General features: G+C 45.6%; 2 protein-coding genes across 3 annotated transcripts; one reads left to right on the top strand and one right to left on the bottom strand.

Moving 5' to 3' along the window:
- The first annotated feature begins 11,071 nt into the window (after window positions 1-11,071).
- ASB2 (ankyrin repeat and SOCS box containing 2) lies at window positions 11,072-44,684 on the top strand. 2 transcript variants are annotated; one of them, XM_072865676.1, is made up of 10 exons: window positions 11,072-11,377; window positions 17,501-17,767; window positions 19,337-19,441; window positions 24,393-24,559; window positions 25,343-25,498; window positions 27,489-27,734; window positions 30,799-30,970; window positions 35,820-36,381; window positions 39,930-40,083; window positions 40,841-44,684. In XM_072865676.1, the coding sequence occupies exons 2-10, from the start codon at window positions 17,523-17,525 to the stop codon at window positions 40,975-40,977; spliced, it is 1,944 nt and encodes a 647-aa protein (XP_072721777.1). In that variant the 5' UTR covers window positions 11,072-11,377; window positions 17,501-17,522; the 3' UTR covers window positions 40,978-44,684. The 2 variants fall into 2 exon arrangements, with proteins under 2 accessions (XP_072721777.1, XP_072721778.1); XM_072865677.1 differs by lacking the exon at window positions 19,337-19,441.
- Window positions 44,685-47,354: 2,670 nt separating this feature from the next.
- FAM181A (family with sequence similarity 181 member A) lies at window positions 47,355-48,224 on the bottom strand. Its single transcript, XM_072865845.1, has one exon. It carries the CDS (start codon window positions 48,222-48,224, stop codon window positions 47,355-47,357), a length of 870 nt encoding a protein of 289 aa, XP_072721946.1.
- Window positions 48,225-71,419: the final 23,195 nt, after the last annotated feature.

Raw genomic sequence — 71,419 nt, 5'->3', positions numbered from 1 at the left:
CGTGGGAAGGACTGTGCCCCTCGGATCTTTTGCACCATCTTGAGAAGGCTGATGGGCAAGTCAGCTAGATGTAGGCAGCTAGGCAAGTAGGTTTGGGCAGCAATTTAGATAAAGCAGGTCGATGCATGTATGTGTCAGAGCTCTGCAGTATGTAAATAGATACCACAGTGGTGGGCACATGACAGTTGAGGGATGGATTAGATGGGCTCACGCGTGAGCAGCAGCTGCATACTCAGTTTCCCAGATCCATCCTAGGCTTTTCTGGGGCTGAGTCAACCAGTTGTGCACATATGTGTCATATTATGCATGGTGTTGTTCTGTCTTTTTATTTTTATTGACTCCATATTATCTGCTATAAATTCTGATTTTGCAATGATGAATCATCTGACTGCCTTCTACAATCTCCCTTCCCTAGACTGCAAGACAGATTTAAATTCAGTGCCTCCTGACATCACCAGTGCCTAAATGTCAGTGCCTACTGACATCATCCCAGTTTGTTCTTATTTTCTGGGATGCCACCCTTAAATGTACAGCACTAAATTTACAGATAGAGCTGTTTTACATGTACAGGAAAGTTACTACTCAGTCCTTCTTCCTTTTTGTCCTAAATTCTTGAGAAACACTGCTGTTTCTGAAAATCTCCAACCAGCATGGTCTCCATAAAGGTATCTTCTTTTAAATTCAAGAGTATGGTGGGGTTTGAAATTAAGTCACCTTCCTGTATTCACCCAACTGGGTCAGCAAAACATTTCTTTTGCTGTTCTGCAGCTGCAGCAAATACCTCATGCGAGACTGCGGGAGACCCCCAGTCACTCATGATGCGTTGGGAGTGCAGCAGGCGTCTTTCCCGACATGCAGTGCTCTATGCACTAAGCCACATGTATTTTGATGACTTCTCCTGCAAAGGGAGGGAGTGGAGTTGGGGGAGAAGAGTTCTTAACAGCCTCTGCCTGCATCAACACAATCCAACCTCCTTTGTTTTAATTATACCAAACTATGATTTGGAGCAATATAAATTTCAAGATGGATGCAAATCTCCTGCCAATCTCCACTGAGCGAGCGGGGAGCTGTGGGGAGCTGCGTTCCCAGCCTCTGTTCCCCTAGCAGCCTTGCCGTGTCCAGGCAGAGATGGTGGGGCAGGCGATCACAGGCCTCGAGGCTTGCCCTGGCAAATATTTCTTCTGCATGCCACTATGCAGAGATCTGCCAAGTGATGTTTACACCCTTATCTGGGCAAATGTCCCTTCCTTGCTACACTTAATACCTTGGGGAAAATTTCAGCCTGAAAGCTTCAAAATCAACTGCAAAAAATTCAATGATGTAATCCGTTCCCAGGATACCTCCAAAATACAAATGCTGCAAACAGAATTGGAGGGTTAGGGTTAAATTTCTTTGATTTTTCAGGAGCTGCTCGACTTGCTTGGTGCTGTCCTTTTTTACACACAGTTGCCAGTCCTCTCTTTGCATCTGTGTGTGCATGTGTGTATATCCACTGCAGAATATACAGAGATACACAAAGCTTATCTTTTTTTAATCTTCCTCCAAACTGCAGTTCTCTCAGCAGTATTTTGTTTGATTTGCACAGCAAAGTGTGTTTTTCCTCTACGAAATAAGCAAAAGAGGTGCAGAATCCCATGCTTATATCTGGGTCATGCCACTTTATTTATATGTACTTTGTTATATGTAGCTTTATTGTTATGTAATTTCTTTTGGTTCTCTGCTAATATACATACTGTGCTGCAAATCTTTATGCTGATCTTTTCCTGAGGATGCTTAGCCAGTACAGAAATCTGACCTGTCCACCCACAACAGTAAAGACCTATACTTCCTAAGACAAACTCTTTTCTCTGATTGCTCCAATTCAGGCTAACCATCTGCATAATGCACACCTATATTTTACATTTCATTGATGCTGTGCTCAGACAGAGTGGTGGACTCTGTGCACAAGTACATCATCAGGTCCTTTCCAGGTCTATTTGCAATTGTGGTTGTCAGCAAATTAGCCTGAACAATATGGGACCAGCAGAGAGCTTTTAACTCATCTCCAAAGAGCCTGAAGTCGTTTTGTTTGTTTCTTACAAGTTTGTTTCTCACAAAAGTGTTAATGTGTCATGAGAAGTTCATATGGCAAGTCAGTGCACGCCATTTGCATGTCACATTATTTCACAGATCTGAGACACGATTTAAAAAATCTCTTGATGAAATGTACATGCCTCTCCCTGAAGTGCTTCTTGTGCTCCTCAGCCTGAGCTACACCTTCTTTGGAAACAAGTAAGTACAGTTCCACTAAAATAAACAGGGATATACTGATTTCTAGTAGCTAAAGATTTGCTCATTCTTTACATAAATAAATGCAAAAGACTGCATTCCCTGACCTTGTCTGTCAATTTTGCAGCATACAGTGAAGAACTTAAGGACAGATGGAAAGCATCTGGAAGTAGAGTTTTAGCTATATGAAAGAATTCTTTATTGGAAGAAAGCTGGAGAAAGCCTGCACCTTCTGCAATATTTTCCCCAGCTACTCTTTTGCCACACTAATTTGTACCTGTAATGGATATCTCAGGTAAAGGACTTCACCCTCTTCACCCAAGTACAGCAGATTTCCAATAAGATATCTGTACATGTGCACATATCATACAAAGAGAGAGAGTGAGTGCTTATTCATGTGTGTGTTTTGCATGACAGGAGGGTCAGAAGACACGATAACAGTCTGTCATAAATAAGAAAGTATAATTACACTAAGGAAAGAAAAGGTTGGTATATTTATGTGTGTTATTTCCAGTGTGTTATGAGACCTTAGTGGGTTTTGGCTGATTGCTTTGTCCTCACTTACTCCAATGTGACTCCATCAGCTTCTCTGGTACTGAACCAATATACCTGAGCATACCACTAAACAAATATTGGTTCCCATGCTTTGTTATACAGATGTGATGCAGAGCAGAAACAAACTGATCCTGAGGCCAAACATGTGGTATGGATTGTGATTACAAAGACCAGTGATGAGGACAGCACCCTCCAATTACTCCAGTGGTGTCTGGTAAATCTTCCCTTTTTTTTCCCCTTTGAAAAAAAAAATTATTTATTAATAAAATGATTATGAAACACTCCATTCCTATTCACATCCTGAGCAGTGAACAAATAGCCAGAGACATTTCATAACACTGGTGAAAATTTACACTATCAATTACTTTTTTGATAGGAGTGTTCTGGGTCTTGCCAGACACAAATGTGTCTAAAGCTCTGCCATGTGCTGCACAGGCTGCCCCGCTGAGTGTGCTGGCAAGTTCATCAGGAGCTGCTGCCTGCAAAAGTGAAGTCTTCATGCGTGTATGGGGTGTGGGATTTTTTTTTTTTTTGACTATGTTTTAAAGCTAGCCACAGTTTCCTCTGCAACTTGAACTCAGTGTTCACAGCATGCCCCCATGTCATTTCCGTGTGACTCAACGTGTCAAAAGCTAGGTTGGTGCATGCAGCCTTGCTTTCCCCTAGTGCCTGGCTCACAGTGCCAGCATCCATCGGTGATGGAGATCCCTGCTCCTGGTGTTCAAAGCCACGTGTGGGTCTCTGCTGATACACAGCAAGAGGTTGTCAGAAGTTTGACAACAATAGCACAGAACTGTGCTATTTGCAGCTCTGGGACTCATTGCTTCAAAATGTCACGGAGATAAATAGTTTAGCAAGATTCAAATTTGGGTTCAGCATTACATGAAAATGGGACTGTTGAGAAGAAAATAATCAGAAAAATATTTGGAAAAGTTGCAACGTGCCAAGTTTTGAAGATTTAAACCAGTCTTTACGAGCTGGCAGGACGTCTCTGAGGGGAACAATTTATCCTGCCAGAAGTTTCTTGCAAATGCTCCTAAACCACCATTGTCAGAGTCAGCCTATGGGGTCTACTTAAGATGACCACTGGCCTGATTGATTTTTAGGTACTAAACAACAGAAAATAAGATTATATCAGAGATTAATCCATGGTACATAACTGTGACCACAACTAATGTGACAGACATGATGTACAATCGCAGCAGAGAAAGCAAAACCATTTTCATGAAAAATAGAACATGCCGACCAAGAAATGACTCAGTCTTTGCAGCATTTCAATAAAAATATCTTTGACACTCTGCATGCACCCAACTACGCTCATATATAGTGTGAGCAGCTTAAGATGTCTGAACTTGTCTCACAATCTCAGGTCAAAAGGAAATCACTCATTAAAGGAAAAAATGGTAAACATGATCTAAGCACTTTTGAAAGGCATTGTGCTGGCATGCCCTCATAGCAAAATGCTTTGGTATCTGGAGAGCAAGCACAAAGTGGATGGAAAGATTTCCCTGCACTGACATGGTAATGTGCCTCGCTCTGGTCCCAAAAGACTGTCCCACGTGCAGGAGAGGGTTTTTTGGCTGAGGAGACCAGGCAGTACCTGCTGTAGCCCGTGATGTGATCGATCATCCTGCCCCCACACCCAGACCGAGCCTGCACGTGCTCCCGTCAGCTACTGGGCAACTGTCAGGCATCAGCACCCTCCATTTAGGCTGGACCAGCTTTAGCCTAGTGACCCAGGGAGCTGTTTCTAATGCCTAGAAACAAAACCCTCTCCTTGCTCAGCTGCCACGGGAGCGTCGGTTCCTCTTACTCCCCCAGTGCTTGCTCAGCAGCACTGCATACTGCCTTGGCGCTCTCAGTGCACCCCGATACGAGTTGATTTGCACATTACAGCTGTTGGCCCCCCTGTCTGATGGCCAGCAGCACTCTGCATTTTCTGTCTCATCCCAGTGACCATCCCTCTGCCAGGCTGTAGCTCCAGGGACACGGGTGGATGGGGACACTGTGCACCAGCTGGGGACCTACAAGGGTGTTTCCACAGCAAGGAGCCACGGAGGCTGCCAGCTCCTTGCACCAGAGGAGAGCTTGGCATTGATGGCCATCACCCGCACGTGGCCAGAGCACCTACAGCCCCACCATCCAAGGCCCCACCATCCAAGGCCCACCTTTCCTTATCAGCAAGGTGGGCCTAGATAAATGCGAAAGGACAGAAGCACGGCAGCAGCTCAAATGGAGAAAATACATCCTGCTTATCGTTACAGCTCTCAGTAACATCAAGGCAGCTTGGCTGAAGTTCAGCTCTTTACTCCAGCCTTCATCTGTGCTGTCGTGCTTGTTCTCATCTTATCTGTAAAGGTGTTAAACAGATTTTCCATTTCACTTCGAGGTTTTGACACTCGTATTACAGTTTTTTTTTCCTGTGCTCAGGTTTTCCCTGGAGCTATGATCTCCAAACACAGCTCGGGAAGCTAATGATGCTGAGTTTGGAGATCTGGGTCTCCCTGCCTCAGCCACGCTGACTGGTGTCATCTAGCCCTGTTGTAGCTGAGGAAAGCATGCATGTAGCAAGCTACTTCTCAACTGTGAAAGAACCTGTCCTCTTCTAGGCTTAGGGTGGGAGTTTTAACAGCCATTTAACTCTGTTCTTGAGGAATCAGAGATCTCTCACTTTGGTGGGAAAAAACTCTACAGTTCTTTTCACAATTCCACTCTAATTTACCTATTCATGTCCTTTTTTAAGATAATCTAGACTGTCATACATACATCACTGTGGGACAGTAATTACTACTCGATACAAAAAAAAGAGAGAACAAATACAGAAAAAGATTTTTTTTTCTGTCTTCTTGCTTTTAGTGATGTCTCTTCCCTCAGTATTCTTGGGACTCTTATTATTGCACTGTCTGCTTACCAGCTCAGTAGATAGAGTCCAGAAGCCTGCTGAATTAGGTAAGTGTACGGTTATTTTTAACTGAGTTGAACGTTAAATGTTCGTATGGCATGTTGTGCAACAGATATACGCTGGTGTCATATGACATTCTGTCCAGACACTTGTCCTAAATTTAGCTCTAAATTTAACCTGAGAGATGTAGGGCAAATAATTAAATGTCAGCCCTGCAAAACAAACCTGTTACATTGTGATTTGAACTTAAAGGAGGCATAAACCTCTGGTCCTCTCTCATGCGTACTCAAAGCAGTCAGTGCAGGACCACAAAGCTTTCTCGGTGGTAGTCTAAAGGACAGTTCATTTGATCAGGGCTTCAGATATTGTATTTATTACATACGAATTTGACTGCACAGCAAAACCAGCACTAGGTAAATAGAGATGATGGTGCAGTGTCCTTTAGCACAGTCTATTCTGGTTCTTTCTCTGCTCTTGTCTGCACAGCAACCGATGATGTCCCAGGCCTGGCCATCTCATCATGGGAGCAGGCCAGTGTAGCATGGCAGGAGCCAATATGGATTGACAGCTTGTCCCCCTGCTTTGAGTTTCTGAGCCCCATGGCAGCAAACCCACTTCCAGTTGGGGTGGCCAGAAGCCACCTTCAGCATTCATCCCAAGACAGGTTGGAGCCCATCTATCAGGAACCAAAACCACCCTCTTCTCCCTGGGGCTGTGCACAGGAGGGTCCTACTCTGCCTTGCCGCTTTGGTAGCACCTGCTAGCCTTAGTTTAACTCCAAGCATATAGAAAGACGTAATTCCTTGAACTTTGTTGTGCTCAAAGTTACAGACATTTCTGCAAGCTGCTGAATTTAGGTAGGGGCATCTTTTGCTTTTTGAGGGCTGTATATCTGTGGCAATAGTAAAGCAAAGACAGATCTGTATCTAGAAAGCCTGTTGTTCTCATGTCATTGAGGGAAGGGAAGGAGAGCAATGCAACAGGTCTTATTGCATACAGCAGGCACAACAGCTAGAAACAAATCAGTCTTAAAGGAATTAGAGGGTACCAGAGAAATGCCTCAAAAGAGATTTAGTTCATAAACTAGCCTAAGGGATCAAATGGAGGGGTAAACACCCATTGTATATTTCCACAGACTGCTTTAAAAAAAACTGTGGAAAGGTTGTTTCCCACCAAAATTGATTTCACTTTTCCATCATTGCTGTTTTGGAGTTGCTGTTTTTCCCAGGACCTTTGCTATGCACAGAAGCTTGTGTCTCTTGTTGCCATTCTCATCCTCCTGCTCCCCTGCAAGAGCCTCAGAGCAATGGGGTTGCCGCAACATCTCTGAATTTTGTGGATTTTGTAAAGGTCAAGAAAAAGACAAGTCTTTCATTAGAATTCTTACTAACATACATTATAACATAAGATAAATGATATTTGCACAGCAAAGAGTAACTAAAAGATAATGTTTATGCTTTCCCTCTTCCTCCAAGGAACATGTATTTGTTTATATAGTCTTTGCGTTGTGTTCACTTCGTATTAGCATTTCATGTTCCCTCTGACTGATTCCTCTTTCAGTCTGAGTCCGTGGATGTGACCTTATGATGACATTTGCAGAGAGGCAGTGACTGCAGTAGCTGCACGCTCTTCCAAAGCTCACTGGCAGGGCAGGTCTGGGCTGAGTCACCAGGTACCTGAAATGGGGCTTAGGACCCTGGATACTGTGTGTTCCCCTTTGTGTTCATCACGTATTTCCAGAGGAGTGAGGACTCTGTTTTGTTCATATCTGAAAGGTAAAAATTTTCTGTGAGGAGCCACTGTGCAGAGGTGGAAGTTGTACACTGAGCCAAAGTCCACCCTGACTCAGGGGTGTGAGTTAGGAGCCGTTAGCGTGGGATAAACTCCTCCAGAAAGGGGAATTATGTTCTGAGTAGAGTGATCTCAAAACTCCTACTTCTTTGCAGCACTGGAGTATTTAGGCAGCAGAGTCAGCAAGAAGTAGTGTATGTTGTATTCCCTGCCCCTGGGCATGTGTGACATCCTGCACCTTTTCCCATACAAGTGCCTCTGGCTCCTTGCCTCTCTCAGGGTACAGGGGCCAAAGCAATCATTAGTTCTTGCAATGGAAATTGAAACCATCTTCCCCTGTGGGATTTTCTGTCTTCTTGTTATTTGAACATGCGTTGTATAGCAGGAGGCACAGGAGGGTTGCTTTTGGTTCTGGTGTTTGCATTTAATCTTTGGGAAGGTCTGATGGAAGCACAGCATGGCAGCAGTGAATGCAAAGCTCTGCTCACTGAAATACGATTGCAAAAGGTGCAGAGATGTGTGCCCTAGGTCTGTGCTCTCAGTGAAATGTGCCACCCAAAACGTCTTGCTGTCTTTCTGCAATAAAAAAGTTCAGACAAGATATAAGTAACAAGGGAATAGTTCCAGGTAATTGGTGCACAAAGCGGTATGCTGTTCTTTGGCAAAGCATTATGAGGATTTTCTGTCCAGGGATGGTTACTGTTACAACTCATCAGCATTTTCCTTCTTTCAGAACAGCCACCCATGAGTCAGGTGTTTAGGTGCAGCGGAGTTACTAATCGTTGGTAGTTATAGGCTATGGACAAGAATACAGTTTGTGCTAATGTCCATTCTCACCTGCATTTCATCATGTGATGGCATGTCTATGGCAGTTCTGCACACAGAATGAGTCTGTAACAAGCTCATCGATCTCCTGGGAGGCACAAAGGAACTTTGTTTTTTCATCAACCTCAGCTGCCTGATTCAGTTTTGTCTTAAAACCAAACAGCACTTAGTAGAGCTGAAGGGCAACTTAATTCAACTAATGGAAGTAGAGACTCTGAACAAACCCCCAAATTAAGGAAATGTTAAATGTGCTTTCCTAACCTGACTTCTGCTCGCTATTTTGAGGAAACATGAAGGATAAAGCAAATCTTGCTATTTATTTTGCCATTTGTTATTTTCATGTGGTCATCCTTCTTTGTCTTCTCTCAGATCCAAATCTCTTTTATTGCGCCCTGTTTGTGAGACCCTAGCTGACTCCCCCATCAGCATGAGTTGGCTATTTCTATCATTTTCTATTTAAAGAGAAAGCAAACAGATCTAATATGCAGTGTCTGAGTTTGAAATCTGTCCCAGAAAATGGCGTAAATTTATGTATTTATTTTTGCAGGTGACATTTTGTAATCTCTTGGAATGTCTTGGGGTTAAGCTGAAAATCCAGATGCATAACTGTGCATGCCCCAGGGGAAATATTAACAAATCTGATGCAATGCTAATAAATCATAGTGATTGTTATTATGATGCTTTGGATGTGTTGTAATAAAGCCACAACATTGTTTTATTGGAAAAAAAATCAACCCCCAAATGTATGATTTCATTCCTGTATAGTAATATTTCTGTAATTAATATTTCAAACTTCTATGAGGTCTTCCTCTGAGGATACCAAAGTATTTCACAGATGCTAAATAAATGAGGTCTTATTCGGCAATCTCTAGCCATATAAGTAAAGTTGTTGGCTTCCCATCTGCAAGGAATTTTGGACTCTTCTCTAAAGTTAATGCGTTTGATTACTTCCACTTCACTAATGTAGAAAATGAGACACAGAGGAGTTAAATGATTTACTCACGACAAAAGAGAGAGGTAGTGGTATCTGAAAAAAGATCTTCTGAAGCAGAGTCCTGTGCTTTTATCGGAAAATGGTGCAGCAGCGTTCATAGGAACTCCAAATACATCGAAGGGGTGCTCGGGGCTTTGCAAGGAAACCCAGGAACATGGGAGGGAAGGGAATTGCAGTGTGCTTGGTGTGAATGGCATGGGGAACCACCTGCAACGTTCATAGCTGATGGGACCTTGAGCCCCAGTATCTTTTTTATAATTAAACAGTCCACCTTGGAAGATGTAGGCACCCTTGCCTCTGCCAAAAGTGAATCTGCATCACAATGTCGGCATTTTTTCTTGAGTTCAGTGGGACATCAAGCCAGCCATAAGAGTGCCAAGGGTGTGGATCCGATGAGAGACTGCCAAAAGGCAAGCAGAAGTGTTAAATGTGGGAGATATTCACTCTTGGTTTTAAGCCAAGGCTGGTTACAATCTTAAAGTAATATCAGGGAAAAAAGTGCTGGATGTTGTTTAAAAGTCATGGAGGGTTGGCTGACATGTTTTCAAGGGCGTAAGAGTTTCACACCCTCTTGGTGACGACATCCAGGGCTCCTTTGCCTGCCACAGTAACTGCTGAATGTCCTTAACTTTGGACAAAACAACAGCCCTAGCACTAGTTATGAGGGACAGATGGTTTTGCAGGCAGCAGAGAAGGTGAATGTGTCAGCTACTCGCCGTCCTGTCATGCTGGAGCAAGTCGGATCAAGGAGCAAGGATGGAGAGGGAATGATGTTAGTCCTGAAAGACCTTAAAAGCAAAGGAGGTGAGTTGGAAGGAATCACCTATTAGTGGATGATATTGACTTGCTAAATTGGTTCCCTTCAAGATTGCTCTTGTTAAGCCTTAGACAGGGGGTGTTTATGCACTGGCAGGGTGAGTACAGCTAGCCTGAGGCTCGACAAGGTACTCGGAAAGGAAACCAGACCCATTGCAATCTAGGCTTTATTCTCTTTATATGCAATGTTTTGCCACAGGAATCAGTGCAGCAGGAGCTGAAGGAAAAAGCATAGGCATCATTTTTATACTGTATTATACTGTTTCCCTTCATTCATTGTATTAGCTGGACAAATACATAGAAACCTTCCCAAACTGTGTATTATCCCCACGTTCCAGCTAATCCAACAGTGACAATTCTCCTGTATGTGCCTGACTGTTTTCTTCTAGCTCATCCCTGGATCAGTGCTATCTCTCCCTTGGCCAGCTTGCCCTCCGCCAGATGTGGGGAAGATGGCTACCATTTCACATCTATGGCCTCGAGGAGCCTGAGAGAGGGTCTGTCGTTCACATTTACATGGGACGAGAGCAGTTCTTTTCCAGTAGTAATCTCTTACAAATACTACTTGGAACAGTTTCACAGCTGCTTTTGTCATCTTTTGGAATCCTGAAGTCTCAAACTTGCAGCCTTAAAAATATACGAACCACTCTAAAACATCAATAAATACCCACGTAATGTTTGCCTGTTTTGTTTAACAAGCAGCAGCTAAAAGTAAAGTCAATTGAACTCTCTTCTCCCCAAGTAAATAAAACTCTCCAGGACGACATATTTTACTTCAAATTTATAAGGCAATTCTTTTTTTTTCCCTTTAGGTTCCAGAAACATGTCCATATATGGTCTACTTGTCAGGGACAATAAATAATGATGTAATAGAAAGGTCAGCTTTGTGTCATTTAGCTACAGGATGTTTGATGAAGTGAAGTTCTTCAGATAATGCAACAAAGAAGAACTTTAGGATGGGTAAAAGTTTCTGCCGCGTGTCTTCAAACAGGAAATCTGAGATTCAGAACAACTTATATTTTGGCTTGTATTCGCTGATCATGGGGTGATCCAGAAATAAACTCCAGGCTTCAAAGCAAGAGCGTTTCAAAGCTGTCCTGCAGTTGATCGAAACATCCAGGCAAAGCAGGGAGATGAATACCAGTGAGGATTTTCTGAATTAAGACTTAATCAAGGAGATAACCTATTTCAACAGTATTATTACCCTTTTATTTCAGAACAAAAAGGTAATGCAAATATGCATGTTTTGAACTTATTTATCATTTTCAATCTGTCAGTTTGCTATGTCTATGCAAATACTTATTCCTATAGCAGTTTGTAACCTAACACAGTCTTGGGATTTTTTGTGGTTTGCTTTTGGTTTTGTTTTTGTTTTTTTCAAATAAGCCATAAAACACTCACTGGTGTTAAGCAGAACTGTAGCTCTGCCATTTCCTTATTTTTCTTTTATTTGCAGGTGATGTTTATATCTTTGTCCCTAGAATAGCTTGCTCAGAAATAATTGTTGTGACAACATGCTAAGGTACAACGTAGCGTGCAAGGCACACTGTGAAGGAAAAAAAATTACATCAGCAAATGATTTCTTTCATCTATAAATTTCCAGCTGGTATGACACAAAGCTAACATTGCACTGATTGCTGTGTGAATTAATGCTTTCTGAGAAGAAATAAAAGCTTGCAGGTGTATGCATTTCCAGCAAAGAATTTGCACAGAGTCACAATGTGATGGCATCGTAACATATGCCAGACTGATAGGTGACCTGTTTTGACAGCTGGGGCTGGACAAGGGGATTTGTTTGCTTGGAGGATTCTTTTGGGAAGCCTGGCTTTGCTCCTTCAGCACTGGGCTAGAACTTGAGCGGTTTGCATAAGCTGTCATTACAGAATATATTTGCCTGTTGCCACAGCTGGACAGCATGAGGTGTCATTCTGCTAACATCCCAGCGCTGGCAGATCTGATGAGCACTGAAATCTTTCTGTTTTTAAAAAATCATTTGCTTCCCAGCAATAGTTATCCAATATAATATCCTTTAAGAACTGCAAAGATTTATCTGGAAACTGACCTAAAATACAGCAACAATGTGAGTACTTTAAGTGCTGCAAATTGTTCTAGTTTCCATTGCCAGGAGAGGATCTGGCCTGAAAGGTGCCGCAGAAGAGCTAACGTGGAGGCTTGCTTTACTGTGAAGACTTCCAGCCATGTTTACCTTCCCCCTGCGTGTGCTCCTGCTGCTCTCAGAAGTAAAAAGGCAAACACATGAAAAAGCAAACACGTATCTGCAGAAGCTGGGGCTCAATAATTCCTTGCAAAAAGCAAAACAAGCAGCCGCTCCTCTTCTCTCTCTTTTGCAGCCTCCAAAGACTTGTTTTTGTTTTTAGAAATGTGGTGTATCACACCCTGAGCCATAAATACTGAGGTCCTGTATTGAGTTACAAGCTGACTGGGGTAAACTCAGTGCAAAGGCAGGCAAAGTCCCTGGCTCTGCTCCCTTAATGACCTTGTCACTCACCTGCCACCCTCCTCTGACAGCAATAAGTAATTCTGCTAATTCTGCTGCCTGGGATCTATTGAAGGAGGACAGGCAGCCTTGCTAAGCTTTTCTTTAAGGAAGTGCTATCAATGGGGACCACTTGTTTCAGATGCTAATGGTATTGAATAGCACGGTTCTGCATGTTCAAAGCCAGCTGTAATCCTTGTTGTTTATTTATGTTGCATCAGGGATCAGAGGCCCATTCTCCCAAACGCTGTGTGTTGACAGAGCTTGTAGTCCAAATATAATAGCAATGTAATTGTGTTTGTCCATGGCTTTTGCCATAATGTGAGTGGTTACTAATGGTCACCCTGGTGAGCAGTACCTTTGGTTTCGAAGATCTGCCAGGTATAGCTGCTCATTAATGCAGGACAGAGCGTCACAGCCTGGCCCTGGCACAAGCATTTCGTTTCTAACCTTACCTTCCGGGCACTGGATGCAGCTAAGTTACCTCTACATGGCACAAGACTGATTTCTACATCTCAATAAACAAACTGTCACTGAAATAGGGATGGCAAAATTAAGAATCAGGATCAGGCCCTATGTGGAAATGATGGTAAATTTAGATCCAGAAGATCTTGTCAGACTGAGCTATTAAATGGCAGCACAAGCAGCAGTATCCATGTCTCTGCCAAGAGAGATCACTAATGAAGCCATTCAGACCTGAATGTAAAGCGATCTCTAAGGAATAATAAGGGCACTATACCCACAGCTTTAAAAATCAGGTTCTGCTCTTAGAGCACATGCAATGCTGTGTGCTACCTGCATGTGAGGACGGGCTCTTGGGCTGCCAGAGAAATGCAGGGGACAGCCAAACGTTAAAACCTCCCCTAAAAACCTGAAGTTAGGGTGAACAGTAAACCCAGCATTTAACTTATAAGTCTGATTCCAATAGTTTAAACCTACAGTAAGCAGGCTTAGAACAAGCAAATAGATTCAAGCTGCATTTAGAAAGATCAGTTTGCCCAGATCTTACCTATCCAAACCGGTTCAACCATTCCTAGCAACAAAGATTGATTTTTTTTTCACACCTTCGTTATAGAAGCTTATAGCTTATAGCGCATTAGTCTAGTGGGCTTTCATAAGGTTGTGGTAGTTCACCACTGGCCACAGACGGGGTTACCTTAGCCCTGCTGTGTTGGCTGAGCCAGGGTAGGTCCGGGCGGGTGCAGCAGCGCCAGGCGATGCCACCGAGCTCAGCTGCAGCGAAAGAAGGTTAAACTGAATCAGGCTGCGTTGCGTTAGCCTCCAGCTGAAGGCACGTGCTTGGCCTGCCACCGCAGCTCAGCTCACTCTGGCTTGTTGCAGAAATAACCTGAACCAGTGCTTGAGCCTCGTGGCTCTGCAACCTGAAACAAAAGCATCTCCAGGTGGAAAGGGAGGGTGGTGGCTCTGCTCTGCTCCGCTCCAGGCTGTCTCACAGGGAGCTGTACGGAGGAGGCATGTGTCGTTCCTCCTGCCAAACTCAGACACACCACGCAGGTCAATCTGAGGTAGGGGAGACAGGCGGAGGGAAGCAAAAACGGCTTGAAGCCTAACTGGAACCATCTCTGCTAGGGGTAAGAACAGCCAAAGCTGTCCTTGGCTATCAGGACCAACCCAAAAGCTCCTGCAGCCCCAGGATGTGACCCTCCTACCTTTGTTGGGGTTGTGCCAGTTAGATAAGCAGAACTGAAAGCTTTTTCTATTTTGGGCCCCACGATGTTTCTTCCTGCAGGATGAGTCAGTGGCAGGAGCTGCAGCCAGCACTGTTGTTTCTGCACTCCGTGGGACTCTTGTCAAAATATTTAGATTAGTGAGGATCACCAACATGCAGGGGAGGTTCTCCCTTTTCTCTGAGAGTGGGTGGACCCAGTTAACCCGTACAAAGAATAAGAGGGTGAAATAGGAGTGATCCCCAAACTCAAAATCTTCCTTTTCCCTCCCTGTGCCTCAACAAGGTGTGAAACAAAAGAATAAGGGAGAGGAAGATGTTCAGAAATGGCCTTTATACCTAGATCCATCGGGGATTTAGTGAGGCACCTAAATCAGTTAGCTCCTCTGTGCCAGAGTGCAGAGTCGCATTGGCAGTGGTCTCCTGTACACCCCTCAAAGCCCTGACTTCCCACGGAAGGACTCCAACACGCAGCTCAGAAGCACGGTGAGGTTGGACCCACTGCCTGCTCTGCCTCCCGTGCTTTCAGGATGCCAGGGGTGGGGCGGGAGAGGATAAAGAGGAGGGATCCGTGCCCCATGCTCCACTGGCGCAGGTTGCCCTTGGAGAGGAGGACTTTCATCTCCATTCTTGCCTCCTCCAAAGAGTCATTGTGCATCACCTCCATTAGGAGCTTACGATCAGATCCTGCCCTCTCCATTAACTGCTTAGTTTAGGTCTCTGAGTCACCATCAGGGCCACGTCCCTACATTTAGGCATTGCAGTGCTGGATGCTGCAGACAAGCCCTCTGACTCCAGTCCGTGGCTTTCACACATCTGCAGCGCACCAGTTACTGAGTGAGTACATAGGCTGACAGACTATGAAAGTGCTGCCCAGCATGCCAGGAGTTGAGCAAGCCAAGCAGCAGCAGAAGCTGCTAGGAAAACAAAGCAGGCTGGAGCACAGCCAAGGACAGGTACTGGAGCGGCTGGGGCATGGGGCAGGCAGCAGCTCCATATGGGAGCTATCAGCAGTTTGATGCCTGGGCTTGGTTCCTTGGGACAGCGAGGGTCATAGCAGAACTGAGGCACACCAGGTCTCACTGGAGAAGGTAACCAACAGCAGCCATGAGAGATCTGGCTGAAAAAAAAAAAAGAAAACTCAACAAAATTGGGTTGCATTATTTACAGCAACAGAAGGTTTTATTTTGGCAGTTTTCATGGCTGTAAAGTACATCCTTCATTGTTAAAAGTCATAATGTCAATCTGAAATCTGCTGGGCTTCCCTTTACCCTGAACTCTTCCCACTTCTTCTGGGGTGTGCTTTGAGCCTGAGGTGGCTGTTGATGTGGGAGATATCACCATTTCTGAAGTGAAAAGCTTAAATCCAAGATTTTATGTTACTTATGGCTTGATTCAAGCTCTTGCAATTTCTTCAAACTGTATTAGTTTCTTTTTCTTTTTTTTTAATTATGGTTAAAGAAACAAACATGAGTGTCTTGACAAGCATAGGTACGGCTCTGTCACCATTTGGGGAGCTCCCATTTCCTCCAGGTCAGGGCCATCTCTTGGCCATGCACACAGCAGCGAGGACTGCTAGAGCCGGGCAATCTTGGGGCACAAGGCTCGCGGCGTGCTGGACCCCACTGCCATCGATGTGGGTGCGAGTCCCCAGGAAGCCAGGCTGCCTTGGGCACTTGGTGAGCCGGGGGCAGAGCCCCAGCCTGCTGGAGAGGGCAGCCGTGCGGGAAAGGGAGCTGAAGGCTTTGCTGCCGGTGGTGCCCGGTGGGGTGGGAGGCAGGTCCTGAGCAGCAGGAGGCTGCGTGGCTCTGCCAGCCTCATGCGTGTGACTCTGCCAGGGGGCTCAGCTCGGCAAGGCCCATGGCCGGGTAGGGCAGGGCTGTGGGGAGCTGGAGACCAGCCCTGGTGCGGCATTGCTGGGGCAGGGACTGGCAGCCCCAGTCTGGGGGACAGGCAGCTTTGTCAGCAACCACACTGGTGCACTCAGCCAGCCTCTCGCCTCTCTGTGCCTGGGGGACATGCCTCCACAGTACCTTTCTGCTGGCTCTCTGTACCTCCCTTGCCCTGTCCACAGGCAGCTTGCACCCGTTGCTCCTCATCCCAGTGTTCTCCATTATTTTACAGTTCTCGCTCACAGGTGTGCTTATAAAAAGCAAACCTCTTACCCCTCGGCTGTCATCTGCTTAAAAGAGGCAAGCTTTTCCATCTCCTCCCATGAAATAAGCCCTTGGCTCTTGAACACTGGTAGCCAGAGCGCTCTCTAGCATCCGGATGAGATCTTGCTAGAGCATTGAACCATTCATGGCATTAGTATTTCCCTATTACTGCTGGAAATACCGCAGTATTTTGGATTGTCTTTGCCTTTTTTTGAGTCCACGCTGCGGTGATGGTTCACAGTCATTCTGTGATTGATGAGTGTTTTCCCCTTCTCTCATTTCCAGCTCTCAACCACCAGTTTTTAGAAGAGACTCTGACCATAAGTCTTAAAGCTCATGACCTTGAACTTTGTTCGTGAAAGGCAAAAAATCAGAAGTGAAACCGAGCAGTGTTGTGTTGCTCTCCTAGCTGAGTGAAACAAAGAAAGTCACTTCAAAGAACAGCTTTGCATGTTGCTTGAGAGATCTCCAGATAAGGTGGAAAAAATTACTCCACAAGTCTCTTTACACTTCGTGGTGGAGAATCTGCCCTTGCAGAAAACAGGCAGACAGACAGACAAACCTTTTCTCTTAATTTCCTGCAATTAGAGCAAGAAATAAAACAAACAAACAAAACCAACAAAAAGAGATGTCCATTGATGTTCTCCTAAATACATTCATTTAAAAGCTGTATCTCTTTAATCTTACGGGGATTTCCTTTACCTATTTTTCTCTTGAGCTGTGGTAACCAGAATAAGTAGATAAAAACCTGCCTTGCTTGCAGCAGGCAATCTGCCTTCCCTTTTTTAAACACCAGCTAAATCAGTTACTTCTATGTGATAGAAAGGAGTTAGTTCATTAAGTTTACATGCAGATTTTAGCTGAGAATGTTATCTATCTCCCTGGTGAGGGATTTCTGAAGGGTTTTCTGGTCAGCTTAATCAAGAGGCAGAGCTGAACAAAAGCAGAAGATAGTTGAGTTTCTTTCTTTCATTTTCCAGATTTTGATGATCACAATTTACTTTTACAGGAAAGTAAAAAAAAAAAAAAAAATGGCGACAACGGCAGCAAATACTCAAAGACAAACGATAGGCTGCGAGGAATACAGTCTGTACAGTAGCTTGAGTGAAGACGAGCTTATAAAGATGGCCATCCAGCAGAGCTTGGAGGAGGACCCGGCAGGTCAGCCAGCTGCCCAGAGCCACCAGAAGTCGATGGTGGCGGGTCCCAGCGAGGCGGCCGCCCCCAGCCGCGCCAGCAGCCACAACCCACCCTACCAGATCTACCCGTGGCAAAGGTGAGTGAGCGCTGCCTGAGCTGCGCCGTCCCGACAAACACCCTGCCCGGGAAGAGCAAAAACAGCTTCCCCTGTCCAAACACGTGCTTTCTAATTAGCTTTACCAAGCGGCTGCTCTGCGAGTGTGTCATTAGTTTGAAAGCCGGAGTCTGCTATAAATCCAATGAGGTCAACAATTTACGCCCTCACAGTGAAATGAGAATTTGGTTGATGTTCTCTGGTTCAAGCAACAAATAAAATAAGAAAAGGGGCACTGCTACCAGCAGACTGAGTGACAGAAGCCCTGCCAAAGCCAGTGGCTCCTTCCCCCCACGGGGCCACACCGTACACCAAGCTCAGGTTTCGCCAGAGAGGGAGCACAGCGTTTGTTATTGGAAAACATAGGAGAGAGGCCAAAAACAGGCATATAAAAGTGTGAGCTGGCTACCTTCTCGATACTGCAGTCTTTACAGGATGTACTTATTTCAGATCAGAGTCTGCCCTCAAGCACACCGCGCTCAGCCAAGAGCAGCTCCAGACACCAAAGTGTGGCCGCATCCCCCTCCCCTGCGATGCTGGGCTGTGGGTTACAGGGACCTGCTGGCAGCTTCAAACCCAGACATTGTTCTCCTTTCATTTTTTAAAAGGCAGATTTCTCACGGGGGGGAGGGAAGAGGCTACAAAGTCACCCCAAAACCAAGGAAAAATATACTTTTAAAGTAATTTTTTTTAAATAAGCTGGGAGTAACTGAAGTTTTGGTCCTCCTTCTTTTCCTACTCGTAACTCCACTGTCCTCCGACGCCTCACTCATTTCTACCCGTGATTCTTTGGTTTCCAAGGCTGGGAAACTGGGGACAGTTTGATTAGCAGTAAGCGTATTTCATAGCTGTGGAATCAGGACGCTGTACAGCAGGCAGTCGTGGCTTCTCGGTGTGGTTACTGTGCACTGTCAGCTCTGCCGCAGGAACCTGATGCAGGGGAGAATAAGGGCTTCCGTGGCCATTTGGTCCTGTCCTCCTCGGGGGTCCTTTGACACCTGCTATTTTGGCAAAAGGCAGGATCTGCAGTTCTGTGCATTAACCTGTCCTGCCTTTGCCTCAGCCAAGCAGCTTTTGACCTCCCACTGGAGGGAAAAACTTTGCAGCTTGTGGCCCCAGATCTGTAGCATTGGTGAACTCTTCTGCCACCTGGGAGAGCCGAGCTGGAAATGGAGCCAGCACCCGGGGGCCCTGGGTCCTCCTCTGCCCCCACCTCCGACCTGCTTGCGTGGCACTTTGGAGGTGATGAATGTCACCTCGCCTCATGCCTGCTTCCTGTGCGGTGGTGGTAGGGTTAACCACACTGTTGTCTTATATGGTCATTTGAATCCCCTGACGCTTCCTCAGAGGGCCAAAAATAATCTCGAGCCGAGCGAGCAGCTGAATCCAGCGCAGAGCAAGCCGTGGCCATCTGCTTTTATTCAAAGCCCTGACCGGCAGGCTTTCTCGCTCCGTCTCTGTGGATGTGTGTATCTGTTTCTGCCTCAACATGACCTGTTTCTCCTATTCGGAGTATTTCTCTTTATTTCATTCATGTCATCGCCACTCCAGACTGGCGGCCCAGCCGAGAGGCCGTGCTCAGCCATCCAGCTCGGGGGCAGCCTGGGGGGCCAGGCGAAGGTACGATGGCAGCTTGTTCAGCACATCCCAGCCCGTGTAAGTGCCTCCCTCTCCCTCTCCTGCTTTCCCCCGCGGTCGAAACAAGCCTTGCTACCCACTCTCCCTTCTAGCCAGCTCTTCTGGGCGGTGATGGTGTCTAGTGGGGGGAAATGGTGGTGTTCATCTGGAGAAGTTCGTGAACTGCTTAGAGGGGTCTTGCTGATACCTGCACCGCACCCTCGCTGCCTTCCCACTCTTCCTTCTGACCTTCCAGCTGCCCCGGACAATGCCCAGGCTCTTGCGGGTGACCCACCTCAAACCTCCCTTGTTCTCTTCTCCCCCGTCATCCCTCTCCATCCCTCCAGTGCACGTGTCCTGGGGACTCTGGGTCATTCAGTAGCTCTGAGGTGACAAGGACAGCAGGGAAGGGATGCCTGCGCTGTGGTTTATTTATATAGGCTGGCTCCCGCATCAACACAGTAGATGAGGCAGGCAGGTGCTGATAGTAACTGCATTGGTATTAAGTTCACGGTTCAACAGTGGGGAAGAGTGGGGAAAACAAACATTTTATCGCAGTATATAAAAAGGGTGAGAAAGTCCAGTCCTTTAAAGTAAGTATTTTATAAATGCTCCCAAGATGCCACACCTGTTCCCAGCAATACCTGCACTGTCCTGCCACACTGAGGAGGGCTGCTGGGGAGCTGTACCACATCTTACCTGCCCAAGGAGGAAACCAGCCTGACTGACTTTGATCCTCCTGGCCACGTCTTGCTGTTGGCAGAGACCATAAATAAGCTTAGGTGAACACAGTCGTGGATGAGGAAAGCCGACAGGCAAGGGGGTGGCCCAAACTCTGCCCCAGTGCCTGTGTGTAGTGGAAGTGTCTGCACCATGATGCATTTATTACAGCTCTCTGAGGGGCAGAGTATCTCCTCCACCTCGCCCTGCACCCTGGCTGATCCGGGCTCTATCCCAGGCTCCCCACTGACATTGCCCTCCTTGCTGTATGTGAAAACCTCTTTCTGCTGACACATGAAGCTTCCCTCATCCCTGTCACCTGCCAGCTCCCCTTGGCCACACTGAAATCGCATCCTCTCATTAAGTGCTCTCCACACCTTGCATGCCTCTCTCCTGGGTGTGACGATGAAGCTCAATAGAGGTCAGTCCACAAGGTGGCTGGGATAAGGCTGAATAAGCTAGCCCTCCTCTGTTGTCAGGTGACAACAGAAATGTGGCTGGGAAGCCACAGGAAAGCATGTTGGCATGACTGTTTTATAGCCCTGGTCTCAGAGCCAGGCAGGGATGATAGTTGGCTTCACCTGGGGAGATGTTGTTCCTTCATGCTGGCTGCATCTCACCAGGCTGCCAGGAAAAGAAGGAGCTTCCTGAACACTTCTGTGCTCCACTGAACCTCTTCTGCAGCACTCAGAATTGACCCCACCGTACATCTCTTCTGCAATGAGTATTTATTATCTTGGCTACTGGCCTTTGAAATGCAGTAATTCTTTTGATTCAACTATAAGGTTAAGATTTCATCAGATCTTCAGGCTTCCTCCATAGTTCTAATACTCATTTTTTCTATATCTGATGAAATCCAAGCAGCAGAATGTGTTAGGTTTTTTATAACAGCCAACTATGAGCCAGACAGAAAACAACGATTTCACATGGAGATTCATTAAACGTTCTATCTGATCTCGAATTTGCTTGGCTAAAGCATCTACAGCCTGGTCCAGCAAACCCCCTCGTCTTACTTACAAATCATTTAAGGTCAAGGAGCCCAACAGAAGTTTACTTCATTCAACATCTGAGGGATTAAGCAGAATAGTAACTGATTCTTCACACATTTTTAACCCTACCACAGACCCAAGGTACCCTCTGCTTTCACTGCGGTCTCAGCTAACGTGATTCACCTTGCATTTGCTGTGTGCCAGCCCCATGCCGCAGACTCCTGCCGTGGCCCACCTGGCATGCAGTAACTCATTAAGTGCTGGTAACTCTATCGTGTGCCCAAATCCCGAGGTTGCAGTGAGCAGCCCTGCATGTGTAACACGAACCTTTGCACAGAACAACAGATGGCTTCAGCAGCCTTGTGCCACAGGCTTTTAAAGAAGAAGATCCCCCACCTCCTCCTCTCCCAGCCAAACATGCCAATTCTTGCTGTTAACTGACTTCAACAAAATGCTCAATTTCAAACGCCTATATAAAAATCTATTATCTATACAAAACTAGCAATTTTAGGTTTAGTCCCCCGGGAACTCTAAATAGTATGGAGATACAGCAGTGTCCCTGGGACCTCAGCCTGGCAGTTATCAGAAGGTCAGTCGATTCCTCATGGGTGGGCTATGGCCAGGAAGGCAGCTGCCTGCTTTAGCTGTTATCTCCTCAGGCAAAATGACTGGCTTTGTGTCCCGTATCTCCCCCCATTCCAGTGCTATTTTTGTGACTCTGCTGTCTTGAGATCACTGCTTCCAGCTATAGAGAAGGAGCAAGTGGCACTAAGTACTTATTCACCTGAGAAATGGCATCTTTTCCCATTCCTTGGCACATGTGTTGTGTTCACCTGCTTCCACCCCAGGCCCTGAGTTTATCCTCAGAGAAGCAGCTTGGTGACTTTTCTTTCAGTGCGAATATCAGTGCTTATGGCACAGATTGGGTACCTCTGGGCAAGCTGAATTTAATGACGCCTGTGTGAGTTTCAGGCTGTGGGTCTGTCCAGCCCCTGCAAGGCAATGAAATCCAGTGCTGCTCCTGTAACCTGCACTAAATGCGGAGGTTGTACCAATGATCTGCTTTTGAGGACTCCTGTGCTGAACTGCCCATATTTTTCTGTCTCTGATCTCACTCTGCTGTGGCATTTTAGACCTTCTGTCATAACCAGAGTTTCTGGTTGTTCCTGTCGTCACTGCCCCGCATGACCTTCATCACATGCTGTATTCCTACCCTGGCGATGCTAATAGTCTCTCTGAGACACGCACCTCCCTCCCCAGTCTCTCAGCCTTCAAGGCTGCAAGATTTTCTCTTTAGAGTTAGTTGAAACCACAAACTCCCCTGTTTTCAACATCCTCTTGTTCTCTGTCTCAGAAAATAGAGCCCACATTCATTTTTGCAAGTCCCCATTAAAACTGGAAAAATGCTTCTTCCTTTGCGGTGTTTGCTGTCCTGGAGCTTAGCCATTTGGTGCCTCAGAATAAGGAAGCAGTGGCTGCCTTCTCCCAGCACAGCTCAGCAGGAGCAGGACCAGGTGCTAGCGCCGGAAGGCACAGCACACCACTATGCACAGAGCTGCTGCCCGCCACGGGCAAGGATCCTGCCCGCGTCGGCTGCAGGGTACCAGCTCCCTGCCTCTGCTGCGCTGTCGGCAGTCTTGGCCAGGGTGGAAGGAGGGAGGCAGGCCCTGCTGCAGGCACTGCTCATCAGTGGTACGGTGACTGTCAGGCAGCCTTGTGACTCCAGCAGAGCGGAGAGTCCCGCAGCGGCTCTCGCTGTTGCTCTGCAGAAGGATGGGGCTGCCCAGGTCAGCCCTGCTCTGCAATGGCTCTTACAGAGCTTGGAGAAATGGGTTGCTGCCCAGACTGTGCAGAATGCATGCCTGGCAAAGGGAAGGCTTGTCAGAGCAAAGCTCGCTTGTGGGCTGCTCGATGTGTCTCACTTCTGGGTGGCATGGAGCACACTTCATGCTTTTTGTAGATTTTTCGCAGTGAGCCTCTTCTTGAAAGCTTCAGAATTAGGTAGCACCAAAAAAAGATGACTTTCATCTTGTTTTTGTTTTCTCTGGTAAACACCGAAATACTACTTTAACACTTTTCAGTGATTCTACACATTTCAATGACTTTCTACTCCAAAGTGGCTTTAAAATATTCCTTTCCTCCCTAATATTTTTTCATTCCTTTTACTCCTTGCGCCTAGAAGTTCCTTGGCCCTATGGAGCCTGGCAGTGGTTTGCTGGGTTCAAATGGACCGGAACATGAACCACTTCACAGCTTGCCACCAGGTCCCAGTTGTGGTTCCAGAGGTCCCTGACTGTTGCAGTTACTTGGGGAACTGCTAACTTGGCTAAGAGGTTTGCAAGAGTGGACTTGTCAACAGAGCTAATGGGTCTGCTCCCAAGCAGGCTTCTAAAGACCAGATTTTCAGAAGTGTCCAGCACCTAATATGTCTTACTGGGACACTGAAGATGCCTTTTTGAAGGTCTATAATGTATGAAGTGGTTCTCATTTCTGAAAATTTGAGTACTCAATGCTGAAATAACAGCTGGGGATCTCTGGGGGCATGGCCATGAAAGGCAGCTCAGAATTTCATTTGGGTGGGTGGATTTTTTTTTAATCCTCCCTGGCTGAAGGAAGGAGAGCCCAGACCAACAGCCTAATGTTCACACGGTCTAAGCAGAGCTCTCTCTTCTTCATAGCTGGACTGGCTAACTTCTGAAAACAGGCTTGCGTAAGAGAAATAGGAAGTATGTTTAAAATACAAGATCAAGATGTATTGAGAATTTCTGCTTTAGGGCTAAGCCACCTGCAAATCAAATTTAAAATTTATTTCAGGGATGAACAGGGGCAGTTCTCTTCAAAGCTGATCTTATTTAAGAGATCTCATATAGAAACACCTTGCCGCATGGGACAGCAAATGGCAGGGTGGTGTAATTATCACAACGATGGACACTCATGGCAATGTACAGAGCAAGGGTAGAGCTAGTCTCTCCCAACTCCAGATTATCTAAAATATATGTGTTTGTGTCAGAGATTAGTCATACTTACCCTTCCCTTACACTCCGAGGAAAGAGAGATCAGCACCTTCAGACAGGGATTCTTCTGATCTGTTGTGAATGGCCAAATTAGAGAATACAAATTTTACCTCTACAGGTCCTGTAGCAAGACACCTTAGGGCCACAAATACTTATTAAATAGCCTGTAGGGGTTCACTGTTTTGGCCAGATGATACAGTGATGTTGCTGCAAAAAGCTGCTCAGTAATGAAGGAAGCAGTAATCAAGTTTTAATCTTGTTTTAAAGAGAACTTGATCCTGTAGTGGCAGCAATCAAGAATGGAGATGAAAAAGCAGTATGCAACATGATGAAATCAGGAAAAGACCTTTCTGAACCTAATAAGGACGGCTGGATACCCCTCCACGAAGCTGCGTACTATGGCCAAGTGGGTTGCCTGAGCCTGTTGCAAAAAGGTCAGTGAAGTTAAAACTAATGAATTACAAAAGGGAGAAGAAGAATATGTATAAACTAAAAGGCAGAATTAGCAGCAGCCCAATCCTGGTCTGGGACTGTATGTGAAGATTTCGGTGAAGTTAAAACTAATGGATTACAAAAGGGAGAAGAAGAATACGTACAAACTGAAAAGCAGAACTAGCAGCAGCCCAACCCTGGTCTGGGACTGTGTGTGAAGCTTTTTGCCAATCTCTCTGAATGTATATTAATTTCACCTTCTCTTTGAGAATAGGTTTCCAGACTGAAGCCTCTAAAAGTTAGCATCTTCAGGAGAAAGTGATATCTGGATAGATCTTGCCAAGGCCTGGATTTCTCCCAGTAAAGCCTTGTAGCTGAGCTCTCAGCTGTTGTGAGCTGCTGGGCTGCCACAGCTGACAGCAATTACCCCACTTCCCACTAGCTGGAGATCCTGCCCAGCACCTCTTTGCTCGTGCGTGAAGGTGGTTAACTACTGCAGTTTGTTTTCAAACTGCTAGTGAAGAGCAGTTACTCAACAACTTTCTGCATCACTAGTAGCTATAGCTGAACATTTTAATCTAAACCGATGACTGATTTAGATAATTAGATTAATCTGAGTTATAGTAACTTTATAGCATATTCTTAACTTACTTTGCTCATGGAAAAGGAAAAGAAATAAACAACAAAAACCCGCTTAAAACTCCAAGGATTTAGAGAGGTGATGATGCTGCAGATTCTTGTGCACTACATGCCATAATGACTTTGAGCTTGCCGTTTCTTCACAGCGTACCCCGGCACAATCGACCAGCGCACCCTCAATGAGGAGACAGCTCTGTACCTGGCCACCAGCCGGGGCAACCTGGACTGCCTGCTCACCCTGCTGCAGGCTGGGGCCGAGCCCGACATCTCCAACAAGGCCAGAGAAACGCCGCTTTACAAAGGTGAGTGGCTGCTTTTCCAGGGATGCTGAGCTATTCTGGCACCACCGAGGCAGAGCCGCAGGATCGCTCAAGATGCAGGGCTGAAACTCTGCAATTAGCTGCCATTTTCTACCTCCCTCCAGTAGTCCTCTGTCTCCTATGTCTGACCTGCCATGTCACGGCCTCTCTTCTCATCCACATCAGAGACAGGGTTAGTGGCTGCCCTGCAGGGTGCAGGCTGCGATGTGGTGCTGAGGGTGGGCTGTGTGATGCTCAGTGGGGCCCTGAGCACAGGGTGTCTGCACAATGTCCCAAACTTATGGAAAGCTGGATAGTACGAGAATATGTATGCTTTTCTAAACAGTAGGACCTATGTAGCTGTTAGATGTGGGAGTACAGTAACTGTAGACATGCCAGTGATTCATATACTGTGTGGGCCAGGTCAGGCTGTGTGCTATGGGAGATGCATAAAGTTATAAAAATTCAGTGAGGTAGATAAAGTGTTTAACATGGACATATTACTTTGCTGCTGGTCAGAGAGAACACTTTCTTTAGCAGAACAGCATTACATCCATGATATCACAAGGATTCAGAGAAGGAGATGATCTCTCACACCTTCATGTCCATCCCCCTTTGACTGACTGCTCCTGCCATGCCTATTTTTAGCACTCTAAAACATTAAAAAGCACATATTACTGGTTAAAATAGTAATCTTGCCTCCAACTTTGGATGCCTGGCATTACAGCTGCTCAGTTTAAAATGCTTTCATTTTAAAATTCTAGCTTATAGCCTGCTAAAGGAAAGCTGTTCAGCTGTGCATTAAACACATAGTAGTGGTGGTAGTAGTAGTAGTGCTCATAGTAATAATAATAACAACAATAATACGAAAGCACCCTTTAGCCAGAGAAAAGCTGTTATTAAGACTGTGCTAGTCGTGATGCAAAATCTTCTGGTCTATCCTCCAACAACAAAAGAATGAAAAAATTATCATAACAAATTAGTCATCCCTAGTATGTAAGCAAATTAAACTTTGCAGAGCTATGCATAGGTAATTACAGAAGTGTCTAATCACATAGTTGCTTTCAGTACACATGAGTGGCACCTGTGTATGGGAGAGAAAGCCATGGAGATATCCCAAGGGAAGAATCAAAACCAAAAGGCAGGACCTCTGTGAAAAAAAGACACTATTATTTCAAAGAAAAAAAGCAATTGCTATGGAATGTGCTGGCCTCTCTTTCTGTACGTTGTACAATAAATGCTAATTGGGGTTTGTAAATGTGGCTGCTTATTCTAAGTACCTTTGGTTTGGGGTCCCACTGTAAAGGTGTGTAGGAAGCCTCATGATTTGGGATTCAGAAGCAGTGGGACAAATCGGTAGAATAAAAATCAACAAAATACTATTAATTATCAAGAAAATACCTTTAGCTCAGGATGGTCCTGAGCTATAAATTGTTGCAGGCTGAGAAAGTGCTGTTGACTCACACCATTATTGTTTTCTAAGGATCCTTTTCTGGGTCCTGTTGGTTTGAGCTTTTTTCATTTTATTGTCTATATAGAGCTTTATCTGCAGTCCAGGGCAGTAAGAGAGAGAGTCAGTTTGCACAGAATTTAGAAAGAAAGTGTTCAGGTTTCTGTAACATGCTTGTTCTTCATAAATTATCTCCTGCACTTTGTCACCTCTCTGTGTCACTGTGGTGTCCAGTTGGTACAAATGTGCTGGGCTGGATTCCCCCCACTACCAGGTTTAGCACAAGTCCTGCACAGGACACTTACCCTCCTCCAGGTTCTGGCTGAAGATTGACTTCACTGCCATATCCTTTACGAGCCCCAAACTGTGTCATTTGGCAACAGCCTTGGCCCTCATATTGACCTAGGTGGATCTTTGGTCTTACTGTCTTACTCACTATGGCCTAGTTGTATTATATTGCCTTATGCTATGTGAAATGGATACCACAACACCCAGAATATTTTCAAAAGCCTGTCCTAATCACTTCCCTTTTTTCCAAAACAGCTTGTGAGCGCAAGAATGCAGAGGCTGCAAGACTCCTGGTCCAGTACAATGCTGATACCAACCATCGTTGCAATCGAGGATGGACTGCTCTCCATGAGGCTGTCTCCCGAAATGACCTGGAGATTATTGATATCCTTGTGAAAGGGGGTGCCAAGATTGAGTCTGCAAACGCCTATGGGATCACTTCTTTATTTGTGGCAGCTGAGAGTGGGCAGTTGGAAGCTTTGAGATACCTTGCAAAATGTGGTGAGTACAGTTGTGCCATTACATGTCTTTACTCATTTAATTCTTAATATTTCAAAGTTCCCATTAATTCCCCCGGCTCAGTTTTTCTGTCTCTAGAGACAAGGCCTAGCCTGCAGTGGTGTTGAAACCCTGTTGCTCCAGATGGCTGAGTTGTGTAGGGTCTTTCAGAGAGCATGGTCTAGACACATGCACTTCTTCCAAGGCCAATTGTATGAGGTTCAACAAGGCCAAGTGCCAGGTCCTGCACTTGGGCCACAACAACCCCATGCAACTGCTACAGGCTTGGGGAAGAGTGGCTGGAAAGCTGCCTGGCAGAAAAGGACCTGGGGGTGTCTGTCGACACATGGCTGAATATGAGCCAGCAGTGTGCCCAGGTGGCCAAGAAGGCCAATGGCATCCTGGCTTGTATCAGAAATAGTGTGGCCAGCAGGACTAGGGCAGTGATTGTGCCCCTGTACTTGGCACTGGTGAGGCCACACCTCGAATACTGTGTTCAGTTTTGGGCCCCTCACTACAAGAGAGACATTGAGGTGCTCGAGCGTGTCCAGAGAAGGGCAACGAAGCCGGTGAAGGGTCTAGAGCACAAGTCTGATGAGGAGCGGCTGAGGGAACTGGGGTTGTTTAGCCTGGAGAAAAGGAGGCTGAGGGGAGATCTTATTGCTCTCTACAACTACCTGAAAGGAGGTTGTAGAGAGGTGGGGGTCGGTCTCTTCTCCCAAGTAACAAGCCATAGGACAAGATAAAATGACCTCAAGTTGCACCAGGGGAGGTTTAGATAGGATATTAGGAAAAATTTCTTCACCGAAAGGGTTGTCAAGCATTGGAACAGGCTGCCCAGGGAAGTGGTTGAGTCACCATCTCTGGAGGTATTTAAAATACATGTAGATGTGATGCTTCAGGACATGGTGTAGTGGTGGACTTGGCAGTGCTAGGTTAATGGTTGGGCTTGATGATCTTAAAGGTCTTTTCCAATCTAAATGATTCTATGATTCTTCATCATTCATTCATGGTCACCTACTTTAGGAAGTAATCTGGTGCTCTAATTGCATTGCCTGATAGCTTTCAAAACCCATATTGCTGCACACATGTAGCCTAAAATACAATCAGTCATTGAAGACAATTGTAGGTGGTAATAGATGGCAGAAGTTGAACATTAGCCAACCCCATCTGCTCATGAAAATGTGCAGTGATGGGCAAGGTTAGCTCTCCTCCACTAATGAATCCTGCTGAAAACAGATAAAGTACTATTGTAGAGTTAATGTATTTACACCAAGGAGAAGCAGACTCACTCTCCCCATGTGTATATCTTCAAACATATAAACAGAGTGAATTTGATTCTAGTTTACGCTAAACCTACCTTTGCTGCTCCACTCATGTAAAACAGCTTTACAATAAGCTCAACATACTTTACTACTATTCTGAGGCATATTTTATTTTCACTGTGGGCTAATATCTTCAATGTAGGTAAGAGTTGGGTCCTGCACTTGTGAAACAAGACACAACAGCGATGAAGATGTGAAAAACTTCTGAGGCAGTTAGTATGGCTAAGATAGATATGAGAGTTGGGGAACAAAAAACGTGTTCTGCTATCCAGCTAGCATTGTCAAGTCAGTTTTATATGACCAGTTAGTCCATCATACCGCCTACGATTTTAGAAACTAAGCCAGAATGTGATTTGTGTTTCAACTTAGATAGATATTAGGATTTCCTTAAAGTTCAATTTTGAGAAAAATACACAGGAGAAAATCCAATAAAACTGTCCAATTGTTTCAAGCCCTGAAAAGCTCCTCTGAGAATCCCAGGAATGATATCACTGCATTGTTTACGATGAACAATGTTCATCATAAAAAGGGTTTCTTTTTCATTTCTTTTTCATTAGGAACATAGTCCTGTGTTATGTTTTGTCACTGCAATTCTCCTGATGTTTCCAGCTACAACATCTTCAAAGGGCCAAACACAACACAGATGTTTCAGTTTGGGGTGAGAGCACAGGGAAATGTTCTCTTTGGCAGGGAGTTTTCATGATCAAATGGGAGACTGATAGGCTTCTTTATTGGAGTTTTGAAGCAAAACTCCAGTGAACTGTCATTCCCATTTTGGATACATATAGAGCAGACTTCCTGAGGACACCATGGTACAGTATATTACAGTTGAACCCCAGGCTTCAGGCCTTAAATATCTAGCACTGAAAAAGCTAGATTACAATTTTTTTGTGGCCAAAAAGTATCAGGTCTTGGTTTATTCTTGCATGTTGTTTATTGAGCCAAGCACACGCTAGAGCTCAAGAAAAAATGCCCCAAATACTCTAGTAGCTCATTCAGAATATTTATCTTTTTTTGGTAAAATTTACCATTTGGACCCTAACCCTAACTTGAACCCTCATGAAATGAAGAGATATGGCCTCAGGTTCTGAGTTTTGAAATGAAATATTCATTGACTAAGGCATGCCCAGATAAAAGCTGATTAGAATTGTTGCTCCGTACCATGCAGATGTCATGGTATAGAGGCCTATTTTAGCCTGGATATTTACTAAAATTAAAATATAGTATAAATGTACTTATAGTGTGAATATACAGAGTATGAATAATATGTATAAATATAAATAAATACATAACCATAGAATTTTGGAGATCACCTACTGACATCATCTTGTCCAAACTCCTCCTCAGGAATAATGCATATACATAATGTAAACACATAAATACTAATGGAATTATTGAGTCTAAAGAAAAGGCCATGCTATGTAAAGAACAGCACATTTTAAATTTTTTTGCCTTTGAGCTACAGCTGAATGGAGCCTGGATCCATGATTGGGAGCTAATGGTTGTCACCCACACTAAACTCTCCCTCATAAAATTCACACCATATTAAAAGCTAGTGGAAATCTATGATATAACTGTATATAACTGATATGACTGTATCACCTCTGATATGACCTCATTCACATCCTCATCCAGCACATTTTGTAGCTCCAGTGTCATGGAGATGTATGTGTTCATTCAAAGTATGTTCCTTCCATCTGATTTTAACCTTTTGGTGCTACAAAGATTTTCTTCCTTCCTAGGTGCTGATATAAATACTCAAGCCAGTGATAACGCCTCTGCTCTTTATGAAGCCTGTAAAAATGGACACATACCTATTGTGGAGTTTCTTTTGTCCCAAGGAGCAGATGCTAACAAAGCCAATAAGGATGGCCTGTTACCTCTTCACATAGCAGCCAAAAAAGGGATTTGCGAGTAAGTTTTAGTTCATTTCATAGTTTCGTCTTTTAGACAACAATCCAAAGTCCTTATGAAAAGGAGAATGTTATGTCCCAGATCTAATTCTGAGCCTTGTGAGCAAGGGAGCTGCCAGTTGAGAAATGGGCTTTCCGCTTGCAGAGCTCAGGTTGGAAATTATAAACTGAAGAGTGTGTTTGCAGGTTGGGATGGGATGGGGTGAGCAGGAATGTGGGGTGCAAGATCCCTTTAGCTTTGCCAAGATATCACCTATTACAGCTAAATAACCTCATGTATCTTCGAAGTGGATTAAACTGAGCTCCACAAAATATGCTTGAGATGGAATAAAAAAACATCTGTTGGGGTGGGGGGCGGGGGGGTGTTAGTCCTCAATAGCTATTGCAGCACAGTTTGCAATCATTTTCCTACATGAGCCCATTGCGATTCTTCTGCACAAGCAGAACATGCTGCATTCATCTCCGCTGTGTTCAGGTTTTATTAACAATAATTCAGATGCTGACAGCAGGAAGTGGCTAAGTGAATCTCTAGGGCATTAGTGAGATTTTGCTAGAATATGGTGTCCAGTTCTGGTATCCTCCTTTTCAGAAACCTTTCAGGAAATTGGAAAGGCTTCAGAAAAGAAGTACAAAAACTACTCACGGTCTGGAAAACATACTTCATTAGTGAGTGATTAAATGACTCTTAAATGTATCAGACAAATGCATAAAAAGATCCAGTGGTTTGTTTCTGAAATGAAATGTGTTTTGGATAGAGCTGAGCACATTCTTTAAACAGTGAGAAAAGTAACTAATGGCAAAAATAACCAGGAATTGGGTAGGTTTACCAGTCCACTGAAGTAGAGGTGTTTATAGGAGGGGAAGAAACTCTACAGCCTGTGATAAAGGATATCAATTTAGAAGATGTTGTCTAGGGATGGGATTGTTGCACTGTCATGTAAATAGTGTTTACCTAGCTCTTTCAAGACCTGGGACATTGCAGCATGCTTCTGAGCTTGAACTCCTTAGCATTTACTTCTGATCCTAGGGCAAGTTTTAGCTCCTGCCTTTAACCCCTTGCTGCTGGAAGGGTGAGTGGCCCACAGCTATTTTTGCAAAACACAGTCACATCCTGCAGTGACAGACTCTTTTGGTGACTGTAGTGAACTCTTCTGACTATCAGTTTCTATCAAAATCCTTTCAGCAACAGTCAAAGGAGAGAGTGTATCCAGCTGCAAAGACTGTTTCTGGATAGTAAAGCTATCTTTGCAGACAACCGCTAGAGCGGTTTCTTATATATTTCACAATGTCTGGGGAATGAAAACTTTTGACAGCACTACACCTTCCCATAGCATCTTTTATCCTAGCATTTAAGTCTGCTTGGGAATACCAATTAAGCTTCTCAAATCACTTTGGTAGACCTGAGGATATTCATTGTCTGCAGTTGGAGTAGGCCTGCTGCTTTGTGCAAGCTGTGTATTCTAGAGGGCAGCCCAGTGTGAATTTATGTAATGGGTTTATATGCTTACAGCATGTATGTGAATACCCTGCATAGACTAATGCAGGCATGATTCAAGATTTTCTCTGGGGTTTGAGTTACAAAGACATTTTCTTGAAAACAAACACATTTTAGATGGGAAATGTGCCAGAGACAGAACCCAGCTCCAGTTGCTCACTTTCAAAAAAGTTCATCTGAAAGTACAGTAAGTTGGTCTGAATCCAATTTGTATATAGAGTCTGGACCAGCTCTCTGAATCTTTTCCTCCCCTCTATAGTTCCACACCCTGACCTGAAAAGAAATTTACATGGAAACTCTGCAACCTGAGTCCATCCCCATGTTATGAAAGAAAGGGCCTGATTCAGACCTCACATCTATTATTCCCAACAACCAGCAGCATAAATGAGACCAGAATTCAACCCAAACTCTGAGTTCCTTCACTTGTAAAAGACCGAGCACAAATTTTTGTGCACAACTGCTGCAAACTAAGTGCAAAAGAAAGAAAAAAGAATAAGATCTTCTCTTATAAATATTTATCTAAATGATAAAGCTTTAGCCCAATTGGCTGATCATTCTTAATTCCTTTGGTATTCAGTAAAATAACACCCTTCACGGTGACCTCTCTTTGTATTCCTGCAGATTTAATACGTAATTCTGCAGGAATTCCACACTTCAAGTTTTTGCCAGAGCACGAAGGCTCCCTACCATCAAAAAGCCAAGAATGTGGTCCCAAGGCTCAACTGTCAACTCTTGTTGCTTGGTGTTTGTTTATTTTAAATGACACCTTGTCAATACTGACCTGAAATTCATAAGGGTCATCTCATCAACTGTAGGACAATCGCAAGCAGTCATTTAACTCCTTCCCCCTCAGAACTGAGATGCTGAGAAGGGAAGACTTTGTGAAGTGTGGGCAGATTTATTAAGTAAATGCAAGTCAATAAACTCTTGGCACACTCATACTAAGGATGCTCTGCCTCCTCCATATAATTTCTAACAAATAGAAATCACAGAAGCAGGTGTCAGGGATGAGGGGAAACTGCACTATTTTGAAACTGTACATGAAGCTCAGCCCTGTGGGATGTGGTCTGGTTTGTCTGGCCTTGGCTGCCTTCACTTGAGCTGCCTTCACCCTCTAGACAGACAGGAAAGACTGCACAGGTGGAGGCACAATGTTACTGAACCAACCCACTTTGGCGGATGAGGAAGAGAGACAGGTTCAAGCTACAAAATTAAACTCTGATATAAATGCTTTTATGCTTCCTGCTTTTCCTCCCAAAATAAATTTGGGGTACAGGGAGTGTACTGAGGTCTGGGACACTGCAGCATTTGGATGTAGAGCCTCAGTGTGGCACCCCTGCAGTGAGGTTCAGGTCCCCCTTGCAGACAGAAATGACACAGTGCCTCTTTAACTCAGATGTGAAGAGCTGGCTGAAGCACATATGCCGGAGGGAAAGAACAAAACAGACCCTTAAATCTTCAAAACAGTTGATCATGGGATGACTAATGCTGGCACTTGGCATGGTGTCCTCACAGTGCTCTGTGCCCTTTTTGTTATTATGGCTCTGACAGAACATTTGCTAATGGTGGGAAGTTGCCAGCTCACCAGCACCCAAACCTCCTGCTCCCTGGTGAGCGTCACAGCGCTGGAAGATTAGTGAGGCTGCTTGGAGAAAAAAAATCCCGTGCTTAATTTCCCAACATATTTACATAATTCAAAAACCTTTTTTGTTTAAAAATGAGATGCAGAAGTAACTTGGAGACATCAACAGTCCATCATGTAAATAGGAACATAATCCTGTAAAGTGTTATGCATCTTCAACTCTTACTTCAGCTCCTGGAAGTGTAGGAGGCTCAGTCTTTTACAGGATCATTCAGTGCATCACAGACAAAGGTTTTCCTGAGACTAGTGCTTATATTTGGCTTAGTTCATTATGTAAATATATGTTTGAGGGCCCAGTGTTGGGACCAGCCATTGCAGTCAAGTTGAAGATATGCAGCATTTTAAAGGAGACACACTACCTGGTAGGAAACTGAGCTTTGCATGTTTGTGTGTTAGAAGAGCTGTTGACTGCTAGATAGAGGAGTCTGCATGAGAGGAAGAAGAGAAGGAGAAGGTATGCTTAGCATGCTGGCTCCCACAAGTATCCCTCTCTCCACAGGCATTATATAGGGAGCATGGGCATTGCCTGAGACAGTAGGCAGACTCAGGTTGGATGGTCCCTAGTCTCTGGAAGTAGCTTAAGGTGACTTGTCTGTATTTACAGAATCAACCTAGTGCCTTTGGCTAAACCACCCAACTTTACGAGCAGCAAATGAGGGTTTAACACATGGGCCTGGTCATGCAGCTCCAATGACACCTATGGAGACATAAAAATGATCACAGATTTGCAACTGAGGGAATCCTGTACATCATATATTTGAATTTCACATTACATAATGAGAGCAGCTTGATTTATGTTGCTGTGTTTAAGGCCACGTCATGCTTTCCAATACCAATCCCTGATTACTGGGGTTTAGGACTTGGCTGGACATTTTTTCTCCCTGGGCTAAAGCATGGAAACCAGCCTGGAAAATATTTTTATTTCTTTTTCTCCCCTTTCCTAATTGTCTTTTTGGCTCCCCATGATCTGGGATGGATGTTGATAGCCCCATGGATTTGCCACAGCCAAAAGCCACACAGTGAGGGCCTCCAGGATGGGGATCAATCCAGGGTAATAACTGGGAACCAAATATGTAGTTTATCCTAGCTCAGTCCTGCAGAGGAAGGTTTCGTTTCACCTCCTCTCTGGTCTCAAGCCTCTTGCTGTGGCTGTGACCCGGGAGACATACTAATGCCTTGCGTTGGCACCCTTCTCTGCTGAGCAACAGAGAAATCCCGATGGAGGTGGGGAGATACAGCCTCCCTGCTGGCACCTCAGGCCGGAGCCCGTGTGCCTGTTTCTCCAGTCCTACCCACAGTGTGATGATGAAGGTGCAGAATGTCTGGGAGATCTTGGTTTTATGTCTGCCATTTGGGCTGTGGCACCTAAGAGAGTTACAATAGGGTAGGTGAGGTGTCAGCACATCGTCTCTTCTGTCATAACTGCCCCTGTAGCTGCCATTACCTCATAGAAACTGGGTGATAATTTCAAAAAGACTTGTTCCTCCATGAAAGAGGGGGTCACGCAACTCACATTTTGGCAAGGTAGGAGCACAGGGAGTTGTTGACAGGTTTCAAGTTCACACCCTGGTTTCTCTCAGAGAGTTGTTCCTGTGCCGGAGTTAGCAGGCTCTCTCTTATGGTTACAACCATACAGCTACAATTGGCTGTATGGTTGTAGATCCCCTAGATCCCCTAGAGCTCACTGCTGTTCACTGACTCTCCACCCGGCAGGATTGTCTCCATGCTGATCCCTGTGACCAGCCGCACCCGCATCAAGCGCAGCGGCATCAGTCCCCTGCACTTAGCGGCCGAACGTAACAATGATGACATCTTGGAAGAGCTGATAGATGCTGGCTACGATGTCAACACTGCCCTCTCCAACGAACGGTCCTGCCTTTACGAGGACAGACGCACCACCCCCCTCTATTTTGCTGTTTTTAACAACAACATTTACGCCACAGAACTCCTGCTGCAAGCTGGAGCCAACCCCAATGTTGACCTCATCAACCCATTACTCATCTCCATCCGCCATGGCTGCCTGAAGACCATGAAACTGCTCCTTGACCATGGAGCAAACATTGATGCCTATATATCAACCCATCCCACTGCATTTCCAGCTACCATCATGTTTTCGATGAAGTACCTTTCCGTGCTGAAGTATCTCCTCGATCTGGGCTGTGACGCAGGTTCCTGTTTTGAGTGTCAGTATGGAAATGGCCCACACCCTGCATTAAATTACAGACGGGACAGATTTAATGATCCTCAGCTGTCCAAGGAGCCAACCGTAGTACAGGTAAGCACTGCCTAGTCTACCTACGGTACTTCTGAGGATGTCTCCTACCCATGTATCTTGACAACTTTAATGTATTTTTTCTCCCAACTTTCCTGCGAGAGAAGATGCCTTTATTTCTACTTTATTTACAGAAAAAAAGGCTCAGTAAGAGTCTGTGAATGTTCCAAGTCCATGTTCAATGACAGCAGGAAGGTAGGCAACAGCCTCTGTGGCCCTAGCTTGAATTTGCAGTGAATTATAGCCATCTTGACAGCCTTGTCATCAGATCTACAATATTCTTTTCCTCTGGACCTGAGGTGCCAGGAGTGAAGCATGTTTTTTTGACAGGCAGTGTCATATGGGAAGTAGCATATGAGTGGTAGCATATGGGCAGTAGAAACCTGCTTGTTTTATTTGTCCTGTAAGATTTGTTTTGTCTGATAGGGAATTTAAGCTCCTGGTTAAATTAAAATTGTCTAGTGCTTCACTTTATGAGGGTAAACTAATGAATGTATATAGTTGCGATTTCCAAGTCTACTGGATAAGCAGCCCTGGAGAGGGGCTTCAACATGCAACACAACAAAGAAATCTCAGCACGGCAGTGTTTCTAGTTTGCAAAGAATCAGGGAAGAAATAAATCAGCTTCTACCTAGTTGAAGTGTAGCTTTGAGGGATTCAGAAGAAAGTGTCATTTAGCCCAAAGAGATGGTCACCAATAAATGCTCCTTGGCGGTGGAAAGAATAAAGGAAAACATTAAAAGATCCTAGGAAATCTTGACCTTTTTATCAGTCCTGTCTTCCAAAAGACTTTACTCTCCAGTAACATGTCTGGGAAACAAACAAATAAGAAAGCTTAGAAAGAGGATTGTAAGAGTCCATCAAAATAATCTCTTATCCCAAACAGAGCTGTCTTCTTCTTGAGAGTGTTTGTCACAGCAAAATTGCTCCAGTACACCACATTTTTGTCAATGAAAAATTAATAAAATGTATCATCTCTAATTCTTGAACTATGATATGGTAGCATGTAAAGTGAACAGAGGGCTGGAATTACAAGGCAAGGAGAGAGGGTTTGTCTGTAGCCCTCTATGATATTCTAGCCACTCAAAAACAGTTCTGTTTTTACTTATTTAAGCACATTATTTCCCTCTGGATCTCACCTAAAACTACTTTGAGTGCCTAACAAAATATTAGGTCACTCACAAACAGAGTCATCACCTCAAAGGTCAGACCACAAGAGGCAGAGGTAGCAAAAGCTGTCTAAAATTGTTTCTGTGCCTAGAGAGAGACTGGTGAGGGACAAATGCATACAGATAAAAAGCAATCCCTTCCCTCTGATATTATTTTAAATTTGCTTGTTACTGCTGGGAATTTGGCTAATAAAAGTAAGGCTTGTGTGGTGCAGCTTCATGATATAGTTGTGATATGGTTTGTATTCTGAAATAGAGAGGATGAAATAGATCTTATGAAACTATAGCCTTCTCCACACAAAAGACATGCATTTTTATTTTCTCGTATAAGATTACATAAGGATAATAAATCTGAAAGATTAGTCTTTATACAGTAAAGACTATGAGGAAGTGGATTTGAAAAATGCATAACTATGAATCATTACTGTTGCTACTAAACTAATGTGTCCTGGAGAAAGTGAATGCAGAAAAATGGATGCTGTCTCACTCACATTTCCAGAAGTGCAGTGTTAAAACCGTGAACGTGGTGAGTGAAGTACCCTATTGCCGCGAGAGGGCATTCAGGGGCCTATCGAGACTGCAGGCAAAGCATGTCCCAGGCCCAGAGTCACTTTGTCCCTGAGTCAATCCCATTGCCTGTAGTTGCAGGTTTGCACCATTTTGCTTCATTTTGCTGTGGTTCTTTTCCTGCAACATGTTTTGGAACATTTTTATTCCAGAAAACGTTTTTGTAGGCTGAGCTTGTGAATAGGAAAGAGAGGAAAAGGCAGGCAAGGTCTCTGGCAGAGGCAAGAAAAGGAGAGCAGTAAGATCCAGTGTTTTACTGCCCTACACGTGTATCCTCATTTAAACTCCGACAAAGTGGCGTTACTGCTTGGGGGTGGTATTGCAGATCCCCAGTTTGCACATCCTATAGTTAACTGCATGGGAATTGCATATGCACTGGAGAATGACAGCCAGATATACTAAACTGAACTTCCTGTAAGCGGTCCAGGTAGGAAACTGTGGGTTGTACGTTGGGATCCTCCCAACATTACTGTATCTATCAAATTTTCCTGGGAAACATTACATGATGATGCTCAGTGAAAAAAAAAAGTCAGAGGAGTAGTAAACACCTCTGTGAATGCTCTCGCCTTGAATAAAATGGCCTTATAATTTTCTGCAGCTTTATTCTTTCCTATGTGAGCTAATATAATTTTATTTCTGAACAAGAGTATCCACACAAGAGTTTAATGCATTTTGAATTAGGACTCATGCATGTATAATCAAATGTGGTCTATTTACAGGAGCTTAAACTGGAAGCGGTTTAAGCTGGTGCATTTTCTTTCCTGTTTGGGGTGGGCTTGGAGGGTGCCTGCAGACAGTCTCAGTGACTAAGCTGATGGATGGTGCTTAAGCCACCATCATTCAATTGGGTTCGGCCATGTGCCTGAGTTCTTATCCACACAGCGTGATTTAATTCATCTTAAATTTTCTGACTGCCCATATGCAGATAAGTCCACAGATACCTTCATCACATGCAGCACCCTAACAGAGATAGATGAAGCTGTCTGGTATAATATACATATTTAGCTTAAAGTGGGAAGAGAAGCCACTACTTCTTTGAAACGAGACTGCTTGAGGTCGGGTCCTTAAGTCTGTTCTTCAGTATCTCCACAAGCAGCCCTCCATGCAACAGCTCTGAGTAGTCTGCAGCTCGCACTGGGAGCAACAGAAAATGTGCCTGATCCAGGACTGAGTAAGGAAGATGCTTCTACTCTGTATTAGGCCCAGGAGAGTTCTCCCACGGGCGAGTAAAACTGCCTGGGATTAATCTCTGCAGAGACTTCCCCAGACTTGTTTCTAGTGAGTTGTTTGGTCCCCAAAATGTGCAGATACCAGTGGGTTCACCAGAAGTAGGAGGTGCTGTGCTCTGCAGAATCTTCCTCTTTCCCTAAGCCTCCTTTGTGCACAGTAGCCCCACAGAGCCCCTCCCAAGAAGGGAAAGGGACCCAGCACGCTGGGTCACAACACCTTGGGCTGCATGGATCTTTCAGCAGCTCCCTTACTGGCTTGGGGCAAAGCTGTGAGCGCTCCTCTGCCCTCCCGTTTCTGTGGAAGTAGGGCCTTTGGACCCTGTAAACAATTCAGCATCATTTCCATGCTCCAGAGCTAGGCCTCCACCAGGGTTTTGTGTCCTCCTGCGGTTGTACAGAGGGGATTCTGCCCTCAGTTGCAAAAAAAGAGGCTTTAGTTGAAGTTTTCTGAGGGGAAACTGGTAATTGCTCTCACAGCTGGTAGAAGGGTGGGACCATCAACGCGGTCGGGGCTGTTGCTATCATTGCAGTTTCCACGGGTGCATTCATGTCCCACTGACTGTAGTCAATCTGTTTTTCCTTGAAGTTTTGTGAAATGGTGTCTACTCCAGAGATGAGTCGCTGGGCCGGGCCCATCATCGATGTTCTCCTGGATTATGTAGGTAATGTGCAGCTCTGTTCCCGTCTCAAGGAGCATATTGACAGCTATGAGGACTGGGCTGTCATTAAAGAAAAAGCAGGTATGTCACCCAGGAGAGAATCTGGCACAAAAAGTTCCACTATTGGATTCAAAACCTCAGTCACCATCTCCTCTTAGTATTCATCCCTTAAACTTGATAGGATTTCCCTATTGAGACTGAATTACATTTTGGACCAGGTATGAGGCACTAGAAATTGCTGGGGTGTCACTGACTCTGTGATGTTAAATGTATGGCAGCTGTGGATCTGTCTGACTGGGAATGAGCATTGCCAGTACAGGAAGACCCAGTTGGCTGCAGGTGGGGTGCAGTCAGATCAGGGCAGGCGGGCAGCATGACCATCTCCACAGCAGCCTAGCAGGCACCACTAGCCTTTAAAGCCTTTACTAATATTCTGCTCTCCTAAACATCCTTTCCCTCAGGATCCAAAGTCTTTCATAGACATTATCAGAATTAGTTTTCTGGTACCAACCTAAATTTGGTACATATTACATTTATTTTCAGTGGGAAGACTGAGTACTGTGAAGTGGCTTGTTTAAATCCTTCTAGAAAGCCCATTGCTAAGGCTGAGATGGGATACAGCACCCCATCCGCCAGCCCCACTTCCTTCCCTATGTCATGCCTCAGAACAGATGAGCTGCCACCAATGCCAGACGTATCATCCCTCCATTACAGAAAAGCCCCCTTTTTTCATTCCTCCTTCTCCCATTGTCCTCTTGCTACTGACCTGGCCAAGTTGAGCTGTCCCTCTCAAGTTTAAACCTGTTCTGCTCATGTTTCTGACCTGCTTATCTTTCAGAGCCCCCCCGACCTCTTTCCCATCTTTGCCGCATCAAGGTACGAAGCCTGGTTGGAAGAAACCGCATTAAACTTCTTGACTCCTTGCCTCTCCCAGACAGACTGATTCGATACTTACAGCATGATTACACACAGTGACCCCAGGCACACTGGACATTCAGCGGCTTTCCGGCATGGCACGCAGCGTCATTGGCACAGCAAGGGCGCACATCGTGCACAGTGGGGAGGAATTGCTGCTGGCTTGGTCAAGCGCCCTCCAATGACTAATCTAAGAGAAATATGCTTCTGAAGCATGAGTTAGAAGAAAATGGAGGAGACAGAGAGCTAAACATAGGACTGTTATTAGGTTTTCCAAGAGAAAACACATATGATTCACCTCAGAGCTTGGTCTGCAAAGAATAAGAAACGAAAGCCAACACTGAAAAATGAATAGTGCTGAAGCAGTATCAGTGAGGAATTCAAAGGTATCCTGGGACTGTGGTGGAGCTTAGTATCCTTGCTGTGATCACAATTCAGAAATTGTCAAGAGTCAACATATTTGGGAAAACAATCACATTTCCTTCACTGACTGAGATTTTTATTTTAGTTTCTATTCTACTTTTTGGATTTCTGCTAAGTGTGCTGGTTGCTAATTTCTCATAACTTGACACCATCTTGCTAACACTTTTGCTTTAATTTTTTGGACCTTTCTTATTGAGTAGAGTACTTGATTTCTGAACATTCAAAGCTCAGAACTTTTTAATAGACTAAAATCCAGAAATGCTGATTCCTTTAAAATTCAAGGGAAGGATTATTTAAAAAGGATGTAAGAATTGTATTTGCACATCGTAAATACAGTTCCTGTTGTATTACATTTGCAATAAGAAGTAGGTGAAATTCTGCTTGAGAGAATTTCCTAGACTGGGGATTTCAAAGCAACTCTGAGCTCTTTTTTTTTAAATTTTTTTTTTTTTGGTGTAAATTAGTAGTAGCTGCACTGTAACCAGTAGCTTTACTCTGTCATGAAGCCGGTATCAAAACAGAGTAAAGCCCTAGAGAAGCATGAACAGAAAGTGATGTGGAGAGAAGCAAGGTACACAGGGAGAGAGGCAACACTACTAAACCAACTTTATCTGTTGCTCCACTAGAAGATCTTGTCCCTACAAAATCCAGCCTCTCTTACTTCCTTGGACCTCTGTGGCTATAACAACACCGTCACTGGAAGAAAAGAGAGGTTATTTCAAAATTATGAAAGTCAGACTTTGAGATTTATGAAAACAAATACCCAGAATTAGGCTTCCAAATCCTTATTCGGGTGCCCAAACAATGCCAAGTTGCTTGCGCCAGGTGTAGTTCCACTTAAGCCAGTGGGACCACATTTGGTGTCAGATGTCACTGAGGCAGAATAAAAGTCTTAGGATTTAGCCCTGAATTTCCTGACTTTGGAAGTTTGAAGTATCTATTAGCTCCCTTTGACAATGATGAAAGTTATTATCTCAGCTTCTTTGAAAATTAGGTCACCTATTTACAGCTCAGATCCACAAATGATTTATGGCAGCTTAACAAGTTACCATCTATCAGCTGAACCGCTATAATTGTCCGTGAAATTCTTTTATTGAAGTTTTTAACAAGTCACATTCCCTCACAGCTGGGGAGGCCGAGGAGCCCCTGAACAGTTATTGGCAGTGACTACAGCTCAGTTGACAGGTGTGACTTGCTGAACCACTGATTTGATGAGTGCCTCATTCCTGACTAGGCACCTAAGTAAGGATGGAAGAGCCTAAATTTGGAACTATGTCTTTGCAGATCTTATGCTAGAAGCACACTCATTCTTACCTTAGGTGACAAACGAGCTGTGCACCATGGTTTGTTTGGATTCCCCACCAGAGACCTGACAGATCTGGCTTTGTTTGTTGGCCCACATACCATCCATGGAATCAGATAGAAATGTAAGTAGGGAAAATGCATTGCACCAAGTTGTATTTGTGTGGAGTTTTATACCTTAACACAGGACTGAAAGTGTGTTGCACACATACAAGTCTGTCTGGGCACAGAAGTTCAGATTCTGTGGTGGTTTTGTGTGAAATGTGTTCAGCACTTGTGGGACAGGATGTGAGCAGAAGAAGAATTGGTTACAGCTACGGGCACTCTGTCCATAGCTGTCCCCTTCCCGAATGCAAAAGAAGTTGAAAAGCCAACAGAGTTTCAATTCACACTGAACAGTGATCTTCTTGCAAAGCTTTGGAAAGTCAGGTGAGATTCCTCCACTGCTGAAATTTCATCCAATGACTTCCACTACTAGCAGTTTAGGATCTACCCCTTTGTCTCCTGCAGCGTGAACAGGGAATTGCTTCAGGCTGGAAAAATACTGGGTGGAGGGAAAGGGATGGGGAACAGGAAATCTTTAGATCAGTTTTCCAGTGAAGGCCCTGTATTGGTAAGCAATAGCTTGAGAGATAGAAAATCACCTGTGGAGTTTGTGCATCTCTCACTTTATGGGGCTGAGCAGCGAAGGTCTGGGTCTTACTCGCATGGATATAAATCAGAAGAAAATTCCTTGAAATTAAATGACTGTAACAGAGTCGTAGAGGGTGATGGATACAGACACGGCATGGTGGAGACCATTTACTTAAGTGCTTGTTTGGTGTGCAATGACAGCCCAGGAGACCGCTGGCTGATAGAAGGATTCACAATCACCAGCTGCATGTATAACCACAGGGGTGGGATTTCATAAGCTGTCCCAAACTGGGAATTTCCCCTGAGCCAACATTGTTACATACGCAAAAGTCTCGCGAGTTGCAATTTCTTTTTATGTCCTTGGAGAAGTTGAAACTGGGTTTGAGTGGAGCAAATATGAAAAGTCCATTTCTTCTTTCAACCAAGACACCTTTATCTCTATTGGGATACCCATGTCCTGGTTGCTGTCAACCATCTGTCCTGAGCAGGAGAGTCAGTGAACTGGAGAGCACTGGTCTGATGGGAACGTCCCGCAACTGCGGGAAGGATAAGGGCACACTATGCACAGAAACTGAGGAGAGTCTCTTAGAGGGGGAATCTGGCAATTACAATGTTATTAAGTCCTTTCTGCTTGATCCTTACAGCAAATCTTCACACATTCAGTTTACATTTATTTGCACTGAAATGGAGCCCGCTACCTCTCCACTCCTGTCATTGACACAATATTTTGTGCGCAATACTGAATCTGCACAAATTCAATGTGCATTTAATGCATCTGTCTAAGTTACTGTGAAAAGACAAGTCCCCCAAAACCCAAACAAACCAGGCTTTGTAAGCAGATCAGTAGTTCTAGTGCAAGGTAACTTGGCTTGTTTTTACTGAGTGTGATAAATAGACTCCTTCAGAGATGATGACTTTATGTGAAATGTTCTAGGAATATTTCATGACCAGGTTACTGTACTTTTTTTTTACTGCAACATGTGCAATTCACTTGATGTTCTTGTGCACTTTTTTGATTTTTTATTTCATTTTGTATGAAAGCTTTCTCATTTACCTCTCCCTTCCCATTATTTATAAAAGCTATTCTGGTTTTAACAGTTTAAATTTGCATTGTTGTAGTAAATAGCAACTCTCAAATGTTATGTTTCCATCTTTCAAACAAAGTCTGAATAAACAAGTAGATTCTGAAGGGCTATCAGCTGTCCTGAATAGCAACATTGAACAACCAAACACAAAAATAGCCAGGAAAAGTCTGAATCAATCCAAGCTTGAACAATTAATAATTTTGATGTTAATCTCAGGGGTGAGAGAACAGTAAGTATTGCTAGAGAGAAGACAGAGTTGCTATTCTTTGCAAACCTTTTGGAAAGTCTCACATATCCCCATTCAGTGATTTTGAATATACTTAACAATCGTCTTCTGTTCATTTGCGTTTTACTTCATTGCTGCTCCAGTTCAGAGCCCCAGCAAGGGCCACTGCCTGCCCTGGGCTGGGGAGGGAAGTTCCATGTCACAAAGGATTTTAAGGATCTTAAAAAGTAACATCCGTTTAAATCTGAGGGTAAGTGCATAAATATCTGTGTGTCAGAGGTCATTTGGAATGGTCTGGTTCAATCCTTCATTGTAACTTAAAAACATCCTATTTACTACATGGAAAATGTACAGCAACATACATTCAAATAAGAAACAGTTTAAAAGAAGAAAAAGAAAACAAAGAATTTAATATCCAAAATGTAGAAACTCGATTTTAACTCTCTTCTTTCTCTGGATTTCTTCAGAAATAAGATTTCTACAGAGGCTATCCACTTTGCCAAGTATTTTAATTTTGATAGAAATCCATAATCTGGTGCGATATGCAGCACTTTCAAATTTCCCTTCTGAACTTAAGCAGGAACACTTGTCCACAGCAATCACTGCAATAACCTGTGGTTCGTTCCACAACCTGTTGTGGTCACCCAGATGGAAATCCAGACCAGTGCCAATGAGGCTGCTTTGCATTGACAGCACTGAGACAGAGTTTAGCATCTGGCTTCATCTGGATTACAACAGTGACACAGAGCTATTGATGTGAGAAAGCTCCCCTGTTTCCATGTAAAAAATTCCTTGCCTACAGCTCTGCAAACTAAGAGCCACAGTTCTCCTCCCATTGACTTACATGGGGGTACTGCCTCTGGTTTCTGTTAAGAGTCTCCTCGTGGAGAGGGACAGAGTCTCCTCACAGATTTTTTTTCCAAAAGGACAAAAATGGAAAGACTAAGTATACTCATATCTTCACTTCTGGATCAAGAGCTAACCTGGTGTCTTCAACCCTTAGATCAGCTCTTTACCACCTTGCACCTTGCATGTAGTTGCAGGTATGTGCTACCAAAGCCGTTTCCTGCTCTCTCTCCTGTAGGAGCAGGCTATACAGGCTTGGTACATGTATTAAGTGCTGGTAGCAGGGAGAAAGCAATGAAAGCCATCTCCATTTCTACTTTTGGCCTGCTGGACTAACACATTACAGCCATTGTTTCCATAAAAGTAAACATTCGTGGGATATACTGTGAGGTTGGGGGAAAGAATGAGCTGTTTTTAGCCTGAGAATAGTTCATATCCCAATGAAAGTTGCAACCTGGTTATATAACACCAAGCCCCATCATAAGATCCAAAATGATACTCTACAACTGGTTAAAATGATAATTTTTTCATGACTGCAATGCGCTTGGAAGACACGTTGCCTGTTTTTCCCCTTATGGAGATACCAAGAGTCATAAGGAGCTACACTAGCCAGAGACCAAGCTGATTGAGGCCACTTTTTATTGAATCCTGGGATAAGTTCCCATTAGCTTCAGCAAGAGCAGGTTCAGGCCCTGGGACATCATGGGTGTCCATTCTCTGGCCCTTCCCCCCCCAATATACTTCTCTTGACCTCAGTGATTTACTCCAGTATAACTGAATAGATACAAAGCCTGCAGTATTAGACCTTTCAGCTCTCATGTTCTGTGCCTTAGCACCACTTTCTCCATGGTTTTAAGAGAAATCTAACTTTAAAAAATCCCCTATTAACTTTTCTAATGCCAATTTGTTAAAATATTTGGGAAAATACTGGGCAAATCATTTGCAGCCAGGTCTTGTGATAGAATCTTAAAATCAGGCAAAATAAAAGATGTCTGTGAGCCAGAAATCAAGGCAGGCTATTCTATACACTTTTTTCTTCTTTTATGGTTTTGCATTCAACTAATTATACAATTTCTTATTTGTTCTGTTGATGCAGAACAATTCCTGATGCAGAAATTCATCCTGCTTCTGTTTGCACCAGCGTAACACTAGCTAATTTCCCGGCCCCAGAAGAATTACTTTTGATTTACATCACTCTGAATAGGCAGAGATTTCAGCCCTCATATCTACCCACCCGTTGTAAATCAAACCTGTGTCTACCCGGTGGGGCAAAGATAAACAGACTGCGTTTGCAGAATCACCAAAATAAAATTACTTCCTTTCTTCCCTTATTTCTTTCCTTTAATTCTCTCAGTATTTACATACAAGAAGGCCTTAAATCAATTCACAAACGTGGTTTCTACATTAAATACTGTCCTTCCAGTCTCTTGCATGCAAAAGGAAGTGACCTGAATATCTTGACTTCTGTGGAATTACTTTAAAGTACAAAAACTCTTTGAATGGGTTTAATTCATTTCATTTTGCTGCTGCTGCCTCAGGGCAACCCCGGAAAGATGTTCCCACATGGAGGAGGTCTCCTAGGTGTTACAAGTGCAGCTATGAATGGCCCGCAGCCCCGCTCGCCGCAGCTTAGACAATGCCCGTCGATGAAAGAGCCCTGATTTGCCTCACGCTCCGTGCCACTGGCTTCGTAAGGCTTATTCCCGATTGACACCCATGTACTGAGAGGAGAGTGGAGCCCGAGTAGCTTCCCAACAGTTATTAATTCGCTCCAGCCCGCCCACGAGGAAGAGGGTGCAATCTCCGGCCTCCTTCCCCCCTCCGCTCCACGCTGCCAGCAGCTCGCGCCCAGTGCCCGACCAGGCGTCTCAATTCACTCTCAGGAGCTGTCATGTTCAGCACGACTCTGATACCCGCCCTGGCTAAAGATAACCGAAAACATTGAAAATCGGCGGGGGGACGGCGGGCTTGGTGGGGATGGGTTTCAAAACAACGGGCCTGTAGAGTTTCTGCCCGGTGCCACTGGCCTCCTTGCAGAAGTGCGGCACCTCCACTGGCAGCGTGGCCGCACTCTTCCTCCACAGCCCCAGCCCCGGGAAGGGCGACGGGGCCAGCGCGCCCGGGGGCTGGTACACCCCCGGCCCGGGGCAGGGAAAGGGGCAGCAGGTCCAGGCGCCCACCCGGCCCGAGAGGACCCCAGCCGGGTCCTTCTCTGCAGTGTGTGGGGCAGACTCAGAGGGGCTCTCCGGGCCAGCAGCGTCTGAGCTCCGCTTGCTTTTCTTCCCCTCATAGGGAGGAGGGTCTCTGGGGACCGGGAGACCCTCGGGGCTGGTGGGAAAGGCCCTGGCCGGCAGGCTCTGGGCCGGCCGCGGCTCTTCCCAGAAGGAGGCGGGGAGCTGTCGCTTCCTCATGGGCACCTGGTCTGGCCGGGCGGCCTCAGGGTTTTGCTCCTGCAAAACCCGTTCCCCGGTGAGGCTCTCCTCTGCCTCGGCTGTCCGCAGCACCTTCTCGGTGGCAGCCCCGCTGTGGGGGCTGGGGTCAGGTGCCTCGGTCTGGGGGCCACGGCCCCGGTCCTCTGCCCCCCTGCGCCAGCCACACTCGGGGGGTTTGCTGGGGTGGCACCGTGGGATCCGTGAGTACTTCTGAGAAAACCGCTTGAGCTGCTTCTGCAAGTATTTTCTGTGGTCAACTGACCGGCGACAAGGAGCCGATTTATCCAGAGCCGCTTTGATGTCACTGGAGGCCAGGTTGACGAAGTTCAGTAGGGTTTTCACCTCGCTGTCCGATGCCATCTCACTGGATGCACCATGCAGAGTTTCCCATGAAAAGTTTATAATCCGCCTTCGGACAAACCTTGGCAAACCTGTGAAACACGACGGGCAGACTTGAGAGCGGGAAGCCTCGGTTCAAATAGCACCAAGCAAATGGAGAGAGGGTGGGGGGACATGTCAAACTTCTCAGCCACACAAACAAGTTGTCCGTCAGCTCGCCTCCATGGCGGCAAACTCCCGGCAGAGCTGCCCTGCACCGCTGCCCCGGCATACACCACCACGGGGACTGGCTCACGAATGCCAGCCAGCCCGGCGACTAATCTTGTTAGATAGCATTTAGGTGGACAGAAGCCGGGGCGGCCGCTCCCGCCTCCCTGTAAGCAAGCACGGACACTCACCCGGCGTGCGGCGGCTTTTCTCGTCGGTGCTGGCGGCTGTGGCGTTGCTGCGGAGAAGAGCCCCTTCCCCGCTAATCTCGTTAGGCAGGTTACACACCGCCAACCTCGGCGGAGGCAGCCGGGGCCCGCCAGTGTTTGGATGCAGTTTAGCAAGCACTTGAGCAAGCTGAATGAATATCGACTCCGGCGAGTTCGGGGCTCTCCCAGGCCAATCAGAAGCCACTTTGCCAAATACAAAGCATCCCAATCAGGCATCAGCCTCCCCTCCTCGCATTCTTTGCCATCACAAATTGTCACCATGGGGACAGCCACAGAAAGACAGCTAATAAATACAATCATTTCCCCGCGATTTCTACCATTCTTCCCTATCCTCTTCACCCACACTGAGGCCTTTCTTTTTAAAAATGACACAATCCAAAGCGAAAATGCTGAGGATGAGTTAGGAAAGTTTAGACACCCTTTTCTCTGCACTCCCCAAAGCTGTCTGGGGGCTGATACTAACCATGCTTCATTGGCACAGGACAATGTAATACGGGGGACCGGGTTAGCCTACTTTTAACCGTTCCCCATCAGAGCCTTTTTTTTTTTTTTTTAAGGGGAGGATGATGTCAGAAAAAGGTAGGAAAGGAACAAATCTCTAAAGAGATGTGCAGATATCCATGGAAAGGGAGCTTGAGCGCTCAAGAATCTTGTCTTTATGTTTGCCCCCTCAATTGAGTTACACAAAAGCTGAATTACCTATTCAAACTACCCGGACAAAAGGATGGAGTTGGATAGTACTCTTGCATCTGTAGTCAAACAGTTAGAGACTTAAATCGAGTCGTCATGATGGAGAAAGAGTTAGACAAAGCCCATAGAATTGCCATCAGCAAACATTTTCCTGTGTCATATTAGTGGGTCTCCATGACTCCCTCTGGCCTGGGGACAATAGCACAAGTTTGCACACTCGACTACTGTCACCCTGCCAACGCTGGCAAGGAGCAGAAACAGGACAATCCTTTAAGGGGAAAGCATGCCCGCTGCAGGGAAGGTAAGAAGAGAGGGAAGAAAAGGCGTGTGAAATGCTAATTGAGCTGCTTCCTTTACTGATCCAGAGTTATGCGAGCCCTCCGCCTCGCGGGCTTGTCCCTAAGAGGTGGCAATAACTTAATAGTAGGAGAGCGGGAGGAAGAGGAGAGCAGAAGGGCTGCCCTCGGTGCGCACCGGACACACTGATGACACAGAGCTGGCAGCAGCCTGTGTGCCAGCCCGGGACCCGCTGCCTCCCATGGCCGGAGCAGCACTGCTCCCGCTCTCCAGACCGCAGCACCTTGGGGTTGGGAAGAGTGGAGAGGGGCACAGAACATGTGCACCCACCATCAGGGAGATCCTGCCAGCTCTGGACCAAACACACGCATGCCCTGGGGAAAGCAGGGACTGAAGTCCAAGCCATTTTGCAAGTAAAATCTACCTTACTCATGTGAGGCATCAAAGGCCTGAGAACTGAGGGATGAAAACAGCTACATTTTACAGTTATTTTACTGTATTTCTATTACTCTCATTTTCCTCAGAGAAGGACGAGATCCAGACTGTGCCATTATACCAAACTCTGGGCAGAGGCCTCAGGGATGACTCTTCAGTGTCCCCGTACTGGTGCGCCCAGTGCTGCCATCCCTATTCACATTGTTTCTCCCAGTGTGGCCCAAGCCACATGTACTGGTGCCCCGGCTCAGGTGTTTCAGGTCTAGGGAGACCTCGGGGCCAGGACATCCTGCAGCAGAAGGTGCTACAGAGCCTTTGGCACTATGGTGGGCTGTAACACAGTGGCTGATTTGCCACCGCAGATGTGCCTCTCTCCTTCCAGTTTCTATTTCAGAAGTAGTTCATTCCCTGGGACACCTGGGGCAGCTAGCCCTGCCTGCAGCCTCTATCATCTGCCTCACACTAGCATGCAAATCTCTGCACAATCTTCTCCATGGGGCTCATTTAGGGGAGCAATTTCCAGTCACCTGCCTGAGCATCTATTTTGGGATGTGCTAGCTGGGGCCTGGCCTCTCTATGACCCAACACAAATCCTTCTGTGCAGCTGAGGCTACAGGGGGAGGTTTTGTCTAGCGCATTGAAAGAGATGCACGCCAAGGGATCACATCTCTGTTTGTAGGAACCAACTGTCTCCTGTGCTTGAGCGTCTGAAACCAACCTAGACACCACGTTGCACAGTGCCACCTCTTAATAGATCTAGTTGGTTGCCCAAGGGGGTGAGAGGGAGAGACAGAGAAACATGAGACAGGTGCCTGGAAACAAAGGATTGTCTCAAGATGTTAATGAACTGTGTCCTCAGAGGCCTGGGAAACTCATGCCACCTATTATGAGACCCTATATCCAATCGCAGGGGCTCAAGACCCCTGGGCTGTGCTCTGAGACTGAGGGCTAGTGGGCCAGTTAGATTGAGGAGGGTCGATATGGCTCACCTGCTTACTGGAGGATAAGGGAAAGCTGGCACCCCGGATAAGGGAAAACACACCCATTGCAGAAGCCCTCTCCAAGCCCCCAGACTCCAGCCATGCCCATGCCCATCCCCTCCTGGAAAGACATTTGCCCAGGATGCAGCTCCTTGGGCACCACGTGGCAGTGGTGGAGGGGCTCCCCGTGCCCCGCTGCGCTCACTGCTCCGGCATCCCGTTCCCCTGCAGCTGAGTAACGGCAGGGAGCCGGAGAGGAACGAACCGGCGAGCAGGATTAAAAAACCAGAGCAACCCACCCTTTCAAGGTCAGACTCAGGTTGAGCTGCACAGGGTTTTCTCTAAGAGGCCACGGGAGCCCTTTTGTTCCTCGCTGCTCTCGCCATGTTCATCCCAATGTACATGTGAAAGGAACAATTAACAATAGGGCACTCCTCTCTGAGGATCCAATGCACTTTGAAGTGTCCACCAACCAAAGGCTCAAGAATGATACATCATTTTCCACTGTGAACGTGTCAAACTAGTACAGCAATTGAAAAAATGTCTCCACATGCCTTCCCAGCATGCAGACAGGGACCAGCTGGAAAGCCACTTCATATCCGACATGTCACCCCCTGACAGCTGTCTTCTTGGGAATTTTTGGTTTGTGAAGTTTTCTAACTCCTTTTTTTAAGTAAAGTACAGGAATAAATCCATTCACTTCAAAGTTGCAGCCAGGCCTCTCCTAAATATGCAGTATTTCCTTCAAGACTGAATAAAGGAGAGAGAAAAGATGATTTTCTTACACAAAAATACCTGGGAAGTGTTTTTAAAGTGTCACTCATTGTAAGCGATGTCAATCTTTAGCCACTTCTACACCAAAACCTCCCACAGCTTATTTCCAGGCTGAGGGGCCCATTCAGCAAAGGTATTCCAGCATCAGGCTGGCCTGGACCGTGCGAGCAGACGCATTAACTGCAACGCACACCATTAACTGGGGTAGGGATCCCTCCGCGGTAAGTGCCCTGAGCAGCTCAAATAGCATGAACACCCAAATCACTGCTGTTATTTTAATTGTCTGTAAAGCAAAGAGCAGCTCAGTGAACAGCTGAGAGGTACAGAGATGATACAGAAGTCACTGTTTTGACACTAGTTTACTCAAAATTCTTTTTTCTCCCCTAAAAGGGAGCTTTTTGTCCATCCTAGACTGAGCAACAGATGTCGTCACCCCACTGCCAGGATAACAACTCTGCCTATTGTATGGTACACTTTCTGGGCAGGCCTGGAGTGAAATCGGCTCTCAGTGGCTTCTTGTCCTCCCTGATCTGAGGTATCTGTTTGTCTGAGGTACATGTCTGTATGGTAAGCACTGTTATCCTCATCTCTTCCCCATGGGTGTTAAAACTAGGCAATCTCCCTTAATTAAAAAAAAAACAAAACCTTTCACATTTTTACTTGAAAAATAAGGCTTCTTAGCAATGGTCAAAAGATTTTCTTTAGAAATTCCTTGGAGGTTTTGCTTGTTTGTGTTTAGGAGAGGAGAGCAGAGGAGAGGAGAGGAAAAAACCAAATTTCCATTGTTTTGTGGAAAATTTCCACTATTTTTCCCCATTTGGGTCATAATCCTGTGACTCCTTGTTGAGCCTAATGAATGTGCACTTTGAAGCAGAGGAAAAATGGGGCTACAACTGTTTTGAAACATGATAAGAAAATAAGCTGGAAAATTCCCAGATGGGCCATCTGTGAATCATCCCTTTTCTTTGTCCATTAAGGGCAGATAAAAGCAAAGATATTTCAGTTGCATGATATCTTTTCACTCACCTGCTGTTTCCCTAAGCTTCTGCTCTGCCTTCACGCTCAGAAAAAGAGAGAGCAAGGGTTTTGAGGAGACCCAGGAGCCTGAGGGGAGGTGATGATGGCTCATGGTGAAACCAGAAGTATTGGCCTGGAGAGGAGAACTATTGGGATGGAGGAACACCACTAAAGCTCTTCCTCAGGGGTCCTGATTTTAGATTTCTTGTTGACAGTGGCTGAAGTGGAGAGATGTTAATGATGCACTGGTGGCATAAAAATGGAAGATGTTATTTAACATCATACTGCAAGAACTGGGTGACCTTAGGAGTGAATGCAATGGGAGAGGAAAGGATTGTACTAACTCTGAGCCACACACCTCAGGCACTGATAGCAGGAATTTCATCCATGAGGAAAGATGTCACTGTCTGGAAATGAGAAGGAAAAACAGGTCATAGGATGAAAATTAATCCCCCTGCACCCAGTCTGACCTTCAAACACTGATGGTGTTCAGGCCTCCAAACAGGTTGTCCTCTGGACTCAGAGCCTGGCCCCAGCCTGGGACGTGAGCCTGCCCATCCCAGGACCTGCAGGCCATTTTGAAATGGAAAAAACCCTCTGTGTTAGCTTCATAAATACTTCTGAGGATGAAATTCATCTGTGAGAAAACTGGTGTGGGCAAAGCTAGCAGCCTGGCTCCCAGTCCAAGGACCTGAAGGACAGCTGGGACAGGCAAATGGTGACTATGGTTGCAGGTCTGTGGTCCTTACCACCAGCTCCCAAAGGATGTCTGACAGCGTGGGCACAAGGGTGCAGCCAAAGCCCTCGGCATCCCTTCCCGCACCCCAGCACGCAGGCACTGCAGACAGCAGCAGGGACGTCTCACCCTGGCACTGACTCTCACACAGCCTGGTCCTGCCCCAGAGCTGAGTCCTCAAAGCTCAGGGAGGGAAGAAGGAGGGAGAATATGGGATTTCTCCCCAGACTCATGCTGTCCAGTCATCCCCTTTGCTCTCCCTCCTCATCTCCTTGTTGGAGCCAACACCTCTGCTCCCAGGAGAAGAGCAACCTGGCACTCCCACCAGACAAAGCTTTGACTCTTTCCCCCCGCCTCTTTTTTTTTTTCCTCTTGACAATCTGCTTTGACCTGAGTGACATCCTCTCTTTGTTTTCAATCCCTGATTTTCTGCACTTGGGGACAGACTTTGAGCAGGCACTAAGTGCTGAGGCCGCACAGAGGCGGTGAGGGGGGGCCGCTGCTACCCTGCAGCCTGCCATTCAGGCAGATGGTGGAGGGGGCCGATATGAATAGCTCCTGTCAGTCTCATAGAGCGAACTTTACAATTGTGCTACGTGTTGGACTGCACATGACTAATGCCATTCTTCTGCAGGCTGCAGGCAGGACACAGCTGTTTCTTTAAGGAAAATTTTGTTTTTCTGAGCAGAAAAAAACACCCATGGCAATATTGTATCCATGTATCCAATATTACACCCCATAATTAGGCATGATCAAAGCCCATCCTGCCATTCACTGCCTCTCTTTCTGGTAAATTAGATCATGTTTAAAAATGAGCCTGGCCTTGGTTTGGTCCTTCTGGAGGTTTAAATCCTGCCTCCCCAAACAGCAGGTATGCACTGAGAAGCAGCAGCAGGGCCAGATATAGGTTTCTTTACATAATTCTGGAGTAATTAAGTATTTCAAGATCAGTGCCAAGATCAGTGCCAAAAGCTAAACGGAGCTTCTGTTGACAAACAATAGCGCTGCAAAAGGATTAAAAAAATACAGAAATTAATATGAGCATGTGAAAAGGTGAAGACCTTCTCTTAAAAGCTGCCAAAAAAGAAATGCACAGTGAGCTCTGGACAGGAGATGAGCCTGGATCTCGAGCCTGTGGTACAGGAGAGCCATGCCAGACTGGAAGGGTAGTGCTCCTCCTGCCCACATTTTGGTCGGGCTCACAGCCTGTTCCCTGCTCCACTCTTTTGGACACGGCTTCTCCACACGGGTGTTTCTGCACCGAAATCAGTGCCAGGCTCTCCAACTCAGATGCAGCCAGAAACACACCCCTGTCACTCCTGCACCTGCATTTCCTTAGCAGGGGGCATGCCCCTGCCCGCAGCCCGGCCAGGGCTGCACCTGCAGCCTGGCAGTCCTTGGCAGTGGGACAAGGTGCAGGCAGCCCCAGGCAGCGCTTCCTTGAGCTAGCCCTCCGTGGTGGTCTGGCCATGAGGCTGCAGGTAGGCAGCTACCTAGCAAAGCACCGGTGTGTGGTTATACCCCTAACATTTCCTTCCGCCTGCCTCTCTCATTGCATTTCCAGACACGGTGTCTGCCTACCAGCGCTGCTGAAACACCCTGCAGAGTGCAGAGCAGGGCAAGAGCTTTGGTTTGACTGGTGGGTGAGCATCACCCACAGACCTGTGGGTACCTCAGCTCAGCACAGGGGGAGTTTAGAGAGGCTGTTTTGCTTAAAGCACCTTTGCCATCCCTGTGGAGGGTGAGCAAGGCAGTGTCTGAGCAAGAAGGGTGTCTTTGATCTCCTTCCTCTTCTCGCATTGATGGGCCACAGTGGCTGTAACATACTGTGTTTCTGTGGCATTGCGGTCCCAGCTCAGACTGTGTTTGCAGCACAAATTGCCCGTGGACCCACACCTCTTTGAGGTACTTCATACATAACATTGATACAGAGAATAAAAACTAACCCTAACTACTATTTTACAGAATCACAGAATCGTATAGGTTGGAAAAGACCTTTAAGATCATCGAGTCCAACCGTTAACCTAACACTACCAAGACCACCACTATACCATGTCCCTAAGCACCTCATCCAAACGTCTTTTAAATACCTCCAGGGATGGTGACTCAACCACTTCCCTGGGCAGCCTGTTCCAATGCTTGAGAACCCTTTCAGTGAAGTAAAATTTCCTAATATCCAGTCTAAACCTCCCCTGGTGCAACTTGAGGCCATTTCCTCTCGTCCTATCACTTGTTACTTGGGAGAAGAGACCAACCCCCACCTCGCTACAACCTCCTTTCAGGTAGTTGTAGAGAGCGATAAGGTCTCCCCTCAGCCTCATTTTCTCCAGGCTAAACAACCCCAGTTCCCTCAGCCGCTCCTCATAGGACTTGTGCTCTAGACCCTTCACCAGCTTCGTTGCCCCTCTCTGGACACGCTCCAGCACCTCAATGTCTCTCTTGTAGTGAGGGGCCCAAAACTGAACACAGTATTCGAGGTGCGGCCTCACCAGTGCTGAGTACAGGGGCACGATCACTTCCCTAGTCCTGCTGGCCACACTATTTTTTGTACAAGCCAGGATGCCATTGGCTTTCTTGGCCACCTGGGCACACTGCTGGCTCATATTCAGGCAGCTGTCAACCAACACCCCCAGGTCCTTCTCTGCCAGGCAGCTTTCCAGCCACTCTTCCCCAAGCCTGTAGCGTTGCATGGGGTTGCTGTGGCCCAAGTGCAGGACCTGGCACTTGGCCTTGTTGAACCCCATACAATTGACCTCGGCCCATCGATCCAGCCTGTCCAGGTCCCTCTGCAGAGCCTTCCTACCCTCAAGCAGATCAACACTCCCGCACAACTTGGTGTCATCTGCAAACTGACTGAGGGTGCACTCCATGTCTTTGTCCAGAAGTTTCTCTCTGTTGAGAAACAAAGTTAGAAATAACATGGGTCATTATTGTCAAACCAAAAAAATATCCCTTCTAACCTATAATGACAGCTAGAAATAGCTGATGAACTACACCCATCTTCTTGGACCAGATCTTCAAACTCCCCTGGTGGTCTGCAATATGGGAGCTACCAGGGAGCTCTTCCAGCCCCAAATGTCCCTTCTGGAGGGATGCTAGGGTGAAGGCTCAGTGTCCAGCCTAGCTGAGCTGAATTATCCATCCAGAAGGCCTAGCAAAGACACTAGAGAGATCTCTAAATCTTCTCTACGCTGTCTGTTGTCTTGACTCATAACTTTAGCACTGTTCATAGTTTGAGGAATTCAGCCACCTTTGCTGTAGGCAGCAGTTGCTTGAGGAAGTAGCACCAGCCTGTACCGAGTTCAGTGCCATCCCTCCATCCCAGTTCTGGAAATGTCCTTCTCTAAAGTTGTCCTTATGCTTCAAAGGAGTGTGGAAAGGTGACAAGGGCTGCCACTGCTGCTGAGGGTCACCCCGAGAACCCCTAGAAGGGTCCCTGGGAGGTGAGTGACGGGAAATGTGAACAGCACGCTGCACTTGCTGAGCAACCTGGGGACAAGGAGCCTTGCAGGGCCTGCTGTTCTGCAAGATGGGTGGATGGAGAAGCTTCCCCGGGAGAGGCAGTGGTTATCATACAGACTGGAGAAGCAGGTGCTTCTCTGCAGTGCTGGCTGCTGCCATCCTCCCTGACTGGCAGTGCCCAAACCTGCGCCCGTGTGCTGAGCACCTCGGGGCTGAGCTTGTGTGCCAGGGTCTGCCTCTCGGCATGATGCAGTCGATTCATGGGCCATGCTAACACAGCTACGTGGCCATCGGCTGGGGAAAACGCCTGCCCGCTGCGTGCCTCCGCTCGGGGCGTCCCTGTGCCTTTCCCAGGGGTGCGCTGATGGTACTGGCACCGCGGAGCCGCGGAGCAGGGGGCAGCAGTACTCATGTCCCGATGAACCAGCTCCAGGTGAGGGCCGGATCGTGGCTTTTCGGGAAGGGAGGCACCGGCTCCCAGCCTGGTTTCACAGCAAGACCAGCAGCGTGGGCACGGCTGCTGTGCTCCTGGGGACCGTTGCCCCGGCCCCCGGGGCCGGCGGGAGGCTGCCGGCCCTGCTGACCCGAGCCCGGGCTCCGGCGCGGCGGTGCCGCTAGGGCGCACTGTGGGAGCCCGGTGGGCCCGGCCCGGCCCGGGCGGCTCAACTTCGCGCTGGTTGTTTTCCTCTTCGCTATGCTCCTCCCAGCGCTGCGCCCTGCCTGCGCAGCAGCAGGCAAAGACACGCTAGTGCTCCGGCCAGAAAAGCCAGCATCAGGGTTTTAATTGTTATTTATAACAAATCTAAAATTCCCTTACCCTCTTCTCAGCCTTTACACCCTGATGCCGGAGCGCATCCGGGAGGTGTTCTCCTGACACAGTACTGCTTCTTAAATGATGCACAATAGGAGAAGCCATTGCAGGCAAACAAATGAGGCTCCTGTGTTCAGGAGTCCCTTGCACAAGCTAAAGGTTCAAAGATGCCCGAGCGAAAGCCCGAGCAGCCTCAAAGCTCCCTCAGTTCAATGGTGCCTGAGTGTGCTCACCACCTTCCAGGTGCTCAGCTCTGGGACCAATCCAGCTCTTTGGGACCAGTCCTGCATTCATAAAGCATCAGGAAGAGTTTCAGAGGAAAATGGGATCTGCAGTACATATTGCAGTGAAGGAATTGAACAAATCACAAAGCCAATATTAAGCGAAGCATCAGTGATCAGAATCGGTCTCTGCTGGAGCTCAGGTGTTTGCTACGGCAGTTCTGGGCTTGTTAAGCCAAATTTGAGCTGGGCAAGGATTTCTACAGGTGCCAAATTAGGTGTATCATGTGTCCCTCCCCCGAGTTTTCTGTTAAAAACACAAGAGCTGGGTACTTGGGGCAAATTAGCACTCTGTTGGTCTGGCATATCACAGTGTTTATGTCCACTGGGATCTTATACATGGGCATTGATGGGAGGCAGCAGGGTTCCGTCTGTGCTCCTGCAGAATGTAAAGGACTTAGAACAGGAGACCAATATGCTGAAATAAAAAAAAAAAAAAAAGAAGAATGTTTATTAGCCCTAACACAGTCTCTTCAACCATCTTTTGCACAGAGAATGCTAATAAAGAAACAAAATTAATATTTTATTTGTTTACAACAAATAGCAATAAGAATATATTGTCCAAGTTGGGTGGCCAAATCAATTTTTGCAAGTCTGATGCCAAGTCTATCATTTGTCTTCTTTTCTTTCTGCCCCCAGTGGATCTGGTATGTAGGAAAGTCTGTCACTGTTGCACAAGCTAGGTCTGTGCATCAAGCTGCCAGGCATGTGCAGAGCTCCACATGAGAGACAGTGGTATTGGGGAGCCTGGGCTGATCCATCATGGGGACCGCAGAAATTAATCCAGATAGATGATGCTTCAAAGTAGTGCTTCACTCACAAAGTTGTATAATCAGTGGTTCATGGTGAATGAGACTTATTTGTAGCTATTTCTAATAGTAGCTTATATGTCTATTACTTGCAGTGTGATTTGCACCTTAGCAACGAAATATAATAGGCTTTTATATCTGATGAGGCTTTTATATCTGAGGAGGCTTTTATACCTAAAATACTTAGTCATAATTTGTATTATTTTCTTCATGAAGTATACTGTGGAGCTGGGCTGCAAGGACAGCACAGAGTGGTACAAGCAATACTTTGGCTCAGCTTTGGCAGTCCTCAACTTCGCGATTGCTGTTTGTTCTGGCACAGAGGGATGACACAAAGTAAACTAGAAGGGACCAGTGGCTTACCAGTTTGCCAGCCTGGCTGAAGCAAAGCTCTGCATCTGCTTATCAGAGAAAGATCTGTAGACCATAGAGCTGCCTGCACTGAAAGTAAATGGGAAAAGGAAGGGTCAAAATGCAGCTTGCAGCCCTGCTAGGAGTCTCCTTCCCACCTACAAGAAGAGATATAACCATATATGTGTGTTGCTATAGATCCCAGTTCAGGGGAACACATGAGCACAAGCTTATGTGCAACTCTATAGATGTCAACACAGACTTACTCAGATGGACTCTACTAAATTAATATTTGATTAGCAGCAGTGAGTTCCCCCTACCTGCCTTTTTTTGGACAATAGTTCTCAGAAGGACATTACTCTAGTGTGTTACGTGCTCAACAGAATGCTAATCCCAGCACTCCAGGTTTACAATGTGATATATTTAAAACAGTTCTCCCGTTGTAACTGATAGGACTTAAATTTTGGATACTGAAGGAGTCCCCAGGCCTGAGCTGGTGGAGAAATCGCCCTCAGTCTAAGAGCTTAACCTAGGTGTACAGGGCCCTTCTTTTAGGGATTAGTTTTGCTGGAAGATGCAAAAGGTTGACATTTTCTGATAAACGAGTCATTACACCTGCATTATTCCCAGAGCTGGAGATTTGATGGTGGGGTGGAACATCTTTGGTCAAAGAGAAACACAGACAGCCTCTGGAAAGCAGACCCTCTTGGATAAATTGACCTGGATCAAACCACGAGGATGAGATGGTGTTCAACTAAGTGTGCTAAAAGAGCTCAAATATGAAAATGCTGGGCTACCAATGCAGAGCTTACACCAGCCTCCACCTCAAGGAACAAAGGTGAGTAATGTGATAGGTAGTTGTATGAATAACAGAATAAATAAAGCAACATTTCCTCCAGACTGGAGGCAGATTTACCAGAGGAGTGCCCCAAGGGCTTATGCTGGAATTGGTGCTGTTCACCATCTCTGTATGTGGCATGTCAAAGCGGGTGAATACCGGCAAAGTTTGCAGATGATACAAAATTATTCATAATAATCAAAGCTAAAGCTGACTGTTGCAGAAGAAGCTTATAATACCAACTGACAGTGAAGTGCCAGATGAAATTCAGTATTGACAAGTGCAAAGTAAGGCACTTAGGGAAAAAATAACTCTACTTATACATCTGCAGTGATGGGCTCTAGATAGCAACACTCAAGAAAGATCTTGGGTAACTGAGATTAAGGTATGAGGTTTCTGAAAACATCACTTATTGCCCTGCAACAGTCAAAAGGCAAATTGGATAGTAGGAATTGCTGAATGAGAGAACACAGTAAAATAGAACAGAAAACAGTATTACAGCACTGAGCTAATAATTTTAGAAAAGATATAGAACAGGTAGCAAGGATGGTCGGAGTTTTGGAACAGTTTCTTTTTGAGGTAAGACTAAACTAGACCTTTTCAGCTTGGAAAGAAAACTACCTGAGGGGTCTTGATATAAGTGTATAAAATCACCAGTGGCATGGAGAAGGTAAAGAGGACAAGGTTAATTTGTGTTTATTCAATGCAAGAATTAGGGGTAACAAATTGAATTATCATACAGTAGGTCTAAACCATAATGAAGGAATTTTCCACATGATGCATTAAACCATAGGACTTGTTGCCAAAGTATAAATGAGTTTAAAAAAGACTTAGACAAAGTCATGCCATATAGGACCATTATTAAGCTGAAAAATCCACCTTCAACCTGTAGCTCAGGGACTCCTGAAACTGTTAATTGTCAAAAGCCAGAAGAGGATTATCAGGTACAGATCATTGTGTACTTCCCCTGCCCTTGTGTCCTTCCTTAAAAATCCACATAGGCTGTCATCTGAGGTGGGATACTGGACTAAAGAGACCTTTCATCTCATTCACTAGAGCATTTGTTATCTGAAGGAATGGGAAAATACATCCTGGATATGATTGTGCAGTGCGAGACAAGGAAAGAGTATACTGGAACAGTGTGAAAACAAAGTCCCATTTCCTTCCACCTACCGTTTACAAGTTTGTTTGGGGCTATTCTGCCTTCATAGCAATTTTGTTTTGATGCTCATAAAAGGAAGTCTGCAAGTCAGAAAGATTTACTTATGATGCTTTTTTAGAAGAAAGATGAGGTTGCTCTAAGGGGAGCTAACATAATTCAGTGTCATCCATCATGAAAAAATACATTCTTTTCTCGAGAAGATTTTGTTTCAGTTGCTGTTGTATTATGGTCTCAGTCACAGCATTTTTTCTTACACCAGAATATACAGTACTGAGCCCATCAAAACAAAAGCCCCTGTCCAGTTCTGAAAACAACCACACGCCTGCTTACCTCTGAAGCCTCTCTCCAGTGTGACTGGAAGTCAGGGTGGCCATTCATTTCGGTACACGTGAGTGTGTATGTGCCTGCAGATTTGGGGCCCAGGAGAAGCTCCAAGCCAGAGAGAGAGACATAAAATTACATTCTTTCTTGTTTGCTGCTTTGCAGACCCCATCAAGGGTTCAGATGTGCTAGTTCAGGGACACAGTCTCTGCATCCAGGGCTGACTATGGGGTCTAAGGCATAAACGAAGTAGGCAGTAAGGCATAAACAAAGGGCAGCACACAGCTCGCAGGAGCCAGATGTGGGCCTGGTGGTAGGAGTAGCCAAGTTCCATGTTCATGGGGCAGCACAAATTCAATTTTGCTCAACTTGCTGCTGAGTCTTGTGCTGGTCTGCCTGGTTTGCAAACACAGGGGAGGCGTGTTCCCACTGGAGCTAAAAAGCACTGAGATGGGGCTGTTTCTGCTGTCCCATTGTATTCACACAGATTTCCTGACTACATTTGAGGACACATTTGATGCATAGACAAAAGCCAAAGATTTTGAGATTTCCCAGGAGCGAGACAAATACCCATCCTCAGCCTCATGAGCCTTCAGATACTGCAATGAAGTGTTTGGTAGGAAAGCTTTGGTTGCTTTCTGCTCCAAACAGCTCAGCTTTGATAAATACAGCAAGACTGATCTGTGCTGTGCGTCCCTTAACTGAGTTACAATGTATAATCCTCCCTGGAACAGAACATTTACATTCCACTGACCTAGTTGAAAAAATGCATTAATTTTAATTTATGTAAAATTCTCCCAATAGAAGAGTGAGAGGAGAGAGACGATGTCTTATTTGCAGTCCTTGCCTACTTGGAGCTAGAAGTGAAGTCCAACTTTTTAATCAGGGTTTTTGAAAATGCTGAAGCATTTCAATGGGTGGCTTGTTCATGTAAATCCAGATAAAGCTTTATTACCTCCCATTTTAGCTCACAGGGTCATGAATAAAAAAAGGTTCCATCAACCTGTCTCCTCTCCACTGAGGGGTGCCTCTCCTCCTCTGGGGACCCCGGGGCAGTGGGGCACCAGCGGCAGTTTGACACAAGAGAGAAAGTAAAGGCTTTCACCCAGACACCTCATTTCAACTCGCCCCATTGCACATCTCCATGGAGGCTGATCCCATAGCGCAGGGATTGGGGAACTTTGTTGTTGAGGGAGGAGGTCAATGGTGCACCTTCCTACATCGGCTGACCTGAAGAGCCCAGAGAGCATGGTTAGCCCACAGCGCAGCCCCAGTGCTGCAGTGCCCACAAAGGAAAAACGGCCAGTAACGTTGGTGAGAGTTGGTTGTGTAGCCCCAAGTTTGGCTTGTAGGGTCAATTAATCTGTCTCAGTGAGTCAAACACCACAGGTACATTTACAAAAGGGACTGCGTGAAGGGTGGTTTTGCATTGCTTCAGCATGGACAAAGAGATGGAAAGATGTCTCATGTTAGAATTCCCTTTAGTAAGAATTACTTGTGGCATCTCGACTCAGCAATGTTGTTCCTACTCCAGCCAGCCAGCCCTGTTTCCACATGGGAGGTTGTCAGAGCAAAGAAGTGGTAGAAGCCATCATTATTTGCTCAGCAGGCTCTTTGGCTGCTACCAACATTACTGTAGCTAGTGGGAAATAAAGCCAATTCAGGAGCTTTTCATACCAAAATGGCCTAGGATCAGGGGAGCACAATGATGTATGATGTCCAAGTCATCTTTTCCTTCTTTTCTTAACTCCTGCATAAAGAGTAAATTTGGGGCAGATGAGCATGGGGTCCTTTCTCTGTCCCTGGAGGCTCAAACCCACCCTGCCTTACTCATGCTGGCAGCCCAGCTGTGGCCGAGGGGACTCCTCTTTCCCTGCCCAAAGCAGGAGCTCCGCGAGCCTGAGCAACACCATAGCTGGCCACAGGAGCCTGTATGCGACCTGAGGGAGCAGCTCAGAAACCCACTGATTCGGGGAGATGTTTGGATCCAGACTCTGCCATGACCCCTGATCCTACAGCACAAACATCAAACGCAGCCTATGCTCACACACTGTTGCTGCACAGCATGTTGTCTCATGCAGTCCTTGACAAAAGTTGCCGTGTAAACACGGGAACCAGAACTTGAGCAAGCAAGAGAGGAAAAAAAAAAAATAGAGGTATCTGCATACAGCAACTGTGTAATTCTTACATCTCCATATCATGTAGTACCTCTGCTGTTTACAGTCTTACACCTTTCTCTGGTTCAAAATCATCTCTGTTATAGCTCCAGGAATGAGAAAAACTTCTCTCGTAGGTGCAAGTAAGCATCTGTGTCTAATGGAGATATCTCAGGGATGAATTTGATCACCAATGTGTAAGGGCAAGAGCCACCATGCTTTCAGGAGGCCAATGCCCACCTGACATTTTTTTCTTGGTTGCTGGTATCTTTAGCTTACAGTAAAGCTCATTTCAGATGGGAAGTACTGTAGATGTTTTGCTCATTACCAATGGAAATGCGATGGTGTGTTCTCAGTAAGGCTCTGAATGTGCTTATCTCCAGCCGTTTAAGGACACATTCGTATTGCTGAAGAAGGGCAATCCCTACACTAGACTGCAGCTGCTCAGAGAGATATAGTATCGTAAAATGCAGACAGTGATTTGTGACAATAGAGAAATTTTTCTTTTTCCCCAGCCAAAAAGCAGTCATTTTGCACTCTACCTTATGCAACATGAAAAAGCTATTATGGAAAATAACCTTTCCCTGTTTTCTAATAAATGGATACTAGCAACATCAGGGGTACAATATCAAGCAGGTATAAATAATGAAAGGCAAGGAAAGCAGTAGGAATATTGTCCACAAAAGGAAGTAGCCCATTAGCTCCCACAATATTTCCAAAGATTTATTTGGTAATGAAACCAGCAATATTCATTTCAAACATTAGAACCCAATCATCAGCTTTTCAGCCTTGATAACTCATAAGCTGTCAGATCTCCTTCCAAACACACACACACCCTCACAAACTTGTCTTTTCCTGCAGCTGGATTTTGTCAGAATCTTAAAACAAATATTTCGAGAGAGAGAAATGGCTATGCAATGATATAGCTTTTGCTAAAAAGATAGAAAAGAGAAATAAATAAGTAATATCAATGAACCAATGTGCATCTCTCTGTAAAATTTAAGTTTTGGAGAACTCTGGCAGAACAGAAGGAATTTTATTAACTATTCTTCCAGGTATGGAAGTGTTGAGAAGAGACCAGAGTTCATTGCTAGCATGAATAGCCAAGGCTTGGTAAAAGCAGTCTGCAGGTGGAAATGTTATTTTCTTTTCTGTTTTGTTGCTCTCTCGCTCTCTTGTTGTTTTCCTTCTCATTACAATTTTTTTTGTTGTTGTTGTTCCAATTATTAAACTGTTCTTATCTCAACCCACAAGTTTTCTTACTTTTGCTCTTCCGATTCTCTCCCCCATCCCACCAGGGGTGGGAGGGTGAGCGAGCGGCTGTGTGCTACTTAATTGCTGACTGGGGCTAAACCACATCACAGCAGAATCTTTAATTTCCATGGAATTTCACATGATCTTCAGGAATTTGATTTACTCATAGTTTGTAGGGATTTGCTATTATTAGTTGTTTCAGAATCAACAACATGTTAAAGACTGTCATTCTGCAATGTCACTCTAAGGGTAAAGCTGACAAAAGGATTTCTGACAGAGAAGATTGTTCCAAGACCTAGTGGCCTTCTATGATGGAGTGACTACATCAGTGGACAAGGGAAGAGCTACGGATGTCATCTATCTGGACTTCTGTAAGGCCTCTGACACAATCCCCCACAACATCCTTCTCTCTAAATTGTGGAGATATGGATTTGATGGGTGGACTGTTCAGTGGATGAGGAATTGGTTGGATGGTCGCATCCAGAGAGTAGCGGTCAACGGCTCAGTGTCCAGATGGAGATCGGTGACGAGTGGTGTCCCTCAGGGGTCCGTACTGGGACAAGTACTCTTTAATATCTTCATCAGTGACATAGACAGTGGGATCGAGTGCACCCTCAGCAAGTTTGCAGATGACACCAAGCTGAGTGGTGCAGTTGAAACACTTGAGGGACAGGATGCCATCCAGAGGGACCTGGACAAGCTCAAGAAGTGGGCCCATGTGAACCTATGCAAGGTCCTGCACCTGTGTCGGGGCAACCCCCAGTATCAATACAGGCTGGGGGATGAAGGGATTGAGAGCAGCCCTGCCAAGAAGGACTTCGGGATACTGGTGGATGAAAAGCTGGACATGAGCCGGCAATGTGCACTTGCAGCCCAGAAGGCCAACCGTATCCTGGGCTGCATCAAAAGAAGCATGGCCAGAGGGTCGAGGAAGGTGATTCTGGCCCTCTGCTCCACTCTCATGAGACCCCCATCTGGAGTACTGTGTCCAGCTCTGGAGTCCTCAGCACAGGAAAGACATAGACCTGTTGGAGGAGGTCCAGAGGAGGGCCACAGAAATGATCAGAGGGATGGAACACCTCTCCTGTGAAGACAGGCTGAGAGAGTTGGGGTTGTTCAGCCTGCAGAAGAGAGGGCTCCAGGGAGACCTTATTGTGGCCCTTCAGTACTTAAAGGGGGCTTATAAGAAAGATGGGGACAAACATTTTAGTAGAGCCTGTCGCGATAGGACAAGGAGTAATGGTTTTAAACTAAAAGAGGGTAGATTCAGACTAGATATAAGGAAGATAAGAAGATATAAGATATAAGGAAGATAAGAAGATATAAGAAGATATAAGGAAGCTGGAAACATTCAAGGTCAGGTTGGACGGGGCTCTGAGCAACCTGATCCAGTTGAAGATGTCCCTGCTCATTGCAGGGGGGTTGGACTAGATGACCTTTAAAGGTCCCTTCCAACCCAAACCATTCTATGATTCTATGATTTTGAACACACTTGGTATTTTGTGCAATCTAGTGGCCATTGCATCCAGACACTTGCTGAGAAAAGAAGCACGGATACCTGAGTGTTCCACCTCTGTCACCAGGTAGGATTGCTTCAAATAGGGGTGGCCCGGTGTGCCAGACCCCGGACTAGACCCTGTTCCCTGTGCAGGGTCTCTACCAGTGCAAGCAACTCAGTGGACCAAACTGGAAATGCTGCTAAAAGTCTTTTGAGGGAAGAAGTGATAGATCTATCAAGAGTCTGGCAAGGCTTATTATATCAGCTGAATTGGCCTATAAGCATGGTGTGATCCCAGAGTATCTAGGAACAAAACTGCCCCTGAACAGCTTTTGTTGTTTAACTTTTGTCTGCCACCTTTAGGACAGGCTTGGTTGAATACTACCAAGGATTTCTGGCATGGTAGCCTTGCTGGCTTGATGCAGATGCATTAGTCTCTTCCTTCTCTTCTTGCTGTTCCTTTAGTTCATATTTATGCAAGCACACTGGTCAGAAACTCCTTGAGACTAAAATAAAGCTCCTTTTCTTTCTAAGAATTAGTCATTAATTATCCAGTTATGATTTCCTGGACCATTTAGGTAACCCAAGTTCCAGCTAATGGGTTAATTCATTTTATGTCAGTTCAACTAGGTCACATTGTGTCATTTTTGTTTCTTGATTGGGTGAATGAAACCTTTAAAATGGGATGTAGTGAGTAATGAATACCCTGTTCATACAGTAGAGTAATTCTTGGTTTTGTGTGTGACTGACTATGCAAACAAGATTACATCCAGGCCAGTGCAGCCAGCCACCACGGGGTGAAAGCAGCATGCCAGCTGCCCAGGGAATAAGTGGAGTTTGAAAATGTCATTGCAGACCTGGTCCAAATGCTCTGAATGAAACATCCCCCTTTTACAAAACTTTTGTAGAAAAAAAAATTAACTGGCCCTACAAAATGATCAGCACTATTATCTGGGGGTTTTATTTAACAGTGACTTTTTAAAACCTATTGTCACCTTTTAAACACCTATTGTCACCACTGGACTGAGTCTAATTTTGTTATGTGAATGCCTTTCCCAGGAATAGCTGTTACCAAAAAATGAGTAAAAATAAAGAAAAACACAGTAAAACAATTTTAAATTAAACAAATTGAACAACTGAAAACTGAACAAATTCAGAAGTTTGGGGTTGTTTTTCTTCTAAAACTGCACTGTATTTTAATGCACAAGCGTGCCCATCAACCACTCAGCATTATTTTTGCAACTGTAGTACACAGAAGCTTTAACATACCAGGACCTCATTGTCCTTTGCTTTAGTGTCGTGGTTTAGCCCCAGCCGGGAACTAAGCACCACCCAGCCGCTCGCTCACTCCCCCCCGGTGGGATGGGGGAGAGAATCGGAAGAGCAAAAGTAAGAAAACTCGAGGGTTGAGATAAAGACAGTTTAATAGGTAAAGCAAAAGCTGCGCACACAAGCAAAGCAAAGTAAGGAATTCATTCACCACTTCCCATGGGCAGGCAGGTGTTCAGCCATCTCCAGGAAAGCAGGGCTCCATCACGCCTACCAGTGACTTGGGAAGACAAACGCCATCACTCCAAATGTCCCCCCCTTCCTTCTTCTTCCCCAGCTTTATCTACTGAGCATGACGTCAGGTGGTATGGAACAGTCCTTTGGTCAGTTTGGATCAACTATCCTGGCTGTGCCCCCTCCCAGCTTCTTGTGCACCTGGCAGAGCATGGGAAGCTGAAAAGTCCTTGACTAGTGCAGCAACAACTAAAACATCTCTGTATTATCAACCCTGTTTTCAGCACAAATCCAAAACATAGCCCCACACCAGCCACTATAAAGAAAATTAACTCTATCTCAGCTGAAACCAGGACATTTAGTCTTCTGTATGGGCTGAGATTCAGTCATGAAAATCTATTTCTCCAACAATTATAAAGGAGAGGAGGGGAATTTTCTAGAAGTATCTGAAAAAGTAACTAGTGTATGGATCAGGAACATGGATGAATCCAGCAGCGTTTGAGGGTTTTCACAAATGTTTACAAATGCTGTTTGCAGTGTGCAGGCAGCCCTAATCACCAGTACAAAAGCCGTATCAGCCTGATGTTTAGCAACTGTGGTGAGCATTAAGAGTCTGAATGCTTGTTGGCTCTGGAGAGATTGCTTTGTAGTGGGAATATTGATTTGCAGGCAGAAGATTTAGATAATCCATTTCCAGGAAGGCTTGTAGAAAAAATAAGTTCTGATTGCTGTGTATTTGACAAGAAAGAGGGCTGCACTTTGTTTAGTTGCATCTGCATTTTACACATCAGAAGCTGAATAGCTTTCCCTTAAAAACTGCCATTTGCCAGACTTCACACTGTTCTGCTTCAGGCAGATAGAAACAAGGCAAAAAAAGGTGTAGAAATTAATTTTGTCGGTGCAACTGATCCAGTTGGAAAAAGCAGGTAAGCTTTTGAACACACAGATCATTCTTTAGGCCTGAAACAGGCATCAAGCTTCAAGCTGAGTTTGATCTAGTTACAATAATTGCTTAAACAACTGCATTGACTGATGACGAGCAAAAGCTGGTTGGTACCCATGGAGCAGGTGAATGAAGCAAGAGGAGACACGATGAAGTCCTGCAGCCCAGAGAGTAACAGCTAACCCCAGAGCAGCTTTGTGAGGGGAAGAGAGGAGATTATTAGCTACTACAAAACTGATGTCTTTGCTGAGTCGATAATACCTAGTCTCCAGCAGAGCTGTGATTTTTGTAGGTAGGTGAGCTAACCTGTTGAGCACACATTACCTGCTGGTGACAAGGAAAATGGAACAGATCCTTCACAGTGTTATATCAAGCAGATTATATTAAGTGCATCTGGTCAATGAAATACATCCAAGCTGTCTGACATGTCTCTCAAATGCCGAGATGTTTATTCAAAACAAGATTGTGGGGCAGAATGAAAGACCAGTGGGAATATATGTGGCTAATATTGATTCGGTTAGGAGCTTGCTATAAAGCTAAACACAATAATCTTCCAGTGAGTTCAGCTTTCTGTCTCTGTGTCCCAGGCCCTTCGGTACTGCTGTCCATTAGTGAGTCTTTTAGCTTGGGGTGAGCTGCTAGAAAGGCTTGAACTGCTCTGGGTCAGGGCTCCAGGTCCCTCCTCCTCATGCTCCTCTGTTCTCCTGCACCAGGACTGCTTTCTTTATGGGTCCTTCTTCTCTTTGTATTTTCCTCTGTCATAGATGTATATTATTTCTATCATCATCTTGCTAACAGCTCTTATTTAGAAGTAGAGGAAAGTAGGATCTCTCACCCATATGTTTATCTTGCTAATGGGAATTATCTGAATAGAAAATGAGCACAAGCACCACTCATTTACCATGAAAAAAGCAAGCTGGAAAGTGTCAGAGGGATGCAATGAATGAACTCCTCTTGCTAATGGCTGACTGGCCTTGTTATTAATATAGATATAATGATGTTAAGCTTCTCTATTAAGTCAGCAGACCGGGGCTATTGGTTACACTTCATTTCTAAGAAACAGGCTCATTTTTCAATTACAGTGTAATTCACAGTGTCTTTAAGTGCCTGGAAAATGCAAGAAGTTCAAGAACATCTCACTGAGGATGCTGCAAAGTTTCACTCAAACAAAAAACTCAGTACAGAAAGACCACATTCACTGGTTTGTGATTCACTTCTTCCCTGTTCCTAGATGAAGGGAAGAAAGTGATTACACCCTTGCAGATTGTGAACCTAAGTTCATAATAGATAAAACTGAAAGTAAGTGAAGATCATCCTGAGGACATGACTAAAGTTGTCTGCTTAAAACCCTCTGCCAGAGCCCTCCAAAGTACAGCCCTCCAAACACTGAGTTACCTGGGTGTGCTCAGCAGTCACATACTGGTGTGCAGCTGCAATTTTGGAGTGCCTGGTGGGGTGAGGTGAAAGGTGTTAGAGCATCTTTATCTCTTCCTCATGCCTCTGTGCCCCTGGTGCAAGCACTGGGACCACTTTCAATCTCTATCTATGGCTGGGGCATAGACCTGCTGGAGTCCATCCTGGGGCTGCTGGCCACCCAGGGGAGCAGGGCAGCATCCTCCTCATGTCCCCTGAGATTCTGGGTGTGCTGGGAAACAGTGTTACCCCAAGGATGCTGTTGGACAGTGATGAAAGCGAACTGCAGGCCATGCTATTTGCATCTGGATCACTATACATACACACTGTATGCATCCAAGCACCCAGCCTTGCCCAGGCTCGGCAGCATGTATTGCCTTCCCCTGCTGTGCACACAGCTGCAGGGGGCTGGCTTTCAGGTACAGCTTGTCTCATGAGGCCTCTTCCCGCAGCAGAGTCTTCTTCCCTCTCTGTGTCCTTGTTTTCATCTGTTCAATTTAGTGACGTTTTGACATCTGGGAGCTGGGAGTCCCAGGGGACGCTGTATTCTCTCGGTTGGAAACCTTGTGTGAAGGAGACGGTTAATGGTTGCCCAGGACGGTGAAGCGTGACAGCAGAGGGAAGAGTTGGCTCTGACTTAAGCGGTGAAGACAAATGTAATGGTGGTTGGCAAGAGGAGAGCGCTTCCCTTGCCAGCACCCTCCCTTTGCCATTGCTTGGGGGCACCAGACCACACACGAGGCCTTGCTGGGCCTCCTCAGACCTCTTGGATACGCATATTACCGGGGTGTTAAAGATTGCCCTCCTCTCACTATTGCTGGCGGAGGAGCCTGGCCCAGATCCTCACAGCTACTGCCTTACTCTCATTTAATCTCAGTAGCAGTAGCTTCCCATGTACCTTTCCCCTTTTCTCTCAGCTGAAACCCACGGCATGCTAAACTGCTGCAAACCCCTTGGTGCCTTTGGGGTCCCAGCACCTAGGGCAACCACCAGAAAAGACTTCTGCCTCTCCTGACCCGTGCTATACTAGTTCACCTCTCCCGCATGC

The sequence above is a fragment of the Ciconia boyciana genome, chromosome 6, assembly GCF_034638445.1.
Source record: "Ciconia boyciana chromosome 6, ASM3463844v1, whole genome shotgun sequence".
NCBI classification, from domain to species: domain Eukaryota; kingdom Metazoa; phylum Chordata; class Aves; order Ciconiiformes; family Ciconiidae; genus Ciconia; species Ciconia boyciana.
Note: the sequence above shows the minus strand (reverse complement) of the source record. Positions and strands in the feature narration are given on the sequence as shown.

Excerpts from the sequence above, each read along its gene's own strand:
- ASB2 (XM_072865676.1), top strand. The coding sequence starts at position 17,523 with ATGGCGACAACGGCAGCAAATACTCAAAGACAAACGATAGGCTGCGAG. Across the intron at positions 24,560-25,342 it reads CCTGAGCCTGTTGCAAAAAG|CGTACCCCGGCACAATCGAC; the intron begins GTCAGTGAAGTT and ends GTTTCTTCACAG. Across the intron at positions 25,499-27,488 it reads AGAAACGCCGCTTTACAAAG|CTTGTGAGCGCAAGAATGCA; the intron begins GTGAGTGGCTGC and ends TTTCCAAAACAG.
- FAM181A (XM_072865845.1), bottom strand. The coding sequence starts at position 48,224 with ATGGCATCGGACAGCGAGGTGAAAACCCTACTGAACTTCGTCAACCTG.